Consider the following 62,443-nt stretch of genomic DNA (forward strand, 5'->3'; position numbering starts at 1 on the left):
GGCCACTGCCCCCCCCGCCTGCTCTCTGGGGACCGGGGCTCCCGTCTGCTTACTCCTGCCTGGGGTTACTGCCTGGTGCCGGCGAGTGGGTCCGGGGACCTGGGCCGCCCCACGCCCGGGGCTGTCTCCGAGGCCGAGGCTGTCCTAGGGGGTGACCGACCAAGGGGAGACGCGGCGCACAGGTAAGACGCACCGCAGAGCGGCTCGGGCACGGCTGATGCTGGCCCCAGGCCCCCTGATCTTAGGAGGCGGCACCACTTCCATAAAAGGAAGGCCGCGACTTGGGGCTCTGGGCCTTCCTTTCTGGGGCTGCCTGCGGGGACAGCCCTCCACACCCGTGACGCAGACTCCCTGCTGGCCCCTGCCAGAGCTAGCGGACCCACAGGTGCTCACCGCCGACTCACCGCGCCCGCTGAGGTGAGTAAGCGGCTGTCTGGCCCCGCCCGCCCTGCTATAAGGCCCGCGGCCCTCTGCCCAGCAGGTACCCTCCTCGGCCCGCCACCCATGGGGACCCGACTGCTGCTGCTGCTGCTGCTGCTGCTGCCGCCTCGGCCAGGTGAGCCTGGCGTCCCCCGCCCACACCCTGCCTGCCTCCCCGAGGGCGGCCCAGGTCCCGCTGCCTGGGGCTGGGGCACAGAGGGTCCCACACACGTCTGCCCCGGCCCTGAGCCGCTCTGGGGCAGCCCTGGCGGAGCACCCTCGGGGCTGGGCTGCTGTTGCTGAGCTGTCACCAGGGCTGGTCTGGCTGGTCTGGGTGGGGGCAGGTAGGAGCAGGGAGGTCTCAGGGCTCCGGGGTGGAGGTCGGGGCAGCTCCTGCTTCTTAAAGAGCTGACAGGGAGGCCCCCAGCAGCCCCGCCACACCATGCACCCACGGTTCGGGAGACAGCACCCCGGCTTGGCCTCTGACCCCCACTGTGCCCCCAGCCCAGGCATTGAGTTGCCACCAGTGCACCTCTGCCCAGGGGACCTGCCTCCGGCCCACATCTTGTGACACCGGTGCCCGCTACTGCCTGACCACGTGGAACAGTGAGTGTGGGCTGGGGGGCGGGGGGCCTTGGGAGCCGGAGGGGCCTGGGGGGCGGGAGGTCTGGGGGGGTCAGGGGGCCGCGGGCTGCTGCCTGACCACATGGGACAGTGAGTGCGGGCTGGGGGGCGGGGGCGAGACTGGGCCTAGCAGCTCTAAGGGACTGGGCAGTGTCCTCCCTCCAAGCGAGAATGAGGCTGTGGCCTCCACCGAAGGCCCGTGGAGTGGCGAGCAGGTGGCCGAGCGGACGGGCCTCCCCAGGCACACATTGCGCCTGCTGCGTTGTGGTTACTGGACACGGCTGCGGGGGAGGGGGAGGAGGAGTTCAGGGCAGGGCCGTGAGGCTGGACCTGGCCACAGGTGCTGACCCCGGGTGCCCTGAGACCCGGCCCCACTTACCTCCCGCTGTGCGCCCCATTGCTGGGCGGGTGCCGCGGGACGGCTGGACATGCTGCTCACCGGGCGGGGCGGCTCTCAGCTCCCACCTTGTGTTTTCCAGCCCCCCCCGGTCAGGGAACGAAGGTCATCAAGTCCTGTGCTTACAGATGCCCAGGAATCCAGGAGAGCCTGCCCTTCTCCTGGGCCTCCTGCTGCAATGCCGACCTCTGCAACCGCGCCGGGACCCGGGGCCCGGCCACGCGCTGCCGCTGCTGCTCAGCCTAGGCGCCGCCTACCTCAACCGGTAGGGTAGGCCCGGGCCGCCTGTGGACACCCGCCTCTGCCCCACCTCCAGGGGATGGATTCCAGGACACGGCGGCTCAGCCCTCGCCTCTGTCCAGGGTGATGGCCCTGACTGCCCCAGGGGGCCTCGCAGGCTGAGCCCCTGGTGGCTGCTGGTCTGTCTCCCCAGAGGCCGCTGCCCCTGTCCTGCACACCATCCTATTAAAGCGTCACTGGACCGCCGGCCCTGTCAGAGCCTGTGGTCCGCACTGCCCCGGGGCCCGAAGCAGCAGCCCAGGCGCCCCTGCAGGGCACAGGCTGGTCCTGGCAGACAAAGGTCTCCTGGGGGCCGCCTGCAGGACCTGGCCGCCCCGGCCATCGAGACCAGCCCCAGAGGACACCAGAAGGGGAGCTGTGCCAGGACAGAGGGTTCCTGACCCGGCCCGTGCACACCCACAGGCAGGGCAGGGCTTTGTGGCTGACAGGGCCAGCGCTGCTGGTTGCTGGCGTGAAGCATGGCCAGGTGCTCCGCTCGCCACACCTCAAATTGTTAGGGGGATGCAGCATGGGTTGGGGGCAGGGTCCACCCCAGGGGACCCCGTTATTAAAGTGTCACTGGTCCCCCTGCGTGGTGTCCTGTGTGAATGTGACTCGGGAACACATGTCAGGTGGGCCTTGTATAGTGGCCTCGTCCGGCGTACCCTTCCCTGCAGGGTCCTCGACCCCCGCCTGTGGCCACTGGTGCCCCCACTTCTCCTGGGTGGACCGCACGGCTGGCGCGCTGTGGCCTGGGACCCCGGGCGGGTTGGGCAGGGTCGACAGCCTTGTGCACCCCCGCCCACCACCTTCTAGAAGAATCTGCAGCCTCAGTCCCTTCCTTGTTCCCAGCTCCAGACCGCGGCTCCGGGATGGAACGGGAAGCGGGGCGGCCAGAGTGCCGCCTGGGGGTGCCAGCCCGCCTGGGGCACCGCTTGCTCAGGGCTGTCCCCCCGCTGGGCCCTGACTGCAGTGGGGCTCGGAAACGCCTGGCCTGGCTCCGGGGCTCCTGGGGCCCAGGTCTCCTGGCAGCTCCCTGACTTGCCGGGTCCAGCAGCTTTTGGTGGCAGGGCTGGGCCTGGGGCTCCCTCCTGTGCCCCCTGCTGGGCCGGGGCGGGGTGCTGGGCACTGGGCAGATGCCCCCCACCGCCCTGCCTGCGCACGAGGAAGCGGGAAGAGGCCCTTACAGGGAAGGTCCAGGGAAGCTGCGCGATGCCCAGCGCGGACCCCACCTCACCTGCCCGCAGCCCGCGGGTTTCCTTCGGGGACCTTGACCGCCAGCGCCCCCTGCCGGTGGACGGAGGCAGAGGCCGGCTGTCCGGCCCCCCCGCCCCCCCCCCCCCCCCCCCCCCCCGCCGGCCCACGCCCCCGCGATGGTCCCCTCGGCCCCCTCCTGGCCAGGACGCCGCAGACCCCACGGCCTGTCTCAGCCAGGCCCAAGGGCGCCCTAGGGAGCCCAGGGAGGCAGGCAGGGAGGGGCTCCAGGGCAGCCTGGGTCCGTGGGTTCCCCCCTCCGCAAAGGCCCCCCGGCACCCGGTCCCCGCCCCTGAGTCTCCCGAGCCTGCTCTGCCGGAGGCTCGGGGCCCAGCAAGGCTCGGGGCCCAGCAAACGGGGCACTCACTGCCGAGGGCGGGGCGCCCTCCTCTAGGTGCCCGAGAAGCCCCGCCCCAGCGGGGGGACAAAGGAGAAAAGTCAAACTGGGATGCTGGTGCGGGGGTCACACGGCTGCGCCCTTTGCCTTGGCCACGTGACCTCAAGGACAGCAAACCGCTGACACGGACCGCAGCCCCACAAAGTCACAGCCTTGATCTGAGCAGGGCAGGTGCCCTGGGGTGAAGCCGCGGCAGCCCCGCTGGAGGAGCACCTACTGCCTCCCACAAGGCCCGTCAGAGCCTGGGGGTGCCTCACCCGGCTGCTGCAGGCGAGACCGGGTGCCCCTGGACCACAGAGCCCGCTCCACCCCGCCCCTGCCCCCCAGTGAGAGGAAGGAGCCATTCCATGCCTTCTGCCTGGGGTGGGCCTCGCTGCAGTCAGGGCCCGTGGGGGCCCAGGGCCAACCCCAAAGTCCACGTCTCCTCCGGGCAGACGCCTGGCCAGGCTGGCGGGGCTGAGGCGGGGGCGCCCACTAGCCACGGTCTGGGGTGTCCTAGAGCCGGCACGGGAGGCCGCCAGCCAGGAAGTCTGGGAGCAACAGAGCAGGGTCCAGGCAGAGCCCGGTCACAGGCAGGCCAGCCACCCTTTCCCCTCTCCTCCCCGTGGGGCCTTCCTCCCAGCAGCCCTGGGTGCGGTCAAAGGTCCAAGCCAGGGAGGCAGAGCCCCTGCTGACCAGCCTGGCCCAGCCTGGCTGCATGGTCTAGGTGCCCCGTGGGGAGGGGGCTGGGCCTGGGGTGCGGGGACCCTCAGCTGCTTCTACCCTCGAAGAATTCCTGGGGGTCCTCCCTGGCAGCGCAAGGGGTTAAGCACCACACTATGAAGCCATCCGCAGCCTCTGCAGCACAAGTTCGATCCCCAGCTGGCCAGGGAGAAACCCACATGGTGAGGCAGACCTCTCCTGTCGTGCCCGCTGCTCCCCTCAGCAGTGGGTTTCAGTCAGTCTGCCTGTTCTGCTCCCCACTCTGTCTCTGGTGAATCCTCTCCCTGCACCCCCGCATCTCTGGCCTGTACCTCAGCTCTTGTATGCATAAATAAATAAAAATTTTAAAAAACCCTATCAAATCTTCAAAAAAAAAAAAGAATTCCTGGGGCGTGCACAGGTGTCAGATGACGCTCCTGCACAGGTGAGGACACCCTGAGGGCAGGTGGGCAGGTGCAGGGCAGAGGCCCCTGGGGCCTGAGGCTGCTCGTGGAGACACTTACGCACTGTGAGGGAACTGGCTGGGCTTCCGCCGCTTCTGTTGAGCAGCAGGGCAGGTGCTCAATAGTCCTGGCGGGGAGGCCAGCAGCCGGGTTTCCCAGAGCGTGGGGCCCTGAGGCAGCAAAGATGGCCACTCATGCTGGGCGAGGAGGCAGGCTGGGCCCTGCACTGGAGAAGCTGGCAAGGATGTAGAGACAAGGGGCCTCCACTGCTGGGGGTGCAAGCTGGCCCCCCTCTGAGGAGGGCTGTGTGGGGCTCCTCAGACTACTAGAAATAGAGCTTCCCTGCAATCCAGCAATTCCGCTCCTAGGGGTCTACCCAGAGACACAAAAACAGATTCAAAAGACACCTGTGCCCTGCGTTTGCTGCAGCAGCACTGTCCACAACAGGGGAGAGGTGGAGACGGCCCAAGTGCACAAAAGAGATGAGTGGGCAGACACGAAGTGGCTTCCATGCCCAAGGGCATGCGACTCAGCCGCCAGAAAGACAAACTCATGCCGTTCTGAAGCGTGGATGCAGCTGGAAGGGATCATGCTCAGTGACATAAGCCACAAGGAAAAAGGGAAATCCTGGATGGTCTCACCCACAGGAGGAATGTAGGAGAAGCAGATAAGGGGCCAGGAAAAAAAGAATTACAATAAATTAAAAAACAAAATTAACAGGCAACTATTAATCAGAGACACTCTGCAGGGGTGGCGGGGAGAGGGAACCCAACAGGGGAGGGGTGTGTTCTTACACAGGGAACTAGGGTGCCGGTGCCGGGGAATTGGGGGTGCACTACCCTGAGAGGAGACAGCACGCTCTGTACAGAAAGGAAGAACTATGTAAAATATATATAAAATTAAATAATAAAAAAAACCCCGGCCATTAAGGAAATGTGAAAATCCGTTTTAAAACGGGCCAAGTTCTGAGGCCATCAAAGATGGGCCAGGTGGGGTGTCGCCCACCAGGCAGGGGGGCGCGGCGCTGCGGGACCGGCCATAGGCGCGTGGGGGCCAGCGCGGCCGTCCCTGACACCACTTGGCAGGCTCTGCCACCCCACCCTCGCTGTCCCCCAAGGAGCTGGAACCCCGTGTGCTCCCAGCGCTGCGCCCCTAATTGCGGGGCAACCAAGATGTCCTTCCGTGGGCGGGGGAGCGCCAGGGGGGCCTCGCGTGTGGACCGGTGTGCGCGGCGCCCCTGGCCGAGGGGGCGGCCCTGGGGCCGAGGGTCCAGGCGCCCCTTCCGGGGAGGCCTCTGAGAAGGTCACGCTCCGGGGGCAGAGCCGAGGCCAGGGGAGACGCCGGGGCGCCCAGAGGAGGTGCCGGGCGAGCCCACGGCATCTGCGGTGCTGACCGTGGGGCGGAGCTGCGGCCGCGGGACACCAGGACGCTGAACCTTGGCTCGATTCTGCCGTGAACAGGCGCGGGGCCCAGAGCCGGGCGGGGCGGGGCCCCAGGGCCAACCCCGCCTCCCCCACAAAACAGTCAGAGGAGCCGGCAGCCCTGCCGGTCGGGGCCTCCAGGAGCCGGGGCCGGCCCAGGCGCTCCAGGCCGGTGTTCGGGATTGCGAGGTGGCTCAGGCCCGGGAGGGCGGGAGGGGCAGGGGAGAGCTGAGGCCAGCAGTGGGGTCGGGAAGGAGAGGGACAGCCTCACCCCGCGAGAGGGGCCCTTCTTGCTGCCCGGGGCGGCGCCCAGAGGCCGGGCGGGCCGGGCCTGGCAGGGAGCGGCTCAGGGGCTGTGCGCCCGCAGACCCAGGGGCCCGGCCCGGTCTCCCTCTCTCCCTGGGTCTTTCGACTCCCCTTCCCGCAGCAGCCAGCTTGGAAGGCCGCGGGCAGCGCAGAAGGGGCCCGAGACAACCCGCGGAGGCGGCTGACAGCAGCGCAGCCAGGCCTGCCCCCAGGGCTCTGACCTCTGCTCACCAGCCCGTGGGGACAGCAAAATTCTTACAGAACTTTTGTCCTTGAGTCCCGTCCCGTCCCGTCCCGGGACACTTCCTGCGTCATACTCAATAAATAACATCTATTTCTTAATCTTAACATCGATTTCTTAAGCTCCAAGGCCCCTCTGATCTCTGATAAGACACAGGACACATCTGTCCTGCTCTTTTTGCCCACTGGCAAGAGGGAGAGGCCTCCCGGCCCGCCCCGGGGTCCTGGCCGGACCCTCCCGCTGGCCTTGGCACCCATCGGCAGGCGGGCGAGCGGGCGGAACTTGGGCCACGCGTCTCTGCTGTCCCCTCCGCCGGGGGCTCTGGCCCTGACCCGGCGGGCTTCCTGGCCTAGTTTCTCCTGACGTGACGGAGCCGCCGGGGGTGATAAAAGGGCGGCGAGCAGGGCGGGGGCAGCGGGATGGCGCTCAGGGCAAAGGCGCGGGTGCGGCTGGCGGGGCTGGCGGGGCTGGCGCGGCCCCGGTGGCCCCTGGGCGTTACACGCGTGCTTGGCAGCCAGGCCGCTCCCAGGGCGGTGCTGCCCTTCCAAGCCATCCCTCGGCACCCGGGCAGCAAGTGGACGAGGATGCTGCAGGTGTGGAGAGAGCGGGGCTCGGAGGACCTCCACCTGGAGATCCACCGCGCCTTCCAGGAGCTGGGGCCCATTTTCAGGTAGCGCCCTCCCGGCCACGGGGGTGCAGGGTGCCCGGGCTCTGTCTCTGCGCAGGGGCCCTCGGAGGTGGATGCCCAGGGCTCATGGCCACGGGGACGGGCCTCCGGCGCTGGGGGGGACTTCGGCCAGCCCCGGGGCGGAGCGGACCGGGAGGGCGGCCACCAGGCTCGGATCCACCCCGCAGGTTCAGCACAGGGGGGAAGCAGATGGTGCTTCTGATGCTGCCGGAGGACGTGGAGAGGCTGCACCTGAACGACGGCCAGTACCCCCAGCGCATGCTCATCCTGCCCTGGCTGATGTACCGGCAGCACCGTGGGCACAAGTGTGGGGTGTTCTTGATGTGAGGCCCGTCAGGGGCGGGGGTGGGGTGGAGGGTGGGGGTTGGGATGGCGGTGGCAGCCTGGTGCAGACTTAAGTGGGGGACCCCGACCCACGGCCCGGGACCCCTCTGGTGGGCGGGGATGAGCACCCGTCCCATGGGGTGCGCAGGCTGGGGGGGTGGGAGGTGTGAGGAGGAGGGGGACCGCTGGCACCAGCCCTCTGCACGGCCGGGGCTTCTCCCGCAGGGGCACTGCCCGCCCGAGGTCAGCACGCCCCCGGAGCAGCCCCCGCCCAGCCATCCGGGTCAGCCTCAGGGCAGGCCGCGGATCCGGGTGCCGCGGCAGAGATGGGGCAGACGTCTGGGGGGGGCGGCCTGCTGGGGGAGGGTCGCCGCGGGCAGTGCCTCCCCCAGCCGCCTGCAGCCTTTCCCGGGGACCTGGCAGAGGCGCCGCCTGCCCCTCGTGCCCAGAGGGCGTTGGCGGCCTGGCCCCGGGCTGGGCGGGTGAGCCGGAGAGGCCGAGGCCCTGGCGCGCGGGCTGTGAGCAGGGGGCTGGCGCGCTCCGCCCTTGCAGGAGAGGCCTCCACGCCCCGGCGCGACTGTGGGGACAGTGTGCAGACACCGTGGGCGCATCCAGGCAGCGGCTCCCCCAGACGCAAAGTCCACCCGAGCACGCCGGCCCCGCAGCCCGCACTGGCCCGGGAGGGCAGCTGCCCGGCCTCCGGCGAGGAGGTGACCGGCTGCCCGAAGCACTGCCTCTGCCCACAGGAATGGGCCCGAGTGGCGCTCCCAGAGGATGGGGCTGAACCCCGAAGTGCTGTCCCCGCAGGCCACGCACAAGTTCGCCCCGCTGGTGGACACGGTGGCGCGGGACTTCTGCCAGGCCCTGCGGGCCAAGGCGCTGCAGAATGCCCGGGGCAGCCTGACCCTGGACGTGCAGCCCAGCATCTTCCACTACACCATGGAAGGTGTGGGCGGGGCCCGCTGGGGGGCTGGGGACTGGGTGGGCACCCACGGGGCTCAGGGAGGCCGAGGGGGGACCGGGCGGGCACCCGGGCTCAGCAGCGCCCTCTCCTGCAGCCAGCAACTTGGTTATTTTCGGAGAGCGGCTGGGCCTCCTCACGCAGAGGCCGGGCGTGGGCAGCCTGGACTTCGCGCTGGCTCTGAAGAACATGTTCTCGTCCACTGTGCCCCTCATGTCCCTGCCCCCGAGGCTGTCCCGCTGGGCCAGCCCGGCGATGTGGAAGGCACACTTCGAGGCCTGGGATGGTATCTACGCGTATGGTGAGGGCGTTGGGTGGCCTGGAGGCAGAGGCCCGGCGACCAGCCCCACAGCGTAGGGGGCGGGGCCTCAGGAGGGGAGGCTGGTCCCCAGGGGGGGAGGCTGGTCCCCAGAACTGGCGGGGAGGGTGGGGCGGGTAGCACCCCCAGGCTGAGCAGGGAGGTTGGGAGTAGCGGCCGGCAGGCGGGGGACTCGAGGAGGCCCCCCGGCACTGGACGCAGCTTCTGTCTCTGCCAGTCGACAGGTGCATGCAGAAGATCTACCAGGAGCTGGCCCTCGGCCGCCCGCAGCACTACAGCGGCATCATGGCTGAGCTGATGACTCAAGCAGAGCTGTCCCTGGACACCATCAGGGCCAACTCCATTGAACTCACGGCCGGGAGCGTGGACACGGTCAGGCCAGCAGCCAGCCCGGCCCTCAGAGCAGAGCCCCGGCTCCACACCCTCCCGGCCCATCTTGGTCAGAGAGTCCAGCCTTGGCCTGTGCTGGGAGGGAGCAGGGGCTGGCCCTGAAATGAGAAGGCATCGCAGGGCCGCCGGGCTCTAGGCCCAGCACCGAGCGGACGTGGCATGGGGGGCTGCCCCGGTTCCGATGCTACGGCCTGTCTGGGTCCGGGACATGGGGGGGCCCTTCCCAGCATGGCAGATGGGGCAGGCTGGGGGCAGGCTGGGCAGCTCAGGGCTCCAGCCATGAGGAGGGGCAGACGCGGGCAGGGCGGGCAGGCGAGGAGTGTGGCTGACACCTCCTGCCTCTGGTCCAGTGTCCCGGACAGCCTTAGGGCTCTGTGGAGACACCCCCTTGGTGGGGAGCCCCCCTGAGCAGAGCGGAGAAGTGTTAGAAGCAGTGCTGAGTGGCAGAGCTGGGGCCGGGGCATGCGCTGGGAAGGGGACGCTCAGGAAGGTTGCCCGGAGGGACTGGCAGCGGATGGAAGAACCACACAGCTTGGACAGGCGTGGGGGGTGAGGAGGGGGGGGAGGCCAGGAGCAGGGGAGGGGAGGGCAGGGGAGGGCAGGGAGGCACTGTGGGAGGCACAGGGCGGGTGGGCAGGTGAGGACAGAGGGGCCACGCCCTAGTTGGGAAGGGCCTGGGCACAGGCCTGTGAGGGCAGAAGCCAGCGGGGCCAGCTGTGCTGGGGCTCAGGGCCCCGAGACCCCAGGCTGACCAGGGACCCTCTGGCTGTACATGGAACGACCCAGCAGGACTGCTTGGATCGGGGCGGCTGGTTCCTATGGGGGCCCCTGATGAGCTGCCCTGGAGCAGAGGGAGCTGGGGCTCCGGCCTCCCCAGCAGGCAGCAGCGGGGGGGGGGGGGGGGGGCCACTCCCAAGAGGAAGGCGAGAACCAGGCCCTGAAGTGGCTGGAGGCGCCCTGGTCCCAGGATCCCAGGAAGGCTGGGGGCCCCTTCCCTGAGGGATTCGGGGGAAGCAGAGGTGGTGGGTTTGGGGTCTGAGGTCTCAGGCCTGCCTCCTCTGGACACGAAGAGCTCTGGAGGTGGGAGAGGGCTGGGAAGCTCTCTGTCGTGGGAGGGTGCCAGGCGCTGAGCCCCCTCCATGCCCCCGGCAGACATCTTACCCCCTGCTGATGACGCTCTTCGAGCTGGCTCGGAACCCCCAAGTGCAGCAGGCCCTGCGCGAGGAGAGCCTGGGGGTGGAGGCCCGGGTGTCAGAGCACCCCCAGAGGGCCATGGCGGAGCTGCCCCTGCTGCGGGCCGCCATCAAAGAGACCTTGAGGTAAAGGAGCCGCCCTGGCCCGCCCTCGGGGGGCTGCACTGGAGGCCAGCTCCTGCACGGAGGCCGCACCCCGCACGACCCTCCCTGGGGGCCCGCTTGTGGCGGCAGCCTCCCCCTTGAGCATGCGGCAGGCCCAGGCTCGCTGTCGGGGCTCCCGGCGGCAGGTTCAGGCCCTCCGGGCGGAGGCCAAGGTGCGGCCTGGAGGGCGAGGCCCGTCACCACCAGCACCCCGTGGCTGCCCCGTCCGCAGGCTGTACCCCGTGGGTGTCTTTCTGATCGCGAAGTGACCTCTGACCTGGTGCTGAGGGACTACCACATCCCTGCGGGGGTGAGCGGCGCCCGGGCCACGGCTGCCCCCGCTGCGCCCCGCCCCTGCCCGCCCCTGCCCGCCCCTGCCCGGCCCTGCCGGCCCTGCATGGCCACCCGCCCCCGCCCCCGCCCGCCCGCCCCTGCCGGCCCTGCCCGGCCCTGCCCGGCCCTGCCCGGCCTGCCCGGCCCTGCATGCCCCACCCCGCCCCGCCCCCCCCCCCCCCCCGGCCTGCCCCCGCCCGCCCGGCCCCGCCCCGCGCGCTCACCGCCCCGCCCGCCCGCCCGCAGACCCCGGTGAGGTGTCGCTCTACTCCCTGGGGCGAAACCCCTCCGTGTTCGCCAGGCCCGAGCGCTACCACCCGCAGCGCTGGCTGGACAAGCGGGACCCCAGTACCTCGTTCCAGCACCTGGCCTTCGGCTTCGGGGTGCGCCAGTGCCTGGGGCGGCGGCTGGCCGAGGTGGAGATGGTGCTGCTGCTGCACCACGTGAGCGCGGGCGGGGGGCGGGCGGGGGCCCAGGGTCCGCCTGGGGCTCGGGCGGCTGGGCACCCCGGCCCGGCGCCCCCCGTCCCGACCTGCGGCTCTGTCCCAGGTGCTGAAAGGCTTCCTGGTGGAGACGCTGACGCGAGAGGACCCCAGGATGCGCTACTGCTTCGTGCTGATGCCGGCCGCCTTCCCCCTCCTGACCTTCAGGGCCGTCCGCTAGCCTCGCCACAGCAGCGTCGCCAGCCGCGCCACCTGCCCCCCGCGGCCGGCCCGGCCCTTCCCGCCAGCCCCCCAGCACCGTCTCCAGTAAGGGGCACCGCGGGGCCTTGGAGCGCTGTGGCCCGCACCTGCTAGAGGCCCCCGCGTGTCCAGCCCAGGACCCGCACCCACCCCCGGCCCTCCCGTCCTGCCTCGCGCCCCTGCCCCCCACACACACCCTTGCTGCACCGCCACGTGGGGCGCCTGTCGGGACACCAGGGCCCGGGCGTGCCACCCCTGTTCGCAGGCCAGCGTTCTGCAGAGTGGGGACGAGCCAGGGCGTCCTTCCCCTGCACAGCTCCGTGGTCGGGACCAGCCTGTGTCCAGGGAGACCGTGACCCCCAACTAAGCAGCGAGGGTTCCCTCCTCGTCATTCCCATCCAGGCAGTGCTGGGCTGTGCTGCAGGGCTCCCCGGGTGTGGGGACAAGGATGGGGACGGCCTTGGGTGTCGTTTGCAAAGGCCTCGGGGCAGGGCAGGGGCACAGGTGGCTGCGTGCACGCCTCCCTTGGCCGGTGCGGGGCCACAGATGGCCTGGTGGCAGTGGGTGGCTTCCAGCGCTCCAGTGTGCCGGGTCCAGCAGCGAAAACAGGCCTTGCCACTTGTGGTCACTCCACAGGGGGCCTGGGCAGGGGGCAGGGGCGTGCCCCAGTCTAGAGCTGACCTCTCCATCAGGCCCTTATCCCCGAAGACTGTCCCGGCGCAGGTCACGGCGCCAAGAGAATGGTGGGCCATGGCCACAAGGGCATCGTTTTCCCAAGCAGGGCTGTGAGGGCCAGTGTGCTGCCCGCGGGCGCATGCTGCATGGGGCCACGGCCCGGCAGAAGAAGGCTCTCAGTCCAGGGCCTTCCCCGTACCGGCCCCCGGCAGAGGGTCCTCCCCGCCCCGCTTCCAGCCGAGCCTAAGCCAGCAAAGGGTCACAGAAATTTGCAAAGGCTGGCTGGGTAGACGGGCCCTCCAGGCTCTGTGTAGGACCCCCGACGGGGCTCCTGCGCGTCCAGGGAGCCTTCCAGAGCCGGGAGCTCCACCTCACCTCAGGGCCATCTGCGCTGCTCACTCTTCCCGTGGTGTGTGCGGCCTCGGCCCACCCCTCCGTCTGTGACCCCGGCCCCCCACATTGCCACGGCACCCTCACCCAAGCCCCCTAAGCTGGCAACCCAACCAGGCCCCCAAACCCGTTCCATGGCTCCACGCGCACGCGACACAGAGACACTTTCTCTGGTGCAGGACAGGATCAGACAGGACTGCGCCACAGGGGCCGCGCGTCCTCGGCGAATCGCCCCTAGAGGCCACCCCTCCCTGCGGCCCGCCGGCCACCCTGACCCGGCTGCTGGGGCCTTGCTGCCCCGGCCAGCTAAGACTGGTAAACAAACAGCAACAGCTAAGACTGGCAAACGAAAGAAAGGGCCTAAGACCATGAGGCCTAAGACTTCCAAAGAGCCTCACACGGTGGGGCTGAAGATTCCCTGCACCCCACACCGTGGGACTGAAGATTAACCTGCAACCTACAAACATCCCCTTGTTTTTTGTTCTGCGGCGTATAACAAAAATCTTCTCAGAAAGTACATTGGGCAATAAATTATTCGTGTGAGAATACTGCAAGTAGCTGGCACACAGAAATAGCTGCTGAAAAATTTAACACTAAATTTGGCTGCCCGACAATGGGAAAGAATTTGTTACACACGCGCTTGCGTGACAAGCCACCCAGGGCGATCACAGCAGGGCCTTCTTTTGCTTTTTTTAGAAGTGTCTTAGGAAAGTTTTTACATGAAGTGAATGGTGTTAAGAAGTTTCTAGGTAGAAACCCTGTTAGCTCACAACCAGAAAGCAGCGGGTCTCCGGCTGAAGGCCACGCGGAGAAGAAGAATCTTTTGATGCTTAGGCTTTGGCTGACAGGAGTGTCCCCACGGCCACCGGCTGTCCTGGGTAACTGCCTGGCTGCAATGACGAGGTTTAGCGTGAGGCGTAGTTTTTTATCTATTAACCTCGAAGGTCGCCTTCTTGCTGAGAGCACGTAGCAGCCAAAAGTCTCTGGGGAAAAAAACACCCTGACGGCTTCTCTGCTTCCACGCGCACGACCACGTCACCGCAGCGCTTGCCTTGGTGCGGGAACGAAGCCCCGCCGAGGGCCTGGGCAGGAGAGGCTGACACCGGCCCCGCGCGGGCCGCCTCCTTGCTCGGCCGCCGTCCACCCTTCCCGACCCGACACCCAGCTTGCCGAGGCCGGCTCCCGGCTCCCGGCCCGCGCCCGGCGACCACCCACGGCCGCGCGGCACGGTCTCGGGGCCACACGAGATGGGGGCTCGCCGGCTGCGCTCCGCGTGGGCGTCCATGCGCCTGGACAAGAGCGCGGCGGGCGAGCGGCCCCTCTGCGGTGCTTTCCAGCAGGGCCTGGGGGCCGGGCGTGTGCCCTGCAGGCTCCCCCCACGCCCCCGCCCCGCCCGCCCCGCCGGCCCTCGCACCTGCCCCCGCGGGCACCTGCCCCGCAGGGCCGCTCAGCGCCCTGGAGGACCGACCTTCTCGGACCTTCCTGGGTGGCGCCTCGCTCGCGGGCAGCCTGCGGGCACAGGGAGGGCCGAACCTTCCAGAAGCGCGCGCAGCCCGCTGGGAAACCGCCGGTCGAAGGTCGCTGCTCGCGCGAGGGGCGCCCGGCCAGGGGCCCCTGTTCTGCCCGGGGCCTGGAAGCTTCCAGAAGCCTGAGCCTGGGGCCGGGGCGGGGCGCGGCCGGCGGCCTGGACCTTCGCGCTTGGTGGGGCCGCGGGCCGCGCAGCCCCAGGCGTCCCCCCAGGCGTCCGGCGCGGGCCCAGAGGGTTCCCGGCTCTGCCCCCCGCAGGCCGCGCCTTCCCCAGAGCCCCGCCCCGCCCCACGCGCACCCCTCCGCGCGCGCGCCGCCTCCGGCCCAGGCCCCCCCCCCCCCACCCCGGCGGCCAGCGCGCTGTCCTGGCCTCGGCTGTTGAGACACAGAGTCCCGTCCCGGGATCCCGCGCCCGGGGTGGGAACGGGCCTCGGGGCACCGCGGGGCCGGTCGCGGCCCACGGGGCGCAGGCGGCTCCCCACGGCGGGAGCCGGGGCAGCGCGGCCCCACCCGGGCCCGCGTGAGGCGGAGGACAGGCCCGCTGGTGGGCGCCCGGCCTGCGGCGCCCTCCCGGGAGGCAGAGGCCGGCCCCAGGCCCCGCCACCGCCGGCTGCTCCGTCCCGTGGACCAGAGGGCGACGCCGGCGCCCTTCCCGCGTGGACTCGGGGCGCGTCGGCCTGGCCCAGTGAGCGGGCGCCGCAGGAGCAGAGGTGCCGCCCGGACAGGACGCTGCCCCGCGCGGCCGGCCTGCGGGCTGAGCCACCCCCGCGAAGACCCCCGCCCGCTCCCGAGCCCCACGGTCTGCAGCCACATGGCACAGGCCACCTGCGGCCCTGCCCTCTCCCCCCTCCCCGCCCCCAGCTAGGCCCAGCTGACCCCACCAGACACGCCCACGGGGCCCTGCAGGGCTCTGGCGCCCACTGCCCTGCTCCCCTGCACCCTTTGGGCCTCCCCCTGCTGCTTCCCCACCTGGGAACTGCAAGGGGGCGTGTGGGGTCGGAACCTGGGGGGCCAGTACCGCTGGCCCTCCCTCTGCTACCCCGTGACCCTTGGGCTTGGATTGAAACGGTCGGCCCCTGCTGCCCGGGAGGCCGGTGTGCTGGGCCAGTCGCCAGGCCACAGAGTGGGGGGGACACAGAGGGACATCACCAGACACTGGGGTGAGAAGCCAGCCCCGCGCTCTTTACTGCTCTCCAGTCAGCGCCCCTGGGGAGCGGCCCGCCCGCCCGCCCGCCCGCCCTCCTGGACAGAGCCTCTGCCAGACTGAGGGGCAGAGGGTTGCGCCGGGGCCTGTGGAGAGCGCGGGTCAGGTCAGCGCCCTGCTGGCCAGCAGGGAGGCCAGGCTGAGCAGCAGCCGCGGCCCACCCACGCGCTCCGCCCCCTCGATCTCCTCCATGGCCTGCTGGGTCTGGATGTCCCGTTCCAGGTTGGTCGGGCCCCCGTCGTTGCATCTCATGTCTCCGCAGCAGCGGACATGGTAGAAGTGCGTGGTCTTCACCTTCCTGGGGGCCTCGGGGGGCACTTGCTCTGGGTACAGAAACGTGCAGTTGGTGCCGCAGTCCTTGTAAATCATGAGTTGGCGAGAGTTGAGACCTGGAGAAGGCGTGGAGATGACAGTCAAGTGTCCACACTGTCCCCCAGGCGCCCACGCTGTCCCCACACACACCCACTGTGACCAGCACCCACGGCCGATGCCCCTGCCACAGCCCCACTGCCCCAAGTGCCGGCTGCCCCCACACTACTCCCGACACCCCTGTGAAGGCCCTGCCATCCTGCCCGCCCACAGCCAGGAGGCTCCAGGGCCCCGAATGAGACGCAGGGAGGCAGCTGCGTGCTGACGTCACCATGGACCCAGGGCCCCTCTGGCTACCGGCCTGTCCACCAGATGGCATGGGACCTGCGGCCTTCCCAGGGTCTCCACCTGCCCTCCCCCCTCCCTCTCTCACTCCCTCCCGCCAGCACAGGGCTTCCCTAGGCATCCCAGGACCGGCCTGACCATCCCCTGGCCTCTCTGTGACCCATGCTGGCCTCTGGCCGGGTGAGATTTCAAGGAGTCACAGTCCACCGCGTGTCCTGCGCTGGCCTCCCTGTCCTTCAGGTACTGTGGGTTTCGCAGATTGAAACAACTGCTCCCCGCCATTCCCTGAGACAGGTCAGTGGGCACCAGGCCTGGACAACCCAGGCCCCGCAGGGAGTCTGGGAGGAAGGGCCAAGTGGAGCAGGGCTGCAGCGGCCAGGCGGGGCAGGGCTGCGGGCGCTGGGGACACGGGCGTGCGGGCAGAGTCCTGGCCGGCAGCTCTGGGACAGCAGCGTCCGGCCGAGGGACCCGGCCTCAGCGGCGGCTCCCAGCACTCCAGCCCCTCCAGTCAGCGTTCCTATGGGGGCTTTCCTGCTGCCCCTGCGCACACCTGCACCCCAGCTGGGGTCCTCTAAGAATGACCCGCCAGGCCCCTCGGGTCTCAGAGCGCCAACACCCCCACACGATGTCCCGGCGCGTGGCCCTGGGCTTCTAAGTCCTGTTCTCTGCGGCCACCACTTCAAGAGCCTCTGCTGGGAAGTCGGTCCCCAGCAGGGGGGCAGCAGCCTCGCCTGCCCTGCAGGACACGTCCAGGAGCTGACAGCTGACCACCAGGCTGCGGCTCTTCCTCTTTGGGCGCGCACCCCTCTCTTCTGCCGAAACTCAGTGATAAAGACTGATCGCCAAATGCAGCCCCCACCCCAGCGGAGGCGGAAGGCCCGCCCTGCTCCCCAGCGCTCTGCGGGGGTGACTGCTGCAGGCACAGAGAACGGAAGGGGGACTTACGGATGGAAACCGTGAGGCAGAGCCGAGACGAGGAGTGACACTCCACGACGTCGGGACAGTTAAAGTCGTTCAACGTGGAGCAGGAGAAGCACTTCAGGTTCTTGGTCCCTGGGGCAGAGGCAGTGTCCGCCCCGCGCCGCCCCCGCCCCGCGTCCAGGACGCCCGCCCCGAGCAGCTCGGCCTCCGTCGAGGGGTCCGGGTCCTGGGCGCACCCCCCTCCCTTCCCCCCACGCAGGCCACCGCATGGGCCGGCGCTCCACCGAGGCGCCCCGCGCCCCGCGCCCCTGCGGCAGCCCCAGCCCGGCCCGTGCGGCCTCGTACCTGACTCCTGGAGGCTGGCGTTCCCGGGCTCCGCCGGCGGCCACGCCACGGCCAGCAGCAAGGCGCAGAGCAGCATCGTGTCCCGGGGCTTCGCCTGCGAGGCAGGGGCGGGCGCGCCTCAGCCGGGCTCCCCGGGCCTGCCCGCGCCCCGCCCCCCCCGCACCCCGCCCCGCACCCCGCCCCGCGACGCCTGCCCGAGCGCGCCCGCCGGCAGACGCGGGGGCGGCGGGGGCGCGGCCTGGGGGGCCGGGCGCCCACGCCGGGGAGCGGCCCGAGGCCCCGGGCCCGGGAGCTGCTGGGGGCGCGGCCGGCGGCCCACGCGGCCCGATCCGGAACCTTCCGCCCCCGCCCGCCCACGGCGGCGGCCTGACCCTCTGGAACCTTCCCGGGATGGGCCTCGGAGGGGACAGCCTTCGGGAAGAGGACGGGCCGAACCTTCCAGAAGGGCGCGGAGCCTGCTGGGAAATCCCGGAGCCCGAGGGGAGGGGTCCTCGGGCCGCGGCGGCCCCGCCCGAGGCCCCAAGGTCCAGCGGTCCCTGCCCGCCGGCGGGGCGGGGCGGGGCGGGGCGGGGCGGGGCGGGGCGGGCGGCCGTGGGCGTGGCCCGTGTCCTGCCGGGACCCCCGACCCCCCGCCCCCCGCCTGCCCGGGCCCCGCGGAAAGGCCGGGCTCGCGGGTTTTGAGTCCGGCGCCCCGGTCCAGGCCCCGCGGAGCCGCGCCCACCCCGGCCGCGGCCCTGCCCCGTCGGACCCGGGATCGCGGCGTCACTCCCGGCGTCTCCCCTAAAAGCCTCCAAGGTGTTTCTCTGTCAGACCCGCCATTGGAAACAACCAAGCGATGGAAACAGCGCGCCCCGCGGCAGCGCGCGGGCCCCTCCCTGGTCGCCGGGTCGCTCCCCGCATCTCGCTGCCGTCGGGCGAGGGCGGCTCCTGGGGCGCGGCAGCCCTGCGGTTTCTGGCCGCGCTCGGGGCCCTGGCACGGGCGGGGTCCGCCCGCGCGGGGGGCCGCGGGTCCCCGTCCCCACGCCGGTTGCGACAGACAGCGGGGCCCCTCTTTTCAGCCCCCGCGCTAGCTGTCCACGCCGCTGGCCACCGGCGGCGCTTACGGGCACCCGCCGAGCCAGCGCTGCACCTGCGCGCCTGCGCCCCAGCCGCGCCCCGGGGGCCCGCTGCGCCCGGGCTGCCGCCCGGCGTCTCCCCCCCCACCCCCGGAGGGCCGGCGCCCCCCCAGCCCGCCGCAGGCCGCGCCGCCAGCCTGCGCTGCCCCCCAAACTACGTCCAGGCCTCAAGCAAGTGGCGCGGCCCAGCGCCGGGGTCCACGAGGCACGGTCCAGGGCACCGGGTCCCACACGGCGAAGGCTGCCTCCCTTGGGGGCCAGTGCGGGCTTCAGAGGTCTGCTGGCCGCTGGCCCCCGGCGCCCTCCGGCTCGGGGAGCCTGAACTGGGAGGGTTCGCCTGCATCCAGCCTGGACCCCTGGGTGACCCCTGCTCGCCGCCGAGCCCCACGGCTTTGGGGTTCCAGGCTGAGACGCCCGCGGCCTGCCTGTCTTGCCCCGCCAGGGGTGCGGAAGCCCGTTCCCGGCCTGCTGGTGGCAGCACAGGCTGCCCCGCGCTGCGACACCCCCCGGCCCTGCGGGGGCCTCCTCTGCAACTGACCGACAGCACGACCCCGACCCCGACCCCGCGGGGATGAAGCTCTGCTGGGCACCGACCATCGCTCTGCCCTCCCCGGCAGGACGGCGCGGCCTTCGGCTGCAGACTCGGTGCAACACCAGCCCGGAGAAGGCGGCCGCCTCCGCGCCCGGCTGAGCGTCGCCAGAGGCCCTGCTCCCGTGTCCGGTCAGCGCTTTCCGGCCGCTGCTCTGCCCTTCTCCTGGACTCGGTGGCCGTACCCCTCCTGCCGCGGCCCTGACCATGACAGACAGAGGCCCCAGAGGCCACTTGCTGCGACTGGCACGAGCCTTCTGCCAGCCCAGAACCCCGCCTCCGAAGAACCCAGTGGCTTGGCACAGACCAGGCATGAAAATGAGCTTAAACAAAACAAGTGATTTCGACGCCTAAACTGTGGTGACCCTGTAGCCAGCAAATGCCCCGTCAGTGGAAACGCCAGCGTCGCGCCCGCCTTTACCAGGACCACCCCGTGCCGCCCCGCGGGCGCCACGCCGGCCTCGCCCCTCCGGCAGCACGGGGTCCTGCCCCGTCTGCAGCACCGGACCCCCGCCCGCGCCAGACCGCCTCCCCTCCCGCCACGGCAGGACGCTTGTCCCCAGCGCCTGCGACCCCTCCGTGTGCCGCGGGGGCAGCCGCGGCACGTGCGCGTGGCCAGCGCCCCTGGGGGAGCTCTTGCCGGTGCCGCAGCCCCAGCTGCACTGAGCTCCCCGAGCCCAGCACCCCCCAGCTCCACGCCCGGGAACCACGTGTGCCGGAGACCTCTGCCTGCTCGTCTCTGCACATTCCCCCGAACTCTCACCGCGATGGCGCTGACTTCATTTCACGTGTTGCTGGGGGTCCCCTGGCGCCCGCTCTCCTTAGTCTCAGCAGCGAGGAGACAGGCGGGATCCCCAGCCCTCCCCACCTTCCACACCACGGGGCGCCCCAGTCCTGCTCCCAGCTGCCACCACAGCCCCGAAGCCCAGCGTGTCTGGGAGGAGCGCGGCAGCGTGGACAGGAGATGCCCGGGGATGCGCGACCCCAGCACAGGCACAAGCGGGACCTGGGGTCCACGCGGCCACTCCCATGGCGGCCGCCGGGACGGCCGCGCCCGGCAGGAGGAGCGCCAGGCACCGACCCAGGCACACTGAAATCCACCAGCTGCGCCCTGTCGTCCCGGCACCACGGTCTGGCAACTGTGGGTCAGACTCCCCACGCCACGAGGGGGCACAGCCACAGGCACCGGCCGGACACCCGCAACCGTCCTGCCCGGCGAATTCGCGCCACACAGACGCACGGCGCCTGTGGTTCCAGCGGAGGACGGCCAGCCCGGGGGCCAGTGCCGAGCTCAGGGGCCGGTGGCAGCCGGCAGGACGAGCCTGGTGGGCAGCAATGCAGTGGCTCTCCCCAAGCCCAGCCCCTGGAGCGCAGGGCAGGACGCTGCCTTGGCAGGCGCTGCCGATGTGTCCTCTCCTGGCTTGGCTGGCTCTGGATCGCAATTCTGGGCCTGGACCCTCTGGGGGAGAGCAGCGGAGGCGCCCCGTGGCATGCAGGTGCATGGCATTCGGTCACGCACGGGTCACGTGACACGGAAGCGTGCTCTGCATCGCCCGGCCACCACCTGCAGGGCTCGTGGGCATGACCACCGCGCTGACCGTGCCCGCGCCCTGGTGTGGAGCACACCTCCACCGCGGGACGGCCTTGGGGCTCCCATGGTGGGGGCGCCAGGAACCCAGCGGAGGCTTGGTGGGGGTCGGCTCAGAGGGCCTGGCGCGGAGCCTCGGTGCTGTGCCCGCCAGTGCCCTGGAGGAGGGGGACCTGAGAGCTGTGGACCCGGCTCCGAGCCAAGGTCATGGGAGCTTGGAGCCAAGGGATGTGGCTGGGGCAGCTGGGCACGGGCTTGGCCGGGAAAGATGCTGGGGTCCCGGGTAATGGATCCCAACCACCACCCAGAGACCCAAACTTGCCCTGCCTAGAAGGCGCCTCTGCCCCCGGCAAGGCCTGGCCTGCGGCGCTGTGACGCTGGAGCTGTCCCCCCCGGGTCACTCCCAGCCCAGCTCTGCCACTGGAGACACACGCTGGCTGCCAGCGCCTGCCCGCCTGCCCGCCTGGGGCGGCTCACCGTGGCTGGGGCAGTTCCAGGGCCTCTCTGAGCCATGGCTTCCTCATCTGCAAAATGGGGTGTTTCTAGCACTTGTCTCCCCAAAAACTGAGACGCAGGGAATGTGCAGAGCTGACCGCACAGCATTCAGGATCCCTTAACAATGTTAACTCCAGGTCTCCCTGGGGGCACAAGGGGTTTAGATGAAACCTGGGAAGCTGTCCGCAGCAGCTGCAGCCTGGGCCACGGAGCTACCCACATGGCGCAGCAGACCTCTCCTGCCTCCCCCTGCTCCCCCCAGCAGTGGATTTCAGTAGATCTGCCTGTTCTGCTCCCCTCTGTCTCTGGTGACTCTTCTCACTCCCACGCCTCTGGCCCGCACCCCAGCTCTCGTGTGCGTAAATAAGTAAATCTTAAAAAAACAACAATGCTAACTGCAACTCGCCAACCCCCTGGAAGCACTTCCAGAGCGGAGACCTCCCCATTTACTGGGCCTAGACCTGGACGCTGTGCAAACCCCAGGCGCGGGGAACCATTAGACAGCCCCCCACGCCGGGAAAGGAGGTCAGCGCTGGGAGGGGTGGCTGGGCCAGTCGGGCTGCCGCCCTGACCAGGCCTCTGGGACCACTGTCCGAGCGGGTCTGCCAGCGCCCAGGGCTGCCATGGCCGAGGGCAGAGCGTGCGGCCGTCCAGCGCCCTGGAGAGTGGGGGCGCGGCTCCGCGGGGCCTGGACCGGGGCGCCGGACTCAAAACCCGCGAGCCCGGCCTTTCCGCGGGGCCCGGGCAGGCGGGGGGCCGGGGGTCCCGGCAGGACACGGGCCACGCCCACGGCCGCCCGCCCCGCCCCGCCCCGCCCCGCCCCGCCCCGCCGGCGGGCAGGGACCGCTGGACCTTGGGGCCTCGGGCGGGGCCGCCGCGGCCCGAGGACCCCTCCCCTCGGGCTCCGGGATTTCCCAGCAGGCTCCGCGCCCTTCTGGAAGGTTCGGCCCGTCCTCTTCCCGAAGGCTGTCCCCGCCGAGGCCCATCCCGGGAAGGTTCCAGAGGGTCAGGCCGCCGCCGTGGGCGGGCGGGGGCGGAAGGTTCCGGATCGGGCCGCGTGGGCCGCCGGCCGCGCCCCCAGCAGCTCCCGGGCCCGGGGCCTCGGGCCGCTCCCCGGCGTGGCGCCCGGCCCCCCAGGCCGCGCCCCCCGCCGCCCCCGCGTCTGCCGGCGGGCGCGCTCGGGGCAGGCGTCGCGGGGCGGGGTGCGGGGCGGGTGCGGGGCGGGGTGCGGGCAGGCCCGGGGAGCCCGGCTGAGGCGCGCCCGCCCCTGCCTCGCAGGCGAAGCCCCGGGACGCGATGCTGCTCTGCGCCTTGCTGCTGGCCGTGGCGTGGCCGCCGGCGGAGCCCGGGAACGCCAGCCTCAGGGACTCATGTACGAGGCCGCACGGGCCGGGCTGGGGCTGCCGGAGGGTCGCGGGGCGCCTTGGGGGCCGCGGAGCTGGCGGGTCTGGGGGGGTCTGCGCGCGCGGGGCGGTGCGGGCTGCCCGTGGGCGGAGAGGGGCGGGGGGAGGGCGCGGGCCCAGTGACCGCCAGGCCTGCCCCGGGCGGCGGCAGAGGGCAGGTGCCCACGCCCAGCGGCGGGCCTCGCTGCAGCCTGTGTCGGGGGCAGCCCCAGGACCGGTGCCCACCGGCTGAGCCGGGGGCGGGGGCGGGAGGCAGAGCAGGGCCGAGGCAGGAGGGCGGCCGGGGTGGCGCGAGCGGGCGGCGGGGCAGACCGAGGCGGCCTCTCCAGGGACCTACAACCTGAGGTGCTTCGCCTGCACCACGATCAACAACTTCAACTGCCGGGACCTGGTGGAGTGCGTGTACGAGATCCGGCGCTGCTTCACCGTCTCCATCCGTAAGCTCCGCTCTCGACCCGAGGCGGCCGGCTGGGTCCCCCCCGCGCCAGCGGACAGAGTGAGGGGCACCCGGCCGCGCCCACCCCGGCCGCCTGCAGACAGCGGCCGCGGCGGGCGAGACCTGGCTGGAGGGACTCCACGCGCCAGCGCGGGCGGCGAGGAGGGAAGAGGGCAGGAAGGAATATCAGGGTGGGCCCAACTTGGGGCTTCTGGGCCCGAGGGCCTGTCCCTCTAAGGCTCCTTCTAGGGGACCCACAGGGAAGGGGCGGGAGTGGCCAGGCAGGTCTGGGAGGAAAGAAACAATGTCATCGTCACGCTGCCCTGGGCACCCCCCTGTGGTCTCAGCCACGTCAGTATCCCTCAAGGCTCCCCCCGGCACCCCCACATCCGGTGCTAGCCCAGGACCCGTGCCAGCCCCGCCTCTGGGGGCCTCGCTGCTCCACTCTCGCCACCTTCTCCAGGTCTCAACGCCCGCGAGATGCTCGTGTACAAGAACTGCACCACCAACTGCACGTTTCTGTACCCAGAGCAAGTGCCCCCCGAGGCCCCCAGGAAGGTGAAGACCACGCACTTCTACCATGTCCGCTGCTGCGGGGCCATGAGATGCAACGACGGGGGCCCGACCAACCTGGAACAGGACATCCTGACCCCGGAGGAGGCCATCCAGGAGGAGATCGAGGGGGCGGAGCGCGTGGGTGGGCCGCGGCTGCTGCTCAGCCTGGCCTCCCTGCTGGCCAGCAGGGCGCTGACCTGACCCGCGCTCTCCACAGGCCCCGGCGCAACCCTCTGCCCCTCAGTCTGGCAGAGGCTCTGTCCAGGAGGGCGGGCGGCGGGCGGGCGGGCCGCTCCCCAGGGGCGCTGACTGGAGAGCAGTAAAGAGCGCGGGGCTGGCTTCTCACCCCAGTGTCTGGTGATGTCCCTCTGTGTCCCCCCCACTCTGTGGCCTGGCGACTGGCCCAGCACACCGGCCTCCCGGGCAGCAGGGGCCGACCGTTTCAATCCAAGCCCAAGGGTCACGGGGTAGCAGAGGGAGGGCCAGCGGTACTGGCCCCCAGGTTCCGACCCCACACGCCCCCTTGCAGTTCCCAGGTGGGGAAGCAGCAGGGGGAGGCCCAAAGGGTGCAGGGGAGCAGGGCAGTGGGCGCCAGAGCCCTGCAGGCCCCGTGGGCGTGTCTGGTGGGGTCAGCTGGGCCTAGCTGGGGGCGGGGAGGGGGGAGAGGGCAGGGCCGCAGGTGGCCTGTGCCATGTGGCTGCAGACCGTGGGGCTCGGGAGCGGGCGGGGGTCTTCGCGGGGTGGCTCAGCCCGCAGGCCGGCCGCGCGGGCAGCGTCCTGTCCGGGCGGCACCTCTGCTCCTGCGGCGCCCGCTCACTGGGCCAGGCCGACGCGCCCGAGTCCACGCGGGAAGGGCGCCCGCGTCGCCCTCTGGTCCACGGGGACGGAGCAGCCGGCGGTGGCGGGGCCTGGGGCCGGCCTCTGCCTCCCGGGAGGGCGCCGCGGGCCGGGCGCCCACCAGCGGGCCTGTCCTCCGCCTCACGCGGGCCCGGCTGGGGCCGCGCTGCCCCGGCTCCCGCCGTGGGGAGCCGCCTGCGCCCCGTGGGCCGCGACCGGCCCCGCGGTGCCCCGAGGCCCGTTCCCACCCCGGGCGCGGGGATCCCGGGACGGGACTCTGTGTCTCAACAGCCGAGGCCAGGACAGCGCGCTGGCCGCGGGAGGGAGGGGGGGGGGGGCCTGGGCCGGAGGCGGCGCCCGCGGAGGGGTGCGCGTGGGGCGGGGCGGGGCGGGGCGCGGGCCCGGCGGCCGTGGGCGGGGCTCTGGGGAAGGCGCGGCCTGCGGGGGGCAGAGCCGGGAACCCTCTGGGCCCGCGCCGGACGCCTGGGGGGACGCCTGGGGGTGCGCGGCCCGCGGCCCCACCAAGCGCGAAGGTCCAGGCCGCCGGCCGCGCCCCGCCCCGGCCCCAGGCTCAGGCTTCTGGAAGCTTCCAGGCCCCGGGCAGAACAGGGCCCCTGGCCCGGCGCCCCTCGCGCGAGCAGCGTCCTTCGACCGGCGGTTTCCCAGCGGGCTGCGCGCGCTTCTGGAAGGTTCGGCCCTCCCTGTGCCCGCAGGCTGCCCGCGAGCGAGGCGCCGCCCAGGAAGGTCCGAGAAGGTCGGTCCTCCAGGGCGCTGAGGCGGGCGCGGGGCAGGTGCCCGCGGGGGCAGGTGCGAGGCCGGCGGGGCGGCTCGGTGGAGGCGCGGCCCTGCTGCTGGGGCGGGAGCCGCCGAGGTGGGGAGGGGGTGGGGAGGGGGTGGGGTGGGGAGGGGGTGGGTGGGAGGGGAGGGGTGGGGTGGGGAGGGCAGGGCCCGAGTGGCTCGGTGCCGGGCACAGGTTCGGGTGAAGGGTGCGGGGCGGGGGGAGGGGCTGATGTCCGCGCTGCGGGGCGGCCGGGAGGGGACGGGCGGGGTGGGGCAGAGCTGGGCCGGGCCGGGCCCGGGGGCCCCTCCGAGGGGCCGTCCAGGGCCCTGGGTGGGCGGGCGGGTCCTCCCTGGTGGCGACGCCCGGGCACTCCTGCCTCGGTGCGGCCGGTGGGCCGGGCTCGGGGCGGTGTCCGCCGAGGGCCGGGTCCACCCCGCACAGCACCTGGCCCCGCGGCGGAAGGGCCTTGGGGCGCGGACACCCAGGCCTGGGCCCCGGCTCGCCCCTCTGACCGCCGCTGCCTCGCAGCCCGCCCCCGGAGATGGGGGTCCTCCTTGCTTTCCTCCTGGTCCTGGTCCGGCCCGCGGCGAGCCGGGCGGCGAACGTCACCGCGATCGGAAGACAAGGCAGGTCGGGGGTGGGGGCGCTGCCGGCGCGCACCTGGGGGTGTGCGCGAGTGGGGGTGTCCTGTGTGCAGGTCGGTCGTGCCCTGGGGTGCCGTAGAGCGAGACCTACCCCGTGGGGGACGGGAGGGAACCCCAGGAGAGAAGGCGTGGCCGGAGTCCACCAGGACGGGCACTGGCTGGGCTCCCTGCGGGGCGGGCCGGGCCTGACCTCCCCGTCTGTGTCGCCCTCAGCCGGCTTGCAGTGTCACGTGTGCGAGGTGGAGAACACGTTTGCGTGCAGCAACCCGCAGACGTGCAAGGAGAATGAGCGCTTCTGCAGCACCTCGGCCATACGTGCGTCCCGCGCGTGGGGCGCAGGGCAGGGCGCCTGTCGCGCTCCAGAGGGGCGGCTCCCAAAAGCGACTTGCATGAAACTGAGGGGGTAGCACCAGGGTGGGGGAGCGGTGTGGGCGCCAGTGCCACCAGGGGCCGGGCAGGGCGGGTTCTCTCTGCCTGTGGGGGCGGCTGCCTCTGCTTCCTGGGAGCTCTGGGGGCCTGTGCTTCCCCAGTTGGGGTTCCCTCCCCGTCTCCTCCTTCCCGTGCTCCGAGAGAGGCCGTACGTTGTCCGGGCTGGGCCTCCCAGAGGGTCCTGGCGGCCACTGTTCCGGGAACGTGTGGGAGCTGAGGGCTCTGGGGGGTCTGGGGGTCTGGGCTCATCACGTGGGGGAAGAGGGATTTGCTGCATGCACCCGCGGGGGGTGAGGTAGACAGTCCTGCCCAGAGCAGCACCCATGGGTGACTTGGCGACTGGGAGGGGAGGCGTAAGAGCCAGGCCCTTCCCAGGGGGGACTCCCCAGGCCGGCCGCCCCAGCGCAGCGGAGCTTCTCCGCAGGCCGGGGCCCCAGGGTGGGGCGTGCAGGGCCACAGGCCGCGCGCCCCGCTGAGCACCTGCCCGGCCGTCCGTCCCTGCAGGCGTGCTGGTGCGCCACTTCATGGTGTCCAGGCAGTGCGTCTCGCTCTGCCCGGTGCCCGTCCCCGAGGTGGCGTCCGAGCGGGGCTTCGTGCTCCTGGAGCCCACGCCGCTGCTGTACGTGCGCTGCTGCGACACGAGTCTCTGCAACCACGACAGCGTGAGCATCAACGACACCGAGTGGGCCTACTACACGGGCACCGTCCCGGGCGCCGTCACGGGCGCCGCCCCGCCCGCCCGTGGCCGCCGCGCGGCGCTGGCCGCCCTCCTTGCGCTGGCCGCAGCGGCCCCGAGCCCCGCGCTGCCCTGAGCCCGCCCGGCCTGTGCTGGCGCCTGACAGCCGCCAGCTGCTCGGCCAGGGGCCGGGCTGTCCATTAAACGTGCTTCCCGTGGACGGCGGGTGTGCTGTCTGCCCGCGCGCCCTGGGTGAGGAGGGGCCGTGCGCAGTCCTGCGGCCTGCCCGACGGGGGTGCTCTGCAGGAAGGAAGCCTCCTCCTGGGCTTCAGGCTCCCCCTGGCAGGCTCCGCCCTGGTGGGGAGGGCTGCCCACGCACCTGCACCTGCTTAGGGGCTTCTGCCCTGCGGTGGGGGGGGGCGACCAGCCCTCTAGGGGGAGCAGGGGTCACACCCCCAGGCGCCGACATTTGCTCTCAGGGCTGCAGGGGCTCCCCTCCCCTCCCTCCTGCCCGTCCCACCTGTCCCCTCCCTCGCGGACATAGGCATGCTGGTGGGCGGTCCGGGACCCTTCCAGAATGAATCCCGCGGTCCCCCAAGGCCAGCTAGGGCGGCCTTGAGCTCCCTGCGGGCTGGAGGCGGCCTGCGTCACCATGACCCCTCCGGACCAGGCCTGCTCCCCTAGGATGCCCACTGCCTGCCGCCTCGCTCAGATTCTGGCTCCCTCCCCCCCCCCACTCCTGGCTACCAGCTCCCCACTCCCACTCGGGACCCACGTTGGGGGATCAGCCTTGGTCAGGCAGGCCAAGTGGGCACCTCCTGCACAGAGAGGGGCAAGGCAGAGGCGGGCCTTAGGGCGTTGCTGTGGGAGCCTGGCAGGGGGTATGTGCAAGAGGAGCGGTCCCCGGGGTGGGGGTGGGGGTGGGGGCCGCCGGAGAAGGAGCCACAGAGTCTGCAGAGGTCGGGCCAGCAGTGCTGCCAGGTTAGGGAGCACTGGGCAGGGGGCGGGGGCGGACTGCAGAGGTCCCGGACTCCTGAGTCCTGACACCAGAATGGACAGCCCCTCGGGAGACCAGACGGCCCCCCCAGGAAGCCCTGGGCCAGAGGGTCTGCAGGGCGAGGCTCTGGTGGGCAGCAGCCTGGCGGGCAGAAGGATCTCCCCATGGTCCCCCCTCTCTGTGGCCAAGTGGACATGGCCACAGCGGATGTGGCCCCAGTGCGGCTGCTGCTCAGCACATTCCCTGACCAGAGGACACCATGGGATCTCAACGGCTGCTGCGCTCGTGTGCAACCTCTCTGGGCCACAGAGGCGCGCCCAGCCGTCTCCCGGAGGCCCCGTGGTGGAAGGGGGCGGCTGCCCGTGGGGAGGGTCTGTGCAGCCAGGAGTGGGGTGGGGGCCTGCCGAGGTGCTGTGGGGGCAGCTCTGAGTGGAAGCGTCGTGCAGCTTCCACTTCAGACGAGGCCGCCCGAGAAGCTGTAACCCGCGGGCTGCTGTGTGCAGGTGTGGGCCGTGCGTCGGGCCGAGCGCCTTGAGCTGCGGCCTGGCTCTGCCTCTCCAGGGCCGCCTTTAGCAGGTGAGCGAGGACGTCCTGCTGGGCGCCCTCCCGCAGTGCGGCCCCCAGCGCCCACCACCGCACCACTGGGGGAAGAAGCCCCGCGGCTCAGACCCTCGGGTCGTGAGCCCCAAAGCTCCATCTCTGAGTCTTCTTCAGTGACCAAAAGCGCGGTGATCCAAGGGGTGGTGAGGAGTCCGACGGGTCTGCCTCTGCACGGCCTCGGCGAGCGCAAAAGACGAGAGGGCCGGGCTCGGTGTGTTCTCCGCGTGTGCTCGCGCAGCAAGCTGGCGGGGCGCGCCCCCCACCGCCTCGCCCCCTGCGGCCCGCCCCCTGCCCGCCCCTGCGCCCGGCAGAGCTCGGGTGCCAGCTTGGCCCATGCGCTGAGTCTAAGGCAAGGCCCAGCAATTTCAGTGACGTTAACTCAGCAACCAACGAAAATTTAAATATCCCCACATATTTGGAAATTGAAAGAACAAATTTTTGAATGTTCTGACTGAAAAACAACAGCAGAAATCGGAACAGACAGTCCAAGTGGCGGGGGTGTGACGCGTCGCCCTGGGCCGCTGCGCGTGGAGACCGAGGCGGGCGGACGGCCTGGGCGGCCGCTTCACAAGCCCCTAAACATGGCAGAAGCAGAAACCAAGTGGATCCCCGGCGCCCGAGCCCAAGGGCACGCCCCCATCCCTCCCCGGCCTCTGGCTTTGGGGTTCTGGCTGCAGCCCCCAGGGCTCCGGCGACCTGGTTTCCTCGCCGCCGCCTGCGGGCCCGCGCCCGGCCTTCTGGAGGCCCAGGAGCCGCAGGCCTTCGCTGACCGCTGGGCTCGGGCTGCAGCCAGCGGCCCCCAGTGATGCCAGGAGGTTGCCGTCCCCCGCTCCCCTCCCCCCCGCCCCCACTGGGGCTGCAGCAAGGGGTTGCCTGTGTGCAACATAGGTGGGGGGACAGGGGAGGCACCCCCAAGCCCGTGGCCCCTGGCCCCTGGTTCTGGGCTGCAGGCGGAGCCTGAGGCCCACGGGGCCCCAGAGCACAGCAGGCACTCCCTCGCATCGTGCCGCGCGGCCCCTCTGAAAGGGCCCCGCTGTGGAGCCCCTCACAAGCCCACGCTGGCCTCCCCGGGAGTCCGGCGCCCTGCTTTCCCCTTCTGTCGCTGGAGCCCGCGCTGTCAACGGACCAACCAGCTCCCAGCTCGGCCTCGCTCCTGGGGCGAAGCGGGCGGGTTGGTGCCACGCAGTCCAGTCAGACGCTCGGCTTGAAACGGCCCGATCGGGCTCGTGGGGCAGGCACCTGGAGAGAAGGGGGGGCTTGTTCTGAGCGGACTCGCAGGCAGCTTGGGGGGGAGGCCCCCAGCAGCCCCCGCACCGCCCCCCAGACCTGCCTCTGGCCCTGGCGCCGCGCCTGGGAGCGCTTTAGCCGGCGGCAGGGTGTCTGGGGAGTCTGCCGTCGACCCCCCAGGTTCTTGGGCCTGGAGTCACTGTGCCCGGCTGACCGGCGAGGAATTAACGCGGAGCGAGGAGACCTCCCGGCCAAGACAGGAAAGCCCCGGGCCACCCCCAAGCTGGGGTCTCCCCGAGACAGTGCCGCAGCCTCTCGGGCTGGGGCTCCTGCTGCTTAGCGGGTCCCCTGCCCCCCCAGGACAGGAAGGCTGCACCCACCTGCCCTTTAGCCCATTTGAGGGCCGCGCCCTGGGCGCCCAGACCCCGGAGAAGCCCAGGCAGAGACGGGAGCTTCCCACCCGCCCCGGGCGCCCGCGTGCACGCGTGGAGGTGCGTGTGCGAGAGGCACGGGGCGCCGGGGCGCTGCGAGAGGCTGGCGTGAGCATCGTGCTGCTGCTGCTGCACGCTCGTGGGCCGGGCCGGGCTGGGCCGGGCCGTTGCTCAGGTAGGCCCCAGGGGCAGAGGCCCGGGGGCGGGAGGGGCGGAGGCCGTGCCTGTCCTGGGCAGGGGCCACTCCCAGGTGCGCCCGCCGTGGCCCCGCAGGAGGGTCTCCAGGTCTGGGCTGGAGCACAAGGGCCCTGTGGGACCGTGGCAGGAGGGGTGCTGGCCTGAAGTTAGGGGCTCAGGCCCCTCTTTACCAGCAGGGGGCGCCCAGGGAGCAGGGCGCTGGGAGGCGTGGGGCCGCTTCCCGCCGCCTGCCCCAGCGGGGGCCTTCTGGGGTACCCCGCTCTCCCTCTGAGCCCCTCCTTCCTGGCCCACCTCCAGGACCCCGCCCCTGGAGAAGAGGCGCCCGCCCTCCGCGAGGCCCCATCCGGGTGCGGCCTGCCCCAGCCCGGGAGGCTGGCAGCGGGCGGCCTGGTTCTCCTGGCTGCTTCCTTCCTGGAGATGCTCAGGACAGGTGTCCCTGCTCCTGGCTGCCCCGACCGACCGGCGGAACTGGAGCGGCCAGTCCCCACCCCCACGAGCCCCAGGAATCACCCGTGCTCCAGAGGGAGCTGGGGCAGCGCAGCCCCCAAGGCCGGGCTGCAGGGGTGGGGGGGCGGGAGGCGCGGCACCAGCTTCTGCTCCTCAGCCAGCCCTGCCTGCTGTCTCAGTCCCTCGGGGCCTTCTGTGCTCCGGGGCGCACCCGGGCCTCTGTTCCCCAAACCTGGCCATGGCCCCTTAAACTAGTTGGCTTCAGGTTCATGGCCAGAGCTAGGGCTGAGGATGGGGGGGCCAGGTTGGGGCTCAGAGGGATCAAGTCAGGACTTGGGGCGACCGGGTTGGGGCTCAGAGGGATGGGGGTTGGGGCTCTGAGCCCTCCTTGGGCTCTCCTCTCCCAGCTCTTGTGGGACAGGCAAGCGGCCTGAGACCCAGTCTGGATGCGCCCCAGGCCCTTTGGGCACAGGAGGAAGGTGGGCTGGAGGGCGGGGAGCAGTGGGGGTGGAGGGGAGCCGGGGCAGGTCTTGGCCTGTACTCTGCGGAGGGCTTGGGCTCCTAACTGGGCCAGGGGCTGTTCCTGTAGAGTGGGCTGGAGCCCCCTGCTGGGTGCCTGGTCCAGGTGCCCGTGTGGACAGGGAGCCCCGGGTCTCCCTGCGGGGTGCTCTGAGCAGTGAGGTCAAGGCAAAGCTGGGGAGGCGAGGCCTTCATTGACACCTGGGGAGGGAGTCAGGGCCCTAATTGGGGAGCACCAGCTTGTAAAGAGTGAGTTTCAGATGCCTGATTAGCCTAATGAGGGTCAGTGCCCGGCCAGGCCCGGGCAGCCTGGCAGTCGGGCAGCATTCCTCCGCCGTGCCGCCCCCGCCAGCAGCCCTGCACTCGTGCTCGTCTGTGGGGACTCCCTGAAGACAGGTGTCCTCTGGGGTGCAGACTGTGCCCCTAAAAGGCCCTTTGACACTCAGTCCAGCAGGCCCCAGAACCCCGGTAGAGGGGCAGGGCTGGCACAGGCCCCAGAAGGCAGATTCTGCCTGAGACACTGCCCACTGGGACATTCCTGCTGTGCCCACCAGAGACATTCCTGTTGTGCCCACTTGCGCGCAGGAAATGTGTGGAATTCTCCGGCCTGGCCAGGACGCTCCCGGCACCAGCTCCTCCCCGCCTCCAGCAACCTCCCTCGCATCCCCACCCCAGGGCGGCCCCTGCCCCTCCTCCGGCTCAGGCGGAGCCCCGTGGGCACCACAGCTGAGCTGGGCTCCATCTCAGCCCCTTACCCCAGGGCCTGGCCTGGCATCCAGCAGGCAGTGTCAGGGCTGAACAGACCCCAGGCTCCCCCTGGCCCAACTGCTGCCACCCCCTCTCTGCATGCTCACAGGTGTGGGGTGGGGGGCAGGGTCCCTGGGCGGGGCTTAGTGAGGGGAGGGCCTGCTCCGTCAGAGCCCCCCAAGACGGTGTCCACCCAGAGGTAGCCGTCTGCTCCCCGCCTGGCCCCTCGCTGCGGGTAGAAAGCCCACTGCCGGGCTGAGGGGTGTCTGCCAGGGCTGTTGGGCAGTGTCCACCTCACCGTGATGACCGTGCCACAGGGCCAGTGTGCTCGGAGGAGACATGGGTGGGGGATCGGTGGGGTGCGCGGGGTGGAGCGGACTGGGCATTCGTGAGCGCGCCTGGATGGCGTGGCGTGAATGGTGGACACGGTGGACGTGGCGGCCCACCGGCCTCCCTCCCGCTCGGCTTGGCCGCACTGCCCAGGGCAGTGGTGCACACTCGTGTCTGCAGCCGTCTGCGGCCTGGCGAGTGGGTCCTCGACTCAGGCTGCCCATCCTTATCATCCGGGGGCCGGGAAAGTGGGGCTGCCCACACGCTATGGCCCCAACATGGACGTTCCAAAAAGTAAAAAAAAAAAAAGGCTGAAATAAATAATGGACAGGTATGTCAGGAAACAGACAGAGGGTCCTGGCGAGTTTAGGGGGCTGAGGAGGTGGCTGCCGGGGAGCCCCCAGAGCCCGACCCAGGCTTCCCCAGCCCATGTGCTTTGTGGGCTCCCCCTGTGCCCTGACAGCTGCCCTCTGCCACCCCGGGCCCAGGAAGAGCACCCGAGGGCCCCGGGGCAGGTGCCCACCAAGGGTCAGGGCCGGGGCCAGGAGTGAGGGGCAATGCCACAGGGCAGGGATGGCCCCTAGGGCGTGTGTGCCCGCGAGGGGCGGGGGCTACAGGCCAGGCAGGCTATGTTGGGACCCCTCAGGGCCCGCCACACCCTGAGCCGTGAGGGCCACATGCCGACACGCTGCGTGGTCACGGGGGGGGGGGGGGGGCCGTGGGGCAGCGCCTAGCAGGCGAGAGCGCCTACCTCAGCCTCCGCAGCCCCAGCCAGGGCCCAGAGGGCAGGGGGCGCCCCAGGGGCCGGCTGCCTCCCGCATCCCCCAGGCGCCCTTGTCCTCGCGGTCCCCACACTGGCCTGCGATGGGAACCCCAGCTCCGGCAACTCTCGGGGCTTGCGGGGAGGGGTCGCAGGTCCCCGCAGGTCCCCGCGGGCCCCCTCAGAAGCAGCGTGTCCCAGAGCCCGGGGTCTGCGTGCACAAGGAGGTGGAGACGTGCCGGTCCCCAGCCTGCTTTCAGCCGGCGCTGCCTCCGTTTCCCTCCGAGGTGGGTGTGGGCCTCCCTGTCTGCGCCCACCAAAGGAGGGGCACGGGGGGCTGGCGGCGCCCGCTGGGAAGCGCTCTGGGTAGAGCGGCCCCCGCCCCCAGGGCAGAGCCAAGCCCCCGGCCCCAGGGCAGGGCCAGCCCCGGACTCCAGGCTCGGGCCAGCCTGCGCCTCGTGGGAGAGGGACGGGACGGCTCGGGAGGGAGGGCCGGGCAGAGGGAGGGCGCGGGTGACCTCCGGAGCCCCCCGGGCCCCTGGGCGTGAGTCAGGCGCCTGCTGCCCCAGCTCAGCGCGGCTAAATTACTAGGTCTGGCCCGGCGGGAGCCGCTTATAAAGGGTCTGGGCAGCTGCTGCGCAGTCCCGGCCAGCGACGCGCCACGATGAGGCCGCTGCTCGCGCTCCTGCTCCTGGCCGCCCTGTGCGCGGACCTGGGTAAGGGCGTCCGCGCGGGGCGCACACGGCTGTCCGCGGGGCCTGGGTCCGGTGGGGCTGCGGGATGCTCCAGGCCGCACCTGGCGTCCGCAAGCAGGGGCGGGGCGTGGGCCTTTGGGGTGCCCCTGGTGTAGCTGGCTGGGGAGCGGGGGGCCAGCGCTCGGGGAGGGCTGAGACCACAGGCCCCGGGCGGGTGCCGGACCGCGTCCTGGAGACAGTGACCGGCCCCGGTGCCCTGGCCAGCGGGGCCTCCTGGGAGCCGGACTGAGGCCTGACCGACCGGCCGCCGGCCCCCCGTCCGGACTGCTCATCCCATCGGACGGCTGGCGTGTGACCTTCGCCAGGGCTGCTGCTCGGGGGCCCCGGAAATGGGGGTTGCTGCGGCCTGTGATTATCAGCTGAATAATTACCATCTAGGGATAATTAGCCCCTCAACTACCTCTGAGTGCGGGGGTTGGTAAGGTGGAGACTGCAGCCGGCTGGGGAAGCCCCCTGGGTGTGGGGGGGCCTGGGGCTGACGGAGGCGCTGTGAGGATAAGTCCCAGCCTGGGGAGACTGGAAAGACTGGAGGGCCAGTCTGGCGGGGGGCGTGGGCGGCTGGGCTCCCGGGAGATGACCCGACGGCCTCGAGGTGGGAGCAGGCTCTGCTGCCGGGGCCTTGGCTCTGCCCAGGACAGAGGGACTTTGGGGCCCTGGGGGGTACAGCGGCAGGCAGGTTCCTGTCCAGAGCTACCCGGAGTGTCTCGCTGCCCAGGCCATACCCAGGACTCTGCTGGGGACGGGAGGACAGGAGTGGGTGGGTGACTGTAGAGCCCAGGCCGGGAAGCTTGGCCCCAGCCCTGCCCGGAGCGCTGAGGTGCAGCCCGGACCCGCTCGGTGCGGCCTGACCATGCACCCACTCTCCCTGGGCGGAGGGCCTGGCTTGCTGGCCATGTGAGGAAGGTGCTGTCCTCAGGAGCGTCCCCCCCCAGGAAGTGCCCTCCCAGGCCCCGAGTCCTGGCGCAGCTCCCCCACCTGGGCAGGGTGCTCCTAGCTCCCCCACACCCCAACACCTGGCCCATCGCATCTCCTAGTGCCCACATGCTGGTCCCTGGGTCCTCACTGGTTGCCCTCTTCCTACTACACCCCCACCCAGGGGGCGTCCCTCAGACGGTGGACACAAGTCCATCCAGGCCCAGCTTCAGGGCCACCCAGCTGGCCCTCGCATCTGCTACCCGGGGCCTTAGCCCTGTGCTGGCTGTCACACGCCGGCTGCCAGTGCGCTGTGGACTCCTGAGGGATGGACCGGTCAGCTGCGGCCAGGCCCCTCACGTTTCCTCAGGCACGCACGCACGCCCGCTGTCTGGCAGGGGCAGCCCGCAGACCCCACCGCCCAGCCTCCCCCTCGCTCGCTGCAGACTCATCCAGGGCTCCGCCCAGCCCCCAGCCCCGCGCCTGCCCGCCCACCGGCCCGCTGGGGCCTAGATCCTGCTGGAGGCGCGGGGAGGGGTGGCGGGTGGCGGGCAGGCTCCTCGGGCCGGCCCCCACTGACGGGGGCTGTCTTGCTCCCCCAGCCCTGGCCCTGCACTGCCACGTGTGCTGTGGCCACGAGAACTGCGAGTCGCTGGTGGAGTGCGCCCAGACCGACAAGTACTGTGTTATCACCAGGGCCAGTGAGTACCGCCAGCCAGCACCCGAGGGCGCAGAGCCCGCCTCCAGGGAGGGGCGGGCGGGCCCAGCTGGGTGAGAGCCCGAGGGGCACAGAGGGAGGCCGGGGCGGGGGGACAGCGTAGGTGCAGCGAGCCAGCCGTCTGCAGTTCAGCTGTCCAGATGGGCCTCCCGGACCGCGCCCCCGCCAGCTCCGTCCCTGCCCCATCTCCCACCCCCACCAGGCGCAGGGGCCTCTCCTCCCCCGACCCCCCGACTCAGTGGGGTCAGGCCGCCTGGCTGTGTGACCCGGTACCCCGTTTCTTCCAGGGCATGAGGAGACCTCCTATTGGGGGTCCTAACTCCATTCCCCAGGCCCCCCTACAAAAAGTGGAGGCTCTGCCTTGGCAGCCAGGCACCCCCGCCGGGGGCCCAGAGCACTCTCCAGGCCACACTTGCTGAAGGCCCCATGAGGCCCGTGGGGGCCCGGGCCGTACACGCGCGCGGCTGACTGGGGCTGGACGGGCCCGCGTCCCCTCCAGCTGGCTGGCCCCCACCTCCCGCCAGTCCGGGCCCAGCGCAAAGGGCCTCCCTGTGGGGCAGGGACAGACCTGGCAGAGTCGCCAGGCGCAGCCCTCCCAGGGGCTTGGAGACGGCCCCACGCTGGCCTCGCTCGACCCCAGATGTGGTCACAGCCAGGACCTGCCCCCCCCTTAGCCAGAGAGGGCCTGAGCGGGGCTCTGCTTCTCCAGGGGCCCTGCATGCCTAGGGCTTCCTGGGGGCTCCCTACACCCCCAAAACCTCTCTTCTTTCAACTTCAACGGGACCGACACGCCAAAGACCGGGTTCCCTCTGTCTCTGTGGGGATGGCTTCTCTCAGACTCAGGGGCTCCCCACGCTCCCCATCTCTGTACGCTGCCCGCCCCGTCTCTCTGTCCATCTGTCCCTGTCCGTCCACTGTCTCTGTGCACCTGTCGCCAGCCAGGCCGCACTCCGGGATTACAAGGGGGACAGCCACCGCTGGGGCTCAGCCTCACCGGGCGGGGGGCCCGGGGTCCTGGAGCAGGAAGCTGGGCCAGCAGGAGTCCGGGGAGCCCAGGCGGGCAGATGGCAGGGCTGTCCCCACTTGGGGCTCCCTGTCCCCCCCGCCTCCCGCAGGTCCTGACCTGAGACGCCAGTTGTGCCATCCGGCAGTGGAGAGGGGGCTGGGGGGTGAGAGCACCCCTGGGTCTTTGCAGGCAACCCCAGGAGGCCGGGCAGGCGGCAGCACCTGGCCTCACCCTGGGCTCTTGGCTTCCGCAGACCAGGAGGAGGGTCCGAGGACCCCGGGGCCTGGGCCCCCCAGCGCAGCCCGGCGGGACTGGCCTGTAACCAGGCTGTCTTCCCACTGGACGCACGCCCGGGGGCCCCTGACGCACTCCCCTCAACCAGCCCCCCTCGGGCCACTTCCATTTTCCCTATGATGGGGAGCCGGAGCCCCTGTGGGGGGACTGTCCTTAGAGCCCAGCTGCCCTCCCCTAGAGAGCTCCAGTTCCGGGAGGGGGTGAGGAGCACAGGGCTCCCCTCGTCCTTGGGACGCACAGAGGCGCCCACTCTGTCAGCGGGAAAGGGAAGCTGGCCGGAGGCCGAGCCTGGCTGCGGGGAGCCAGGGCGCCCAGGCCCGCGGGCACCAGGCCACGCCTCACCCTCTCTCCACAGCCAACCCGGGCGGCATCCTGGTGATGAAGTCCTGCGCCCCGGCCTGCCCCAACAGCACCGTGTCCCCCGACGGCCGGGCCCTCTCCGTGTCCTGCTGCCAGGGCAGCGAGTGTAACCGCAGCGCGGCCGCGGGCCTGGCGGGTGGCCCGGGGCTCCTGTGGGCCAGCGCCTCGGCCAGCCTGCTGTGGGCGCTGCTGCGGGCGGCCTGGTGAGCCACGGGTCGCCCGCCCCGCGCCCAGACCGACCCTCGACCGCCCCCAGGGAGTGGCCCTCCCCGCCACTCCCCTGCTTCCCACACACCAGCCCCGCGGGGCCTCCGCCTGCCCTGGCCACGCCTCGGACACCCTCCCCTCCCCAGGCCTGTGCTCCCGGGGACGGAGCATCTTCACCCCCTCCCCGCGCCTCCAGTCCACATCCGGGCTCCACCCTGCGCGGCACGCTCCCCGGCGCCCACCCCGCCTCCTCTCGTGCCCGCGGTGCCGGGCCACAGGGGCGGGTGGGGCCGGGGCTGGGGTGCGGGCGCTGGGCCTTCCGCCACCCCCAGCCGCTGGCTCGTCCATCCACTCCTCTGCTTCTGGTGGCTCCCCTGCCCGCCCCCGCCCCTTCCTCCCTCCCTCGCGCCCCGCCACCCCCCACCCCCCGGCAGCACCCTCAGCTGCAAGGCGGAGGTCGAGGGGCTTCCGCGGACAGAAAGGACCCAGCTGGCCCCACTCCCGGCGCTGTCACCGTGGACCCAGAGCCCCGGCCCCGGCAGGGATGCCCGCGGGGGCAGCAGCTCAGGCCGCCCTGGCATGGGCCTGGGCCGGGGCCGCACCTGCTGGGCTGGGTGCCCGCGCAACGGGTGTCAGCCGCGACCTCCCGGGGTGCACGCGGGGAGAATAAAGCGATGAGCCCGGCTGGGCCTCCTCGGAGCGTCCGCGCGTGGGGTCTTCCTGTGCCGGGCCGGCCCGCGGAGGTGGGTGCGCTACGTGGGGGCCACCGCCAGCGTGGGAGCAGAAGCTGCTGTCCCATAAGAACCAGAACCTGCCCCCCCACGTGGCAGGAACCCTAAGTTCCAAGTTTGGGGGCTCAGATGGGTTCCACTGGGGAGACTGCTGATCCCCAGCCCCGTCCTCACCATCCTGACCTCCAGGCCCCCGAGCGCCCCACACACGTCCTGGGGCATGCGCTGGGCTCCAGGGCTGCTCCCCACCCAGCCTCCCTGGGACCACCTTCCCCCTGCCCCGCGGCCTCTCCTCGGGTCCCGGGACAGGCCTGCCCAGCGCCTACAGTCAGCAGGGCTGCGGGCTTCGGAGCCGCCCCAGGGCGGAGGCCCCACCCTGGGAGCGAGACAGCCCCGCCCCACAGCCCCACCCTCCCTCCGCCCAGGCTCCAGGCACTGAGGCCCCAAGTTCCCATGCACCCCCGGGGTGGGGTGCTCTGCTCGGGCAGCACCCTCTGGCCGCCTGTGCGACGGTCTGTCCCCACCTGTGCGGGGACTGCGAACCCGTTCCGGGGCGAGGCGGGCACAGTGCTCCCCGGCTGCCAGAGACACATGGTCCCCCCCGCAGGGGCCGGCATCTTGTGGTCTCTGCCCTGGGAGGTCCCGGAGCAGACGAGCTGGGCCTGCCTGGAACCAGGGTGTCGGGTGTGTCTTCCCGCGGGGCCAGGCCCGCAGCGCTGGGGTCCTGCTGGGCTTGGAGTGGGGCTCCTGCGGGGCGGCCGCTCCAGGGGCAGAGCTGAGGCCCAAGGTTGGGCCGCCTGCCCAGCCTGGGAAGCTGAGGTTTCCCTTAAGGAGGGTGGGGCTCTGCTCCACATCCGTGGAGACGGGGCTCCCCTCCAGGGCAGGCCTCACCCCCGTAGCCGCTGGAGCTGCACCAGGCGAGGGCCCACCCGCCCCTCCCAGGCCCTGCGCTGAGCGCTGAGCGCTGAGCGCTGGGTGGGCCACCCCCCCCCCCGTGGGCCCCCCCCCCCCGCTGCTCCCCGCTGCTCCCCACAGCCCTGCAGAGAGCCCCAGCAGGGACTCTGCCCCTCCCCCACTCCCGTGTGCTCTGCTCACGCTGCCCCCAGCAGCCCCGGAGACGGGAAAGCAGCGCTCCAGGCCAGGGTGGCACAGCAGGTGGGCGGGACACAAAGGCCGCAGCAGGAATGGCTGGAGGGAGCAGGGGGAGGGCAGGGCGGGTGGGCTGGACCCGCAGAGCCCGGCTACTGTGCGGGTTCTGGGAGCAGCACCCCGAGTGTGGGTGGGGGTTGGGGCCGCAAATCCAGGACACAGAGGAAACCGCCGCTCCCCAAATGCCCGAGGAGGAGCTGGGGCTTGGAGCCAGCGGCCCAGCAGGGACACTTTCCGCAGAGGGCTGGGCGGCGGGGGCTGCCTGGTCCAGGCTCGGCCGGGGGCTGCTGCCCTGTCCTGGGCCGGCTCCGGGGCTCCAGCCAGCCTCTCCTTCTGATGTTCCCAGCCGGGAGGCCTCAGCCCAAGCCAGGATCAGTCAGCCACTCCCTGGGGGACCCAGCCTCCGCCCCTGGGGGCCTGTCCCCACTCCCGGAGCAGGCGGTCTCGGACAAGCCCCTGGGGGGGACCAGATTCAGATTCAGCAGCCGCCAGAGGCCCAGGGGAGACCCGGGGCTCCGGGGCTCCTGCCTCGAGGGACCAGGCCAGGGCGATGAGGGCAGCCCGCGGACCCTGCCCCGGCCCCGTGGCGGCCGAGGCCTGTGCCCCGCACGCGTGTGTGGGGCGTAGCGGTCCGCCCGAGAGTTTCGCCAGCCGTTTCCAGAGTGTCCTTTGCACTCCGGGCTGTCCCGGGGGCTCTCGGGGTGTAGGGGGGCAGCTCCGACAAGGGCAGTTTCCTGTTCCCAAGAGATGAGGACAAAGTGGGGGGGGCGGGTCGTCAGGGAAAGGAACCTGCGTTGCTCCGCGTGCGGGGTGCTCGTGCGAACCTGGACAGACAGACCGGCGGGCACGGGATGTGCACAATGTGCCTGTTCCCCTCCTCGGGCTGGGCCCCACCCCCAGGTTCCGTAGAAGCACAGGTGAAAGCGGCGTGGCTGCACGGCAGGTGCTGCTCGTTAGTGTTTTCCACCAGACACCTAAAGGCCCGAGGCTCGCAGGCCCCACCAGTGTCACGCCACAGCCACGCAGAATTCCTGCTGCAGGGACGGGTGCGCACAGGCAGGGGAGGGGAGGGTCAGCATCAGAGCGCTCTCCTAGGGGAGCCCCGAGCAGTGAGCGGACGGGCGTGTGGGCAGAAGGGTGTGTGGGTGGAGGACAGACGGATGGATGGGTGGAGGGTGCATGGCTGGAGGGTGCATGGCTGGAGGGTGCATGGCTGGAGGATGGATGGATGGAGGGTGCATGGCTGGAGGATGGATGGCTGGAGGGTGCATGGCTGGAGGGTGCATGGCTGGAGGGTGCATGGCTGGAGGGTGCATGGCTGGAGGATGGATGGCTGGAGGGTGCATGGCTGGAGGGTGCATGGCTGGAGGGTGCATGGCTGGAGGGTGCATGGCTGGAGGGTGCATGGCTGGAGGGTGCATGGCTGGAGGATGGATGGATGGAGGGTGCATGGATGGAGGGTGCATGGATGGAGGATGGATGGCTGGAGGGTGCATGGCTGGAGGGTGCATGGCTGGAGGATGGATGGCTGGAGGGTGCATGGCTGGAGGGTGCATGGCTGGAGGATGGATGGATGGAGGGTGCATGGATGGAGGGTGCATGGCTGGAGGATGGATGGCTGGAGGGTGCATGGCTGGAGGATGGCTGGAGGACAGATGGGCGATGGGTGGTGTTGGATGGCGGGTGGTGGAGGATGCGCCAGGGGCATATGAACAGGTGTGCTGTGCACGGGTGTGAGGGTGGGTGGGTGGGTGCATGGGTGCTGGGTGGATGTGTATACGGAGAGCAGGGAGGTGGAAGGGAAAGTGGCACGTGAGGGCAGCGGGGTGCCAAAGGACAATGAAGCGCCCTGTGCTCACTGCTCTGGAATCTGCACCCACGCGGTCACGGAACCCGGGCTGCCGGCCCCACGCTCCGGCTGTAACAAGGGTGCAGTGAGCCCGGCGCGGCGGCGGGGGAGGCAGGGGAGAGCGGGAGACCTGGTATCTCCCCAGAGCCCCAGAGGGAGCTGCCCTGACGTGGGAGAATACCCCTTCCAGGGCACCTGATTCTCAGTTCTGTGGGTTTTCCCAGTCTAGGGTCCCGTGTGCCCCCACTCAAGGGCTGAAGACAGCAGCCCCAGCGCTGGGGCATCGTGCTCTGTGCCCGCTCCCGGCTGCAGGTGCCACTCCATGGGAGGACACAGATCCCAGCCCAGGGCCCCCCTCTTCCTGCAGACCCCCAAGTCCCTGTGCCTCCCAGGGACACGGCTGGGAAGCTGGCGCCGGTGCCAGGCGGGGCTGTGGAAGGAGCCTGGGCAGAGTCTTCTGGTCCTCCTGGGTGAGGGGCCCGGAGCGGCCCTTAGGAGCCCAGAGCCCAGTCCAGCCAGTGGGGACAGACCTCGCAGGAGCGGGGAGGCCGCCCGTGGCCTGCCCTGGGTCTGCGGTTGGCAAGGGAAGGGGCCTCATGGAGCATGGCGCCCGGAGCCCAGCCCCTCCCGGGATGGGGAGGGCGCCCCTGGAGAAGCCGCCCCGAGGTCGAGGTCGGGCAGGTGACAGGCAGCAGGCGTGAGACCCTGTCTGGGCCCCAGCGCCCCTCCCGAGCCGGGGAGGCAGCGGCGGAGGGTGCGGGAGAGCCCCAGGCTGGAGGCCAGGCCCGGCCGCCTGTGCCGCCCCGTGGGAACCTGCGTCACGCCGCGCTTCTCCCTGCCTGACTCACCGCCGCCGCCCGCCCTGCTGGGGAGAAGCTGGGCCCACCCTAGGCCCCAGGCCCCATCCAGACCCGAGACCGTCCCTGCCGCACCCTATGACAGGGACCTGGGCTCCCCAGGCTCCCCACCGCCCTGACCACACACCCGGGCAGCGCCCCGGCGAGCATCCCCGCCCCACCCGTCTCCCCAGTGCTTCTGGAGCCTGGTTTCCCTCTGCAGCCTCGGCGCCTGTGGCGGCCTCTGCGCAGCCTCCGGTGCGCGAACTGGGGCCTGGGGTCAGGGCCCGCGGAGGGCAGGCAGGACTGAGGTGGGGCAGGGCAGGGAGGGGTGTGAGAGGGTGGATGTTGCACAGGGGTCTCGGCTCCCCCCGCTCAGGGCGCCCTGGGAATGGGCCCGTCCGGGCTGGGGACCCCGGCTCGGGGGCTGGGGAGAGCTCGTTCGGGAAAGCAGCAGCTTTCTCCAGAGGCAGGGCATGAGGGAGGGGATGAGCGGTTTCGAAGAAGAACTTGCTTTTGCCCCGCTCTAGGGTGTCCTGGCCCAGCCCGCCCGCCTGGTTTCTTTTCCTCAACAGAAAAGGGTGTTGGAAGGGGACCAACTTAAGGAGGGAGCCATGATGGCCCCTCTAAGACCATAGTCAGGCCGCCACCTGCAGGAAGCCCTCCCTGACGGCACCATCCTCATGATTCCCAGTTCTGCCATCAGGGTACCTTCAGCAGGGCTGTTGTTGATGCCTCTCTGGGAAGCCCTGGCAGGGCCTTGTGCTCTGGGATCAGGCCTGTCCAGGGCACGTGCCACAGAGGGACCTGAGTGCCCGGTGCAAGTGGGTCAGGTGTGCAGGGACCCCTACAACCTCAGGTGCCTCATGCCCAGACCTCCACTCCCCACCTGCTGCTCCCATCCCCCATGGGGGCAGGCACACCCGCCCCCGCAGGTGTGCAAGTCCCAACAGCAACAGCAGCAGCAGCTGGGCTGGAGCTGCCTCGCAGGGGAGGCCAGGAGCCAAGCTCAGGGTCACCTCCGGGGGCAAGCCTCGAGGGGCAGTTAGATGACCTGTGTGGGGGGTTTCTGGGTGAGCTGGAGTTGGTTTTCGCCCCGAGGGGCAAGGGAGGCAAGGCCCAACTCAGGCCGGCTGTCAGGGGCTGCCCGAGACGCCCGGCTCTGGCGCCCGTGCCAGGGAACTCAAGCACATGAGCTCTCTGGAGCCTCAGGTCCGCACGAGTCCTGGCCCGAAACCCCAGGCGCCCGCGGTCCTTCTGGCGAGGGTCCATCGGCAGGGCCGGTGGCCCTCTGTGCTCCCACCCCCGCTATCAGGGCGTCCTGCCAGGGCAGGGGCGGGATGTGACCTCTGGGGCCACCCACCCAGGACCCCTCAGCACCCAGAGCAGACGTAGAGACAGCAGGGAGCGGGCGGGGGGAGGGACGCGCTCGGAGGCCCTGCGAGGCTGGCGTGGGGCGGGCTCCGGCACTGCCCTGGGGGCCCCGGGGCTCAGTATGGAAGGGCTCTGGTCTTGGGGGGTCGGGGCAGAGACGGGATGAAGGCAGCTGCTCCTCTGGGGCTGGGCCCTGGCATGGGGGGAGCATCCGACAGAGCCTGGGGGCCGAGGAAGGGGGAGGCAGGCTGGTGGAGACAGAGGGGCGCCAGTTCCCAGGCAGCAGCAAAGGGCTGAGTGTGCCCCCCTGCAGCCCTCCCTGCCAGTCTCGCTCGCCTCCCAGCCCAGTGCAGCCACGCCCACGTCCTTGCCCTGTGGGGGCCCACCCCAGCTCCTGGGCACCACCCCCGCCCCCCCCCCCCCGCAGGCACCACATCTCAGCGGGACCTGCTCCCTCGGGCTCCTACCCCCAGGTTCCATGGGGTGGGCCAGCCTGGCAGCCGAGCCCAGGCCCGGAACAGGCAGGCACCGCCTCTGGCCTCCCGCGCCTGGTGGACACCGGCGGGCCGCGACTGACCGTGGGGCGGGCGCGGGAAGGGCGCGGCTGGTGGGGGCGCAGATGACAGCTGGTGGGCCTGGCAGGGCCAAGCAAGGCTCAGGGCGAGGCCTGGGGGTCTCAGGCCCCAGCTTCCGAGGGAGGACGGACCCCACCCTGGGGGAGGTGGCGAGGGACAGACCCCTCCCGGCCGAGGGCTGGCGAGATGGGCCGGTGGGCGGGGCAAGCCAAGAGGAATGTGGGGCACCCGCCCCTCCCTGCGTGCTCTAAGCTATAAGGCCTCCAAAGAGGAAGGGCCCTCCCTCCTCCAGAGACACCCCAAGATGAAGACGATCCTGCTGCTGTTCATCACCCTGGCTGTGGCCATGGGGCCAGGTAGGGTCCGAGGGGGCTGGGCCGGTGGGCAGCCTTGTGGCAGACCTGCGGGCTGGCACTGGAAGCCTGAGCTTGGAGGGCTCAAGGAGTCCTGAAATGATGGGGTGCCAGACTTGGGGCTGAATGCAAAATGAACGCCTGGAATCCCAGACTTAATTGTTCCAGAATCAGAGATTAGAGCCCCACGCAGAACCAGTGGGGCTGGAAGGTGTCCCAGCACGCCTCTCCCCGGAGCAGGCAGATGCCCGGCCACCCGGCGCTCTCCGTCCGGTCCCTGGCGTCCTCCCGGGGGGCCCTGGGTGGGGGACAGCAGCGTCCCCTTCCGGGCCACCGGGGGCAGAGCCCCCCCCAGGCAGGGACTGTCTCTGCGTGCGGGGCAGCACGGTAGCCCCGGGGACAGGACAGGAGGGGTGGACTCCGGCGGTGTGCCCCGGAGGCCTCTGGAGCTCCTGACGCCACCCTCCCCGCAGCCCGGGGTCTCCGCTGCCACGTGTGCAGAAGCACCACCAACTGCAAGAACCCGCAGGCGTGCGCGGCCAGCGCCCGCTTCTGCCGGACCCGCACCAACGGTGAGCGACGGGCTGGCGGCGCCCCGGACCCGAGGGCTCGGGCCAGGCGCCCAGGGGCCGGGCGGGGGGGGGAGGCCGGGGGAGCCAGGGGCGGGGCTGGAGGGGCAGCCAGGCGGGCGTGGGGCAGGAGGCGCTGCCCCCCCTGACCGCGCCGCTTCCCCAGTGGAGCCTCTGAGCGGGAACCTGGTGGAGAAGGACTGCGCGGACTGGTGCAGCCCCACGTACAGCCTGCAGGGCCCGGTCAGCAGCGGCGCGGCCGCCACCCTGTGCTGCCAGGGCGAGCTGTGCAACGAGCAGCTGCGGAGCGCCGCGGCCGCCCGCACCCCAGGCCGCCCCGCCGCGCTGGCCTGGCGCTGGCCCTCAGCCTCCTCGCCCTGCGCCCGTAGCCGGCCCGCCCCGCCCGTCCTCCCCGGCCCGGGTTGCCGCCCTGGAGGGGGTGTCCCCCGCCAAGTCTGGGGGCGGGTCCCGCTGGCGTAGAGCTGCCCGCCCGAGCCACGGGCCGCCGCCTCCTGGAGCAGCCTGGGGGCGGCTGCCGCGGCTCAGGCCACACTCCCCCTGTTGGGTTGTGTTGATTTTTCTACTCACGGCTTTGCTGGTAATAAAGGACTGAGAACCGGTGTGTGTCCTCACTGCCCGGCCTGCACCGCGGCCTGGGGTCTACTCCCCACTGCCTGGATACGGGACCCCAGCCCAGCGCCCGGGCTGGCCCCTCTCTGCGGGGCTGCCCCGGGGCCTCGGGGCCCGCTCTCCGGGGCCGGCCCCACTGCCCGGGCTGCCCCGCGCTGCGGGTCCTGGCTCGCTCCCCGGCCTTCCGGGTTCCGGGCCTGCTGCCTCGGGGCTCCGGCCCTCAATGCTCGGTTTCTGGCCTTGCCGTCTGCGGGTCGCCGCCTGGCTCTGGGGCCCACTCTCTGGGTTATGGGGCTGCCACTCGGGTTCGGGAGACACACTCGGGGTCCGGGCCTGTCTGGTAACTGGAACGGTGGTAGCTCTCTGGCCGTGGGGCCACTGAGGAAGCACATTGGACAAGCCTGAGTCGTGTCTAAGGGGGACCCGAGGCCTTGGGGGGCTGCCCCGGACCAGCAGCCAGCACCCACTGCCTCCTGGGCCTGGCACCCTTGCAGGCGGTAGCAGGTAGCCGCAGGTGCCGGGGCCCGTGGCTGGGTTGGGCACTCAGCCCTGTGCCCACCACACGGGCGGTGGTCCCGGGGGCAGGGAGGCTGGGCTCGGCGGACCACCACGGGCCCGGCCTCCTGAGCTCTGGCACCCAGCCCCTCGCCCTCCCCTCCGTGTCCAAACAGCCTCCCCAGGGTCAGCAGGTCCCTCTCGCCCCACCCGGGGCCGGGCACCTGCTCACGCCCTGGGCAGGTCCTGGTGCCTCTGCTGGACAGCAGGTCTCCCATGGTGCCCCAGGGGCTGACCCCCACCTGGGCCACGCTGAGGAGCGGTCCTGAGGCGGTGCCCCCACCCCTGAGTAGCCAGCTGGAGCTAGGCATTGGGAGGAGCCCATGGAGGGGATCCCCTTCCTTCACCCAGAGCCCCTCTGGGCCTCTCTGCACCCCCACTGGGAGGTCCAGCAGGTCCAGTCGCCCATGTGAGGTCCAGCAGGTCCAGTTGCCCATGTGGCTGTGAAAACCCCTGTCATCCCCCCCAGCCTCCCACCAGACTGCAGCGGAGTCAGCAGGCTGCACCCGGGGGAGGGACACTCCCCGCCAGTGCTGGTCAGGGGGGAAAGTGGCCCGTGGCGGCCCCGACTCCAGACCAACCGCAGACACACCTGGAAGCAGGTGTGGCCCCCTGGGTGGAGGCTCGGGGAGCCCGCCCCCTCCTGGGCCCCGAGGCCACCCGGGCAGCGGAGCCTGTGTCTGGGAGGGGCCTCCTTGTGGCCGGAGCAGCGCCTGACCTGGTCACACCCCAGGGTGCAGCCTCCCAGGGGCCCAACTCTCAACTGCCTCTCAAGGACCCCGCTGGACAGCTCACAACCCCGCAACTGCCCTAAACGGCCCCCCAACCCCAACCCTCACCTGACGAGGGCCCATCCCAGGGGATACATCAGGGGTCGCCGGGGACAGGGCCCACTGTCATCCCTGACCCTGGGATGAAGGGTGAGACGGTCTGAAGGGGGTCGTTAGCTCGCACCCACATTCCCGCATCCCTGAAGGGAGGGCCCCCTTCTGCCAGAACCGCCCCAAACCCCGAACACGCACAGTGATCGCAGGGTGCCGGGGCCCCCACGCACTGCAAGGTGGTTGTGCTGACCTCAGCGCGGGTTCGGCCGGCTGGGCCTCGCCCGCCTCCGGGGACACAGGGGCGAGCTCTCTGTTCTCCGCTCGACGGGTTTGAGGTCAACCGCATTTCCAGACCCACGCAGCTTTTTGGGGGGTTGCGGAAACTGCTGAAGGCGCTCTGAGGGGCAGGAGGGCTCTCCCCACGTCGAGGGCGGCCTCCTCAGCATCTCTGCTCACTCGCCGGGGGCCATCCCGCGCAGGGGACAGGCAGGGGGCCTGGGGGGCCACACCTGCCCTGGCCTGCCCGCAGCAGGCTCGGGGGTGCCCGGGGGGTGGGGTGGGGGGTGGGGCACCGCCGAGGGCAGGGTGCCGCCCCGTCTCGAGACCACAGCGCGCCCCGCCCTTCTGGGCCCCGCCCACGGGTCCCGCCAGGCCCCGCCCCGGCGCAGCGCCCAGCGGCCACGGGCCTCCCCGCCGTCCCCGGCAGCGCCCGCGCGGCGCGGGGTCCCCTCGCCTCGGCTGCGCCCCCCGTGCCGCGTCCCGGTGGCGGCCCGCGGGGGGCCGGGGCCGGCCTGAGCCGCCGGGGCCGTGGCCGCGAGCGCTCGCCGCGGCCTCTGCGCTGGACTCGCGCTGGACACGGGCTCCCACGCGCCCGAGTGAGGCCGGGGTGGGGGGGGCGCGGCCGCTTGGAGCCGCTGCCCGGGCCGAGAGCGGGGAGGGGGCGGTGGGGAGGGGCTGGGGGGTGGGGGGTTGCGGGGGCGGCCGCGCCGAGCCGGGACGCGTGAGCCGGCGGGAGGCCGCGTCCTCCAGGCCCTCCCGCGGGGCGCGGAGGGAAGAGGCGGGGTGCCGCCCCCAGCAGGTGCGGGGGGGGGGGCCGCAGGCGGGATGGGGGACTCGTTGCGATAAAGTGAAAACCAAAACCGCAGGCGGCTCTGAGGCCGAGCGCCCCGCGGGCGCGGGAGGGGCGCGGGGGGGCGGGGGGGGGGGGGTTCCCGGCTGTCCTGAGCCAACCCCACGCAGGCTTGGTGGACGCCACCCCCACCCCCACGCCAGACCAAAGCCGGCAGGACGTGGGGAGAGACGCCTCCCGTCCCCGCGGGGGGCGGCCGGGGCCTGAGGGCGGGGGGGGGGGGGGGGGGGCGCCAGGTTGGGCGTGGAAACCAGCCCGCGGCCTTGGGGGCTCTGGCCCGCGACCGCTCGCTCCTGGCCTCACCGCCCCGGCCGGCCGGGCCGGCGGCAGCTCGAGAGGCCTTGGGACTCCCGGTGGCGGGCGGGCGGGCGCGTCTCAACCTTGGTCTCCCTCTCCCCAGCCGCGGGCCTCGCCCCCCGGAATCCGCCTTCAGGAGCCTCGCGGCGCCTGCAGCGGAGCGGGGACAAGTCCTTTCAAGCGCGGGTGGGGACGCACGGCCAGGCCCCCGTTTTGAACCGGGGTGGCCCTACAGCACCCGGGCTGCAGCCGCGGTGAAAACGCAGACGTTGTGCAAAAATGGAAAGTGACGTAGAATATGCCCAGCTTAAGAAACCCCCGCGCACCGGGTCTCCCGGGCGCCCTCTCCTGCCTCTCCTGCCCTGTGCTCAGCTCGGGGATTCCCGCGGGGGCGCGGGGGGCTGCGGGGGCGGCGGGGGCGCGGCGGGGGCGCGGCGGGGGCCCCGGGGCGGCTCGTCCTCGCGCGGGTCGCGGTCCCGGCGAACCCGCTCTGGCCGGCGGAGGGGCCGAGCCTTCCCTGCGGCCGGGGCCGGCGAGGTCGTCTTTCCGCCCTTGGACTTTCCCCTATTTCTGCTTTTGTGCGCGTTCTAGATTTTTTCCTTTTTTCCCAAATGACGGAGCACTTCATTTCATGCGCGCCGGAGCTGTGTGAAGGCGAGCCTGCGACCCGGGTAGGCTCTGTGAGCTTCACGACCGGCTTTTAACGTTTCAGACGTTTCTGTCCTTGAACAGGCGTCGGCTTGTGTTTAGAGCTGAATCTGGAAACGATATTTTCTTTTTTGTACAAACATGCAAACACACCATGAACACAAACACAGAGGACAACAGCTTATGTTTCCCTTAAGAGGCACGTACAGGCCTCCCTGGTGGCGCAGAGGTGGAGCGCCCCGCCGTGAAGCTGCCCGCAGCCTCTGCAGCGCGGGTTCGATTCCCGGCCGGCCAGGGAGGGGCCCACATGGCGCGCAGACCTCTCCTGCCGCGCCCGCTGCTCCCCTCAGCAGTGTACTTTGTCATTCTGCCTGTTCTGCTCCCCGCTCTGTCTCTGGTGAGTCCTCTCACCCTCCTGTGCATCTGCCCTGTACCCCGGTTCTCATATAAATAAATAAATATTAAAAAAATAATTAAAATGCACACACATAAAGGGATTGCAAAGTATCCAGAAAATAATTTATAATTTCCCCCCAAATACCCAATTTAACTAATGAGGTAACATGTTTCATGAAATATCTTTTGTTTGTGAGTAAATTTAATGCCAGTGCTTCACATGAGCACTTTCTATTCCAAAAGATGCCATTAATAAGCTACAGTAGGGCCTCCCCGGTGGCGCAGCGGTTGAGCGCTGGGTTGCGAAGCTGCCCGCGGCCTCTGCGGCGCCGGTTCGATCCCCGGCTGCTCCCCGGCCACCAGAGGAGGGTCCCACATGGCGCGCAGACCTCTCCTGCCGCCCGCTGCTCCCCTCAGCAGTGTCCTTCGGTCCTTCTGGCTGCTCTGCTGCTCCCCGCTCTGGCTCTGGTGAATTCTCTCACCCTCCCGCGCTTCTGACTGTACCCAGTACTTGTATAAACAAACAAACAAATAAATAAAACATGCCTCTATAAAAAAAAAAAAAAAGCTACAGTAAGGAAGACAAGCGCCACCATGTCCCAATGTTTATTTTAAATTCTTTATGTATTATGTGAATATTTCAGCCAAATAAAGGCCCAGGGTTAGGCCTCCCACTGTTCCGAGGAGACTTCTAGTCGAGGTGTGACGGCCGGGCAGGCTCGGTTGGGTCCACTCTGCACGGAGCTCTGGGCCAGGCGGTGGCTCCCGGGCCCCACCAAGCCCCGGGAGCACCGAGCAGGCCCGCCTCGCGCCACCCGCCCTCGCGCGACCTTGTCCCTGCCTTGCGGGGACCCCAGGGTGCACCCCCGCCCAGGTCGCACCCCTGCCCCCGGCGTCGTGGGCAGCGCTGACCACGAGCCGGGCCGCGGTGCGGGCCTCCCGATGGGAACGTGGTTCAGAACGAGCGCCCCGCTTGTAATAAGATGCAGGAAGCTAGTATTTCCAGCTTTCTTTTACAACTTTATTTTTTTTAAGATTTATTTATTTTTATACAAGAACCGGGGTGTAGGCCAGAGGTGGGGGGGGAGGGGAACCCCCAGGGACAGCGGGGAGCAGAACAGGCAGACTTAATGGAGATCCACTGCTGAGGGGAGCAGCAGGAGACAGGAGGAGTCTGCTGCGCCCCGTGGGTCACTCCCTGGCCGGCCGGGATCGAACCTGCGCTGCGGAGGCCCGGGACAGCTTCACAGCCTGCGCTCAACCCGCTGCGCCTCCGGGGAGGCCCCCTCTTTTACAACTTTAAATGGGTATTATTCAAAATAGGAAATACTGGGCCTCCCCGGCAGGGGTAAGCACAGCTCTACGCGGCTGTCCGCAGCCTCTGCAGCACGACTTCGACCCGGCCAGGGGGCTACCCTCGCGGCGCGGCAGACTCCCTGCCGCCCCGCTGCTCCCCGCCGCGGTGTGTGTCAGTGGATCCGCCTGCTCTGCGCCCCGCTGTCTCTGGGGATCCCCGCACCCCTGCCCCTCTGGCCTAGATCCCCATTCTTGTATGCATAACCGAAACAAATCAACAAAAAACAGAAAATACTGTCGTAACATTAAAGCCGATTCCATAAAGTTGGCGGCAACTAACAGCGTCTTTCGAGGTCTCTTGGACTCGTCAAAGAGCTCGTTCTTGTCTCCTTACTCCGCAAAGCCGGACGGTCAAAGACCCGTCCAGATTCAGCATCTCTAAAACCACTCAAGCTATAAATCGTTGCTTTGACGCGTCTGGAGCGTTCAGGCATGTGCACGCCGTCTTCAGCGCTGCCCTTCCCGCTGGCAGAGAGCGTCAGGCCGAGTTTTCCTTTCAGGCCGCGCGGCGAGACGGCGCTGTCGTTCCGCAGGCGCCGAACCGGGCTCCGCCGGGCCCACTCGGGCCGTCACGGGCCTCTGAAGAGAGTCCGCGAAGCCGGCTGGCGGGGCGGGCCCGGCCGCCCCACCTCCAGGCCTCGGCACCCCCAGGCCTCGGCACCCCCAGGCCTCGGCACCCCCAGGCCTCGGCACCCCCAGGCTCCGGCACCCCCAGGCCTCGGCACCCCCAGGCCTCGGCACCCCCAGGCTCCGGCACCCCCAGGCCTCGGCACCCCCAGGCCTCGGCACCCCCAGGCTCCGGCACCCCCAGGCCTCGGCACCCCCAGCCTCGGCACCCCCAGGCCTCGGCACCCCAGGCTCCGGCACCCCCAGGCCTCGGCACCCCCAGGCCTCGGCACCCCCAGGCCTTGGCACCCCGAGGCCTCGGCACCCCCAGGCCTCGGCACCCCCAGGCCTTGGCACCCCCAGGCTCCGGCACCCCCAGGCCTCGGCCGCAGCCCCTGGGCGGGCGCCGCGCGGGAGGGACGCGGCCGCCCGGCCGCCCACGCCCACAGCGGCTCGCGGCCAGCTCTGAAGTCGGGGTCCCAAGGCGCCCCACAGAGGCCCGCAGCCCACGCCCCCGCGGGGGGCCTGCGCTCGGCTCCAGGGGCCCTCGCAGTCGCCCCTCCTGGGGCTGCGACCCGCTGGCCGGCGGGGTCCCGGGAGGGCAGCCGGGCGGCGGGGCCGGGTGTCGCCGGCCGAGGGCGGCGGGCGGGGCGGGCGGGGCGGGGCGGGGCGGGCGGGGCGGGCGGGGGGGCGGGGCGGGGAGGGTCCTGCTGTGGGCCGCGTGGGCGGCGGCCGGCGGGGTCTGCGCAGGCGCGCGCTGCCCGGGCGGGGCTCGGCGGGGGGCGGAGCGGGGCGGGCGGGGCTTGCGGGGCGGGGCGTGCTCAGTGGGCGGGGCGGGCCCGCGGAGAGGCTCGCGCGGCCGGGGCGCAGCCCGTGGGCGGGGCTTCCGGGGCGGGGGCGGGGCTTCCGGGGCGGGGCGGGGCGGGCCGGGGCGCGCCGGACCGCGGAGGCCCGAGGGTCCAGGCGTCCAGGTCCTTCGGGCGCGGGCGCCAGACCAGCTTCGGGCCGCGGGGGCGGCGAGCGGCGGCGGGGAGCCGGGCGCGGGGAGCTCCGCGGGGAAGGTTGCAGCAGAGGTCGCCCCGGCTTAGGACCGCATTTTTGGGGGCGGGCTCCCCGAAGGGCGGGGAGTGCAGGAGACGGGCTGGGACTCCGGTACGCCCCGGGGGCTCCCGAAAATGGGTCATGGCAGAAGAGCTGCTGTTTTCGGGAGGGGGGAGCTTGATTTGGCGCCCCGGCGCGAATGCCCCCGCGGGGAGGGCTCGGCGCGGCTCCCACCCAGCGCCAGGCCCGGCCGGGGCTCCCCAACGTCCCGCGGGGCGGCGCCGGAGGCGCGGCGGGGCCCTCCCCGGCCTGAGGCCCAGGCGCCCGAGCCTTCCCGGAGGCGGCCCCCCCCCCCGGGAGGCCGGCAGGACCCTCGGCGAGTCCGCGGCGAGAGTGCCGGGCACCGGCAGGACCCGCGGGCCCCGCTCTCGGGGAAGCAGGGGTTCTGTGCTGTGTCCTGGCCCCTCCAGCCTCCTGGCCCCCCTCGCCCTGCACCCTCTGCTTTGCAGCACCGCCGGGCCGGTGGTCATGTCCCAGCCCAGCCCCCTGCTCCTCCGATGTCCCCTCCCCCAGAGGGGGCTGAGTGGCTCCTCCCTCACCGGCGGCCTAGCCCCCTTGTGCCCTTCAGGCCCGTGGTGACCCCTGTCCTGGTCCCCCTCCGTGCAGGGCAGCCGTGATCCCAGTAACCCAGGAGCTCCCGTAGGACGGGGTGTCCGGCCCTTCACGCCCTGGCCCAGTTGGCCTGCCGGGAGCGGAGTCCCAGCTGCTGTCCACCTCCCACTCCCACCGCGGCCTCTTGCCTCCGGCCATGGCACCCCTGCTCATCCTGTTCCTGGTGGCCCTGGCGGGACTACCTCTGGGTAAGACGGAGGAGGGAGGGGTGGACAGAGCCGTGTCTGGGGCAGGCGGCCTGATAGTGGGCAGGAGGGAGGCCCGTGCCCTTCCAGCTGTCCTGCCCTGGCGGGGCGGTGGCGGGGCCTGGCGGGCTGCGGCAGGCTCTCCGGCGTGTGACCTCCCCGCGCCCCAGCCCAGGCTCTGGACTGCCACGTGTGTTCTTACAACGGAGAGAACTGCTTCAACCCGCTGCGCTGCCCAGACATGGTGGCCTACTGCATGACTACGCGCACCTGTGAGTCCTCCCCTGCCCCGGGGGGCGGGGGGGCTTCCTGCCTCGTCCTGGCCCTGCGAGAAAGGGGTTGGGCCTCCCTCAGACTCTCTGGGGATCCCAGCTCACTCCCCACCCTGCAGACTACACCCCGACCAGGCTGAAGGTGAGCAAGTCCTGCGTGCCCACCTGCTTCGAGACCGTGTACGACGGCTACTCCAAGCATGCGTCCACCACCTCTTGCTGCCAATACGACCTCTGCAACGGTGCTGGCCTGGCCGCCCCCAGGGCCCTGGCCCTGGCCCCCATGCTCCTGGCCGCCCTCTGGGGGCTGCTCTGAAGCCCTTCCCCCTCCCAAGGACAAAGCACAGCCCTGCCCTCTCTCTCTGCACACCCTACGGGCCCTCTGCTACCCCCCCTGCAGCCCCTCAGCCACACCCAGGACGGTCCTGCTCCCAGGTATTCCCTGTCAGAGGCTGCTGGGCAGCCACTGGCTGGGTGGAAGAGGGCGGAGGAGCTTGGCCCCTCCTCGGACCAAAGATGGGGATCTTTGGTCCTTGCAGTCGCTGATTTGAAGGGCATCTGCCCAGCCTGCCTGCCTCTGGAGGGCAGGCGAGAAGGTGGGGCCTTGGGAGGGCAGGGCAGGCCTGGGAGGGAGGGCTGTCCCCTTCCCACCCCAGGGTGCCTGGGTGTCTCTGACTGTTGTCGGGTCGTGGACATGGAGGGGCACAGCAGCAGGCTCGGTCCCTGTCACCTGTGCCCGGAGGACGCCGGTCCAGCCTGCCCCTGGAGGGAGGCCCCACGGCCGCCCAGGCCCCAGGAGCTGGTTGGGTGCAGCGGGTGATGCCTTCTGCCCAGCCAAGCCCTGGCCTGGCCGCTGGCCAGGGCCTGCAGGGCAGCCGCTCTGTTTCTGCATTGGGCCTGCGGAGCACTGACCGCAGGCTATTTTGGGCCAGGGGGGAGGAGCAGGGCCCTGCCCATCAGGCTGGGCAGGATGGCCTGGCAGCCTGGCACCCCGGGAGCGCACTGCCTGTGGATGGGGGTGGGGAGGGCAGTTGCAGCCCACCAGTCAGCCCACCACTGTGGGGTGAAGCAGGGCGCCCCCTCCTGGCGGTGGGGGCTGGCCAAGGGAGTGGGAGGGAGGGGAGCTGCCTGGGGTTTGGGGGAATGGGGTGGGGGTGAGGAGAAGGGGAAGGGGGGTGGGGGCGAGGAACCCACGCTCTCCTCTCCGCAGGCACCGGGAACCCCCAGTCCACCTGCCTGCCCCTCCTGGCAGGAAAACCAGGGCTCGTCTACCCCAACACCCTGCCTGGGGGCGGGGTGCCCTGGAGCTCCCCCAGGGGTCGAGCTCCTCCCTTCCAGGTCCAGGAGCAAGCCCTGCGCCCCCTTCCCCCCCCCCCCCGCTGCCGCTGCACTGGTGGCCCCAGGATCCAGGCCTCCTTCAGTGCGGCAGGCCGGGCCACAGCAAGGTGCGGGTCTGGGGGCCCCGCGACCGCTGGTCAACGTCGTGCTGGGGCGGGGGGTGGCGCTCCCTCAGGCTGGCCTGGATCTCGGAGGGAGGTTGGTGCCAGGGTGGAATTGTCCCTGGACCCTCAGGCGTGACCCATGTCTCAGGGGGCCGTGCTGCAGACCCCATCTTAACAGTCTTGCTCCTGGACCCGGCTGCTGGGTGCAGCATGGGGTCAGGGCCTTTTGTGGGGGGCGGTCGGCGCCTGAGGCTAGCCCCAGGCTGGCCAGGGGAGGGACGCCAAGGGCGGTGGGCCAAGGGCACAGCCCAGACAACCTGCCACCCAGAGTCTCCTCCCTGGGCCCCTCAGGGAGGTGGGCACCAGAAAGCAGTGAGATCCTCTGAGCCCCCACAGCCAGGGGATCCCCAGGAAGGGAAGCCTCAGGGAGAGGCCAGAATTCCCTGCTGAGCGGCTGCGGATGGAGGGGGATGCGCGCCCCGCCTCCAGATACCCCAAGACTAGAGCTGGAAACAGCCATCGCCCTGCAAGCCTGTGTCCTGGGTGTGGGGAGCTGAGAGGAGCCTCTGGGTGGACCCCCAGCCCTGCTGCCCCAGGGTGAGAGGCGATGGGGGGAGCAGGCATCCTCCTGGCATCATGTCCTTCTGTCCCTGTCCCCACCCGACCAGCTCCAACACCGGGCAGGCCGCCCCCTGGTAGGCACACGGCCCGGCCCGGCATGTGGACGTGCTTGGCGCCCCCGGCTGCGAGGGTGCCAGTGCTCGGCGGGGCAGCAACCCCACAACTGTGCAAATTGGGTGGGGCAGGCGGGAGGGCAGAGCACAGCGGCAGGGGGCCCTGTGGTCCCGTGTCCAAGCTCTCCGAGCTCTCCCGACTCCCTCCTGGGCGAGACCGTCCTCACGCCCCTGTCACAGGTGAGGAAACTGAGGCACAGAGAAATGAAGGGGCTGCCAGCCTCCTGGCCGCCTCCTGGCCCTCCCCCCACCACCCTGCTGCACTGCGGGGCCCTCAGAAGCTGCACTCCCCGGTCTGGGAGGTGAGAGCAGGCGGGTGGGTTTGCAGGCACCAGGCTGAGTGTGCCCATCACTGCAGAGCCGGGCCAGGAAAGCCGGGGAGGCCCAGATGCCAGAGGTGCAGCTGGGGTGGGGGCACCCCAGAGCAAGGTGGGCAGTGGGCGGCCCCACCCCCGGGCTCATCACTGCGCTCCCCTGTCCCCGGGCAGCCTGTTTGCCCCAGGGGGTGAGTGGCCCTCAGCGGACACTCCTGTGGCAGGGCCTCCTGGACACCCGGGGGACGGGGCAGGGGCTGGGTGGGCGGGCATCGGCGGCTGAGGTCAGCTGGGCGCAGGGGCTTGGAAGGGCGCGGGGGCGGGGCCGCGAGCCGGCTGCTCCGGGGGCCTCTGGTCTGGCGAGTGCCCGTTTTCCTCAGTTTCCGACCTCGAGAAAGGGAAAGAACTTGTGGGGTGCTCCCTCTCCCAGCCCTCATCGTGGCACCTGAACCCCCATAACACCCATGGGCCTCAGCTGCCTCCTGGCTGAAACGGGGTGACATTCCCCACGTGGCTGGCCCCCCGGGACGGATGGCCAAGCCCCCTCCCTTCCATCTGCTTCCCAGCCCTCCCGGGGCTGCCCCCTGGCCCTGCTGTACGCCCCCCCGCCCCCACCTCCCAGGGCCCGGGCCCAGGACTCTGAATAAATGGGTGAACCACGTGTCTGCTCGGCCCGCCCCTAACTGCGCGCCGTGCCAGTGCCCAGCCTGCTCCGCGGGCCCTGCCGGCTCTGCGGGTGCTGGTGCCCGGCCAACCCGCCGGCCAGGTGCGGGGCCTGGGAGGGGGATCAGCTGGAGAGGCAGGATTCCTGAGGCTCCTGGGCGCCCAGTTTCCAGGGGAGAGGGGAGCTCCCCAGTGCACCCCACGGGAAGAGTCCCCGGGTGGAGGAGGGGGACCCTCACCTGCCCGCTGCCCTCCTCCTCCGGGCCCTCTGCCCTCCCGGCTTTCTGGCTCCCAGCCCACCCTTGGGCTTGCGTCCGTCCGTCCAGCCAGCCCAGAGGCTGACCCGCCCCGCGCCCGCCGCCCCATCCTGACACCAGGGACTGTCCTGCTTGACGGGCAGGCCGGCCCTCAAGCCTTGGGGTCCAGCCCGGCGGGCGGGGAGGCGGGGCGGCGGCCAGCAGGTATAAGTGGCAGCGGCGCTGGCCGGGAGCACCTCCTTGGGAGAACATGCGGCTGCTCCTGGGGCTCCTGCTGGCGCTGGCGCTGAGCCTGGACCAGGGTGAGTGCACTGCCCCGGCCCCCGGCTGGGACGCTCGCCCCTTCGCCTGCCCTTGCCAGGGCCGCCATCCCCCGCGGATGGCTGTGTCTGTCCCAGGCTCCTGCCCCCGACCTGCCTGCCCTGGGGTCACCTCCCTGGGTGCTCTCCCGTGGGCTCTGTGCTCGCTGGTCTGGCCCCCACACTCCAGGCCCTGGGCCGATGCCTGCCTGAGGGGGCCCCGGACTCCCCCACACGGAGCTGCCCGCCCACAATGGCCTCCTCATCGCCCACAACATAGGTCACCTGAACAAAACCAGAGGGTGCCCCCACCCAGCCCAGGCCACCTGCCTCCCAGGTGGCCTGGGCCTGGGGGCGTCCCCGCCAGGCAGACCCCTCCCCCAGGGCCTCTCAGATCCAACCACAGTCTCCATGGTGGGGTCCCCTCTCACCTGGGCCTGCCCCCACTCTACCCCCCAATAGCTGCCCAGGGCAGGGGTCCTGGCCAGTGCGTCACAGGCCACACGGTGTCCTGCGGGGTTGGCCACCGTCACCCCCGGCCACTGTGCCCCAGCCGAGCCCCGCCCAGCTGCGCCCACTGGCCCCCAGCTGCTGAGGACCCCTCCTTGCTTGAGGCACCCCCTTCCCAAAGCCCCAGCTGCCAGGACACGGAGCTGCCCCGGCTGGTCACCGCACTGCCAGGGGGAAGTTCCGGGTCAGAGTCCTGCAGGGGCCACCTGCCGCGCCAGTGTCTTCTCACCCCTGGACAGCCGGGCCTCCCCAGTCCTCGCCTGTACAGCCGTGAGGGTGGGCACACCCGGGGCGCGGGGATCCCCACCCCACCTGCCCTCGGGTCCCCACCCAAGCACCTCCGGCCCTCCCCGCTCCGCCCCGTGCAGCAGCCCCATGGCCTTCTCCCGGCCTCCACTGTGGGGCTCGAAGGGCTGGACACCTTGAGGACAGTGCAGCGTGTCGGGGCCCCAGGTCCAGGGAAGCAGGGGTGGGTGCTGGGCGGCTCAGAGGGCCACACGTGCTCCCCCGCCTATCTGTGTCTGTCCGTCCATCCCTCTGCCTGGCCGAAGGCCGAGCCTTGTGGTGCCACCAGTGCAATGGCTTCGGGGGGTGCCTGCAGCAATCCAGATGCGCGCGGGGCGCCGACCACTGTGTCACCATCGCCACCCGTGAGTGGGGTGCAGGGCTGGGGAGACTCCAGCCTGAGGGAGGGTGCGGTTGCCCGGGCAGGGGCAGCTCAGAGCAGAGCGAGCCCACAGGGTCTCTCTTTCGCACAGGGGTCGCCACCAGCCTCCAGCACCTGCCTCTGGTCACCAAGATGTGCTTCAGTGGCTGCCCCGACGCCTCCAGCCTGGGCCTGGGCCCCCACGTGTCCATCTCCTGCTGCCAGGCCAGCCTCTGCAACCAGGGCTGATGGCGCCCGGCCAGGCCGGCCTCCCAGCCCGCTCAGGCCCCAGGGGTCCAGCCCCTGACCCAGGGCACGCTGCCCTGGCTGGTCCTCCCTGCCTGCTGCCCCGTCTACTCAACCCCCAATAAAGGTGACTGTGCCCGCAGGAGCAGAGAGAACACGTGGCGGGTGGGGGGGCAGGGCGGGCGGGGGTCTATGAGCCACGCTGCCCCTTTCCAAGGCGCTGCCACGCGTGCATGCATGGGCACACCCTTGCACAAGCCCCGTGAGCCGTTCAGGTGCAGCTCCCCCAGCCAGCCGGCCCCTCCCGGGCCTGGGTCTGGCTCCCTGCACGGAGCTCCTGCTCCCCAACGCGCCCATGGGCCCTACCTGCTGCTTCCTGCCCTTCCTGCCCCCCACCCCCAGCTGGCCCCTGCTAGGGATCCCCCTGGCAAAGGTCTGTGGTGATGACCCCCGGGGGTGCCTGGGCTTGCACAGGCCAAGCATCAGGAGCTGCTCCCTCCCTGCTCACCCCCCTCTTTCTCCCTCCCCTCCCCCACTCCCACCCACAGCCCAGTCCTGGGCTCAGCCCCCATGAGAGGGAGCACAGCCCCCACCCCTGGCCTGGCTGGGACTCAGTGCAGGAGGCGGGGACAGCCCCGCCATCACCAGGCGCCCAGCGGGGGCTCCAGCAGGGTGACCCAGCCTGAAGGCCCCGAGGCAGAGCGGTCGGTCGGGGCAGGCTGCAGCCCATCCTGGGCAAGGCGGGGGCAGAGGCCCGGAGCGGCTGCTGACCGCCACGGCAGGGACCGTCCACGCCGCTGCCCCTGCCGGCGTCACCTCGAGGACAGCCCCAGAGAAGCAGCGATTTCAATGTCAAAGGGAAGATTCTTTAAAACTGAACCGGGCTCTCGGGGGGGCTACGGCGGCGGTGGAGGACAGGTCACTCTGGGGCCTCGGTGCACACGGCAAGGCCACTCGGCCTCGGGAGCAGCCGCCACGGGGCTGATTTAACCAGCGGGGACGGTCACGAAGGCCACTGTTGGCGGCCCCCAGGGTTGGCGGCCCCCACGGCGTGCAGGACGCCCGCACAAAAGGCCGCCTCCCCCGACGGCGCCGGCCCGCCACGACGGCCTGGAGTGCCTGGCAGCGGCAGGCCCCGGCCCCCCTCCCCGCAGCCCGCACCCGCGGGTCCCGGCCTCACTCCAGGCTCGGGCCCCGGGCCGTCTCCGGCCTGCAGCTGTCCCCGCGGGCCCCGCTCCACCCTGCAGTCCCCGTGGGCTCCTGCCCTGGGCTGAGAGGGGGAGCCGCCGCCCGCGTCACCACCGCCTCCATGGCAGCTGAGCCCCGCGGGGCCGCAGGGGGACACGCCGTCGCCTGCTGCCCCTCACTGCCCGCAGCAGCTCTGGGGCCAAGTGCCGGAGCCCTCAGCGGGTCTCACTTCCAAAACCATGAGCAGTTCAGAATAGAAAAGTCCTCCAGGGACGAACCCGCAGACCTGAGGCTCCCTCCACCCCCGTGAGAAAGCGCACAGGCCCCCAGGGAGCGGGGCCCCGGGGCGCCAGGAGCGGGTGTGCTCGGGCGAGGCGGTCGTGGGGACAGCCGAAGGCCGCTCGGCAGGTGGAGGAGCCGCAGCGGCGGGCCGTCAGCCACCCGAGGCGTGACGCGGGACCAGGACAGGGGCCTGGACAACCTCGCGCCGAAAGAAGCCCTGGGGGGGGGCGCAAGAGGTGTGCCCCCCGCGGCGGAGCGGGGAGGGGCGGTGGCTTCGGGGCAGCTCCTGTGGGGGTTCCTCCGACAGACCGAGGAGGGTGGCATGGCCGGGCGTGTACCCGAAACCCTCCAAGTCTGCAGGGACAGGGTGGGGTAGAGCCGAGAAGGAGGTGAGAAGTGAGAGAAAAAACAGAAAAATAAGACTCGGTCCAGCCTGAGACACATCCTTGACCGCGGGGGACACGCCCCGTCCGGGGCGGGAGCAGGAAAGGAGGACTCATCCCCGAGCCCCCATCCTGGTCACCCCGACCCTGCCACCCCCCAGCCCCACCCCTGGTCACCCCGAGCCCAGACCTGGTTGCTCCCGAGCCCCCCAGCCCCGCCCCTGATCGCCAGCCCGGCCTGGGGGTCCTGGAAGGGGACGACCCGTCGGCGTGTGTGGTGCGGAGGGAGCGCGCGGGCCTCTCAGCAGCGACGCCCAGGCCCCGACCGGGCACATTCCTGGGCCCTGAGCCGGGGCTGGACCGGGCGTGCTGGGCCAGCCTGGTGTCCTGGGTGGGGTGGACGGCTGCCAGAGCCGCGGCCTGGGGCCGGGTGTGCCGAGAGCCGCGGCCGGGCCCCGGGAGCGATGCTGACACGGCTCAGGAATTGGGCTGGCCACGGGACGCGCCGGGTGTGCCGCCGTGGCTAATCCAGTTACCCGCGCGCCGGCGGCCAGGAGGGCACGGGCGGAGGGCAGCGGGGAGGCCCGCTCCAGGGCTCCACGGCCTGCTGGTCGCTGCGTGCCAAGCCCCCCGGGTGCGCCCCTTCCAGGCGCGGTGAGGCGGGGGGGGGGGACTGAGAGGCCGTGCCCCCAGCTGGCGGCTGGCATGGAGAGCCCACCCGCCCAGGATCACGGAGCAGCCTGGGGAAGGGGCAGGGCGCACCCACACTGACCACGCCCACGGCAGGCAGGGCCGAGGGCACCGGGCGTCAGGGCCCTGAGGGGAGAGGCGGGGAGGTGGGGGGTGCATCCGCAGGAAGGGGCTAGACCCCACCAGGGCCAGTCCTCTCCCACCCCAAGCCCCCGGGGGTGGGATCTGGCTGCAGAGGGTGGCGTGGGCACACCGGGGAGACTGAAGTGCAGGGACCCTGGAGTGCATGTGTGTCCAGGTGTGCATCTGTGTGTGGTGTGTGTGTGGCATGGTATGGGGTGTGTGTGCGTGATGTGTGTGGGGGGGTGTGTGGCATGTGGCGTGTGTGGGGTGTGTGTGTGGCATGATGTGTGTGGCGTGTGTGGCGTGTGATGTGTGTGTTGGGGGGAGGTGCGCTGTCCCCAGAGGTCAGCCTGGGCTTGGAGGTCCGGGAGGGGCCTCTCCCCCTGGCAGGGACTTTGCTGCTTTGTCTCCTTAATCCTCTCAGCACACTGGGGCTGTGTCCGGGCGGAGGTGTCCCTGGCCCGGTGCCCTGTGCGACCCCCACAGGAGCTGGTGCCAGGCCTGGGGGAGCCAGAGCCACTGCCCAGGGAATGTGCCCCGAAGGTCCCCGTGGGGCCCAGGAGGAGGGGTGCTGCCGCCAGGAGTCGGGGGACAGTCCCCGCCCTCTTCCTTGTACTCCAGGCCCTCTGGGGAGCCTTCCCCTGGGGCACAGAGGCGGGGTCCCCAGGGAGGGGAGGGAGAAGGAGACCCCCAGGCCACGAGCCCCAGAGGCGGACCCCCAAAGCGACGGGGTCCGGAGGAGCAGGTCAGGGCCCTGCGGTGGGAGGTGGAGGAATGAGGAAAGGCACAGGGCGGGGTGGGGCGGGGTGCCCACGAGGTTTGGGGCGTCCAGGTGGCCACGGGAGGGGCTGGCGGGCAGGGTGGGTCTCCCCACCCAGGGAACCCGATCCCACTAATCTGCTCGGCCCACCGGTCAGGTGGCTGCACCCGCGTCTGCCGTCCCTTCCAGGCAGCCGACGGCCAGCGCGGAGCGGACATGCGGGGGGCCTGGCTGGTGCTGCTGCTGCTGGGGCTGGCGGCCTGCGGCGAGCGCGGTGAGGGCCCTGCCGGCCGGGACAGAGGGAGGGAGGAGGGCAGGGAGGCCCCCAAGCCCGGTGGGGGAGAGAGGGGCGAGGGGGGGCGGGGCGGGCCAGGCACCGGGGTGGCCGGGGAGCTGCGGCCCACGCCAGGGGGAGAAGCCAGCCCGGGGCTGGGAGCCAGCCAGGCCCTGGGTCCTGCGGGTGATGCCCTCACCGGGCCCCCCCGCCATGGGGATGCGGCCTGAGCCTCCCGACCCCACGGGGGCCATCACAGGCCTCAGCATCGCCCTGCCCCTTCCCTTGCAGGGA

The 62,443-nt window shown here is 71.2% G+C and overlaps 10 protein-coding genes across 11 annotated transcripts in view; 9 read left to right on the plus strand and 1 right to left on the minus strand.

Moving 5' to 3' along the window:
* The first annotated feature begins 504 nt into the window (after positions 1–504).
* LOC119242459 (ly-6/neurotoxin-like protein 1) lies at positions 505–1,687 on the plus strand. Its single transcript, XM_037508131.1, has 3 exons — positions 505–556; positions 925–1,026; positions 1,524–1,687. Exons 1-3 carry the CDS (start codon positions 505–507, stop codon positions 1,685–1,687), a joined length of 318 nt encoding a protein of 105 aa, XP_037364028.1.
* A 5,216-nt stretch (positions 1,688–6,903) lies between these two features.
* LOC119232024 (cytochrome P450 11B1, mitochondrial-like) lies at positions 6,904–11,499 on the plus strand. Its single transcript, XM_037493937.1, is given in 10 exon segments — positions 6,904–7,154; positions 7,340–7,495; positions 8,243–8,442; positions 8,555–8,758; positions 8,994–9,148; positions 10,319–10,485; positions 10,736–10,758; positions 10,761–10,813; positions 11,094–11,279; positions 11,386–11,499. Coding segments are annotated over 10 exon segments (1,509 nt in total).
* Positions 11,500–15,364: 3,865 nt separating this feature from the next.
* LOC119234109 (glycosyl-phosphatidylinositol-anchored molecule-like protein) lies at positions 15,365–17,685 on the minus strand. The gene is made up of 4 exons (XM_054691946.1): positions 17,617–17,685; positions 17,236–17,329; positions 16,915–17,022; positions 15,365–15,704 (listed from the first exon to the last, which is right to left on the minus strand). The coding sequence occupies exons 2-4, from the start codon at positions 17,309–17,311 to the stop codon at positions 15,418–15,420; spliced, it is 471 nt and encodes a 156-aa protein (XP_054547921.1). The 5' UTR covers positions 17,312–17,329; positions 17,617–17,685; the 3' UTR covers positions 15,365–15,417.
* Positions 17,686–21,948: 4,263 nt separating this feature from the next.
* Positions 21,949–23,672, plus strand: LOC119234023 (glycosyl-phosphatidylinositol-anchored molecule-like protein). The gene is made up of 4 exons (XM_037496812.2): positions 21,949–22,027; positions 22,301–22,394; positions 22,755–22,862; positions 23,325–23,672. Exons 2-4 carry the CDS (start codon positions 22,319–22,321, stop codon positions 23,615–23,617), a joined length of 477 nt encoding a protein of 158 aa, XP_037352709.1. The 5' UTR covers positions 21,949–22,027; positions 22,301–22,318; the 3' UTR covers positions 23,618–23,672.
* A 1,283-nt stretch (positions 23,673–24,955) lies between these two features.
* LY6K (lymphocyte antigen 6 family member K) lies at positions 24,956–26,919 on the plus strand. The gene is made up of 4 exons (XM_037508138.2): positions 24,956–25,007; positions 25,563–25,660; positions 25,892–25,993; positions 26,612–26,919. The coding sequence occupies exons 2-4, from the start codon at positions 25,576–25,578 to the stop codon at positions 26,917–26,919; spliced, it is 495 nt and encodes a 164-aa protein (XP_037364035.1). The 5' UTR covers positions 24,956–25,007; positions 25,563–25,575.
* Positions 26,920–33,703: 6,784 nt separating this feature from the next.
* Positions 33,704–37,291, plus strand: LOC129145378 (ly-6/neurotoxin-like protein 1). The gene is made up of 3 exons (XM_054692791.1): positions 33,704–33,755; positions 35,309–35,407; positions 37,080–37,291. Exons 1-3 carry the CDS (start codon positions 33,704–33,706, stop codon positions 37,289–37,291), a joined length of 363 nt encoding a protein of 120 aa, XP_054548766.1.
* Positions 37,292–43,994: 6,703 nt separating this feature from the next.
* On the plus strand, positions 43,995–45,116 carry LY6D (lymphocyte antigen 6 family member D). Its single transcript, XM_037508224.1, is given in 4 exon segments — positions 43,995–44,161; positions 44,632–44,730; positions 44,894–45,073; positions 45,076–45,116. Coding segments are annotated over 4 exon segments (459 nt in total). The 5' UTR covers positions 43,995–44,022.
* A 7,080-nt stretch (positions 45,117–52,196) lies between these two features.
* Positions 52,197–54,447, plus strand: LYNX1 (Ly6/neurotoxin 1). Of its 2 annotated transcripts, none has more exons than XM_037497133.2 (4): positions 52,197–52,320; positions 52,876–53,069; positions 53,237–53,338; positions 53,458–54,447. In XM_037497133.2, the coding sequence occupies exons 2-4, from the start codon at positions 53,018–53,020 to the stop codon at positions 53,652–53,654; spliced, it is 351 nt and encodes a 116-aa protein (XP_037353030.1). In that variant the 5' UTR covers positions 52,197–52,320; positions 52,876–53,017; the 3' UTR covers positions 53,655–54,447. The 2 variants fall into 2 exon arrangements, with proteins under 2 accessions (XP_037353030.1, XP_037353105.1); XM_037497208.2 differs by having other exon boundaries at positions 52,200–52,241.
* Positions 54,448–56,971: 2,524 nt separating this feature from the next.
* Positions 56,972–58,452, plus strand: SLURP2 (secreted LY6/PLAUR domain containing 2). Its single transcript, XM_054692792.1, has 2 exons — positions 56,972–57,833; positions 58,109–58,452. The coding sequence occupies exons 1-2, from the start codon at positions 56,999–57,001 to the stop codon at positions 58,450–58,452; spliced, it is 1,179 nt and encodes a 392-aa protein (XP_054548767.1). The 5' UTR covers positions 56,972–56,998.
* A 3,639-nt stretch (positions 58,453–62,091) lies between these two features.
* LYPD2 (LY6/PLAUR domain containing 2) overlaps positions 62,092–62,443 on the plus strand; it is a 1,477-nt gene continuing 1,125 nt past the window's right edge. The window contains exon 1 of the mRNA XM_037508255.1: positions 62,092–62,149. Coding sequence (XP_037364152.1) covers positions 62,092–62,149 — 58 coding nt within the window. The remainder of the gene's footprint in view (positions 62,150–62,443) is intronic.

This window comes from Talpa occidentalis, unplaced genomic scaffold (assembly GCF_014898055.3).
Source record: "Talpa occidentalis isolate TD23 unplaced genomic scaffold, MPIMG_talOcc4v2.1, whole genome shotgun sequence".
NCBI lineage: Eukaryota > Metazoa > Chordata > Mammalia > Eulipotyphla > Talpidae > Talpa > Talpa occidentalis.

Coding starts and splice junctions, on each gene's coding strand:
- LYNX1 (XM_037497133.2), top strand. CDS start 53,018: ATGGCACCCCTGCTCATCCTGTTCCTGGTGGCCCTGGCGGGACTACCT. Junction 53,070..53,236: donor CCTGGCGGGACTACCTCTGG/GTAAGACGGAGG, acceptor CCCGCGCCCCAG/CCCAGGCTCTGGACTGCCAC. Junction 53,339..53,457: donor CTGCATGACTACGCGCACCT/GTGAGTCCTCCC, acceptor CCCACCCTGCAG/ACTACACCCCGACCAGGCTG.
- LOC119242459 (XM_037508131.1), top strand. CDS start 505: ATGGGGACCCGACTGCTGCTGCTGCTGCTGCTGCTGCTGCCGCCTCGG. Junction 557..924: donor GCTGCTGCCGCCTCGGCCAG/GTGAGCCTGGCG, acceptor CTGTGCCCCCAG/CCCAGGCATTGAGTTGCCAC. Junction 1,027..1,523: donor CTGCCTGACCACGTGGAACA/GTGAGTGTGGGC, acceptor TGTGTTTTCCAG/CCCCCCCCGGTCAGGGAACG.
- SLURP2 (XM_054692792.1), top strand. CDS start 56,999: ATGCGGCTGCTCCTGGGGCTCCTGCTGGCGCTGGCGCTGAGCCTGGAC. Junction 57,834..58,108: donor TCGCCTGTACAGCCGTGAGG/GTGGGCACACCC, acceptor GCCTGGCCGAAG/GCCGAGCCTTGTGGTGCCAC.
- LOC119234109 (XM_054691946.1), bottom strand. CDS start 17,311: ATGCTGCTCTGCGCCTTGCTGCTGGCCGTGGCGTGGCCGCCGGCGGAG. Junction 17,023..17,235: donor CGCCAGCCTCCAGGAGTCAG/GTACGAGGCCGC, acceptor CCTCTGCCCCAG/GGACCAAGAACCTGAAGTGC. Junction 15,705..16,914: donor CTGCCTCACGGTTTCCATCC/GTAAGTCCCCCT, acceptor CGCCTTCTCCAG/GTCTCAACTCTCGCCAACTC.
- LOC119234023 (XM_037496812.2), top strand. CDS start 22,319: ATGCTGCTCTGCGCCTTGCTGCTGGCCGTGGCGTGGCCGCCGGCGGAG. Junction 22,395..22,754: donor CGCCAGCCTCAGGGACTCAT/GTACGAGGCCGC, acceptor CGGCCTCTCCAG/GGACCTACAACCTGAGGTGC. Junction 22,863..23,324: donor CTGCTTCACCGTCTCCATCC/GTAAGCTCCGCT, acceptor CACCTTCTCCAG/GTCTCAACGCCCGCGAGATG.
- LY6K (XM_037508138.2), top strand. CDS start 25,576: ATGGGGGTCCTCCTTGCTTTCCTCCTGGTCCTGGTCCGGCCCGCGGCG. Junction 25,661..25,891: donor CACCGCGATCGGAAGACAAG/GCAGGTCGGGGG, acceptor TGTCGCCCTCAG/CCGGCTTGCAGTGTCACGTG. Junction 25,994..26,611: donor CTGCAGCACCTCGGCCATAC/GTGCGTCCCGCG, acceptor CCGTCCCTGCAG/GCGTGCTGGTGCGCCACTTC.
- LOC129145378 (XM_054692791.1), top strand. CDS start 33,704: ATGAGGCCGCTGCTCGCGCTCCTGCTCCTGGCCGCCCTGTGCGCGGAC. Junction 33,756..35,308: donor CGCCCTGTGCGCGGACCTGG/GTAAGGGCGTCC, acceptor TTGCTCCCCCAG/CCCTGGCCCTGCACTGCCAC. Junction 35,408..37,079: donor CTGTGTTATCACCAGGGCCA/GTGAGTACCGCC, acceptor CTCTCTCCACAG/CCAACCCGGGCGGCATCCTG.